This window comes from Metopolophium dirhodum, chromosome 6, assembly GCF_019925205.1.
Source record: "Metopolophium dirhodum isolate CAU chromosome 6, ASM1992520v1, whole genome shotgun sequence".
NCBI lineage: Eukaryota > Metazoa > Arthropoda > Insecta > Hemiptera > Aphididae > Metopolophium > Metopolophium dirhodum.
The window spans coordinates 36,182,163-36,254,251 of NC_083565.1; the positions used below are offsets into that span (position 1 = coordinate 36,182,163).

Genomic DNA, 72,089 nt, shown 5'->3' on the forward strand with positions numbered 1-72,089 from the left:
ATCATTAGTAATAGCGTAGTATATATAGTGGTTGGGGGGGGGGAGAAGCCCCCCACGTTTACATATCAAGTACATTAAAACGTATACTCAGTAAAAAAATTACGACTACATCACTGATTATTATATATTATATTATTCACTTTTCAAAGTAGTGCAAATATTATTTTTATTATAAATTTATAAACATTAGCGCCAGAAGTGCCTAAGTATTATATTGTTACACAAATTAATATATTATACCTTTGTGACGGCGTGAATCGCCAATTTTATTATATCTGTGTGTTAACACCATTTGCGTGATTTTATTTGTATGTAAATTTATATAATTTAGGTAGCGGCTGGCCAGCAGTGCACCGACAACCTGTGAGTTATTTATTTTATATTATTATTATCATTATTATTACGATATTTTGTTAGATTTATTATTATATTCTGTCGTGCCACAAGGGCCGTACATTATTTATTATTATTATTATACTCCATTGTGCCATAAGGGCTATATATATTTGTTATATTCTAATGTGCCATAAGGGCGCATAGTTCTATTATATTATTATTCAGCTTGGTCATAAGGACTGCATATTATTGTTATATTTACATTTTGTCTGGTCATAATAAGGGCCGCAGTGCCGCACATTATTTGCATGTATTATTGTACATATTATATTTCTCTATTTTGTTGGACCAGAAGGGCCACGATATATATTATACTGTAATAGCCATAAGGGCTTTGATTTATTATTTATATTATATTTTTTATACCTTGGTGTTGCTGTGATTTTTATATATTTGTAAAAATTATTATTATTGATATTGTGTATTATACAGCAACTCATTAACCAGCAATCGTGTTACCATTTATTTAACTTAATTTAATTATTGTATACACACCCACATATATACACATATAACACACAGATAATACACATAATTACACTACACGCATTACGTAGTTCGACAGTATTTGCCCGGCGATCCCGACCACTGTTGTTCGAACTTCGAACTATTACACCATTACACACCCAGCTAGTGCTCGCATATTCAAGACCTAGGTGTTAGTGGTGAGCAATTATTTAGGTGTCCGGGGTGCGCGTATTATCGTCATATGCTCCCGGCCCGTACAATAATAGTATACTACTTTTTGTAGAATGGTAACGAACGAGTCGTATAAACTGCTTGTGGTATACTAACTATCCGTAGATAAGACTGATAACAGTTACAGTTTATATTACTATATAGCGGACAGCTGTTATATTGTGATAATTACGTAATAATAATCATGATTCATAAACTAATTAAAAGAATGTTGGTATATTATTATTATAATAAGTAGCAATATGCCTACCATAATATTATGCTACTTATAACACGTTTTTTTCATCTGTAGATAAGGACATACCTAATTATTGTATTAAAATGTTTTTCATTTTCTTAGTTAGCCTATAACTTTTTTTTAAATACTGAGTAAGAGTTCAAAATATATTATTATATATATTATATATATATTATTGTGAATTCTTGGATTTCTTTGAACATGTTGCTGGTGTTGTGCAAATAAATTAGCTAACTCGTCGAAATTATAGTTATTATTATATTTTCAAATCGGTACAAATGAAATAAAATTAGAACTTTAAGTAGGTACTTTTTTAAACGTTTGGAATACGTATACGACTACGTATGAATTACCTATTTTGCAAATATAGTGACGTGGCGTGCAGATATATCTATATATCCAATAAGTTATAAATATATTGTATACAATTATTGAAGTTAATAAAATATTAATTAATACGATATTATATCTATAGAGACATACAAAGTAGTCAAACGTTTTAAATTCATTCGACTTTTAATTCGCTGGCGTGTCGTATGATATTGAAGAATATAAGAAATAATAAAAATCTTTCGACAATTCCTTGATGTCGTATACGACTATTATTAGATCGCGCAGTTCGAAGATTGTGTAAGGTCTTTCCAGTTTCAACGATGTCGATTATCGATAACGACGATTAACACAGTTATATCTATTATTTAGATATGTGCATTGCGCGTGTTACACAATCATTGAAATTTAGTACAATTATATAATATAATAATTTTAAGTAATAAAAATTATAAGACACCAAAAGATACGTCAAACGCGATTATATACATGAAAATATAATATAAAAATTAATATTTTTCAATTTTGTATCAATTATATTTAAGACTAACTACATATTATACTTCAACTAAAAAGTAGCACATCAGTAAATTACTAGCAAATAATTTTAAATGGTGTGTTCATTTAGGCTTGGAAAACTCATGTAAAATAATATTTTAATTTATTATATATATTAAATTTATTGATAATGGAAAAACATAGACATTACATTACGATTATGTTACGATAATATTATAAAAATATTATAAAAATCTAGTCCTAGTGAGAAATTTGGGACTGGTTTCACTCCAATATAATTCAAAATTTTAACTTAAGCGTTTATTAATAATTATGACATTCTAGATGTTGTCATAAAATTAAAATATAAAATGTAAATTTATACTAACTGGACACAACTATTATTAACAATAAATTATTGCTTTAAGAAATTGAATGAATATTACAGTTACATATATTTATAACAATTAATGGTACTCGTGATATTAATGATACTATATACATTATACAATATATAATATGTTACATAGGTAGGTTAATTATGTTATTAATAATATACATACTTCATTTTATCGGAAGAAATTACACATTTACACACTGATTACAAGCAAAATAATAAATGTATAACTATTAACTAGGTATACAATATGTTTTCATTGTTGTAAGTAACAGAAAACAATGATAACCACGTTATTCAGTGGACTTTGATCACTAACAGGACGTTATTAGTCAATAGTCATTGGGTACTATACGGCTATTATATATTTATAATGGACGAAACCAATACATATTTTATTTGGATATAATAATATATTAATATAATAAGCTATACTATGTAGGTTCAATATTTATCAGTGAATAGTATTTATTTCCATTGTTTACATAGCACACGAATCAAAATTAATTAAAAACGGATTTTTGATATTTATACGATTATAATATTGTTCTACAAAATGAATGCTACAAAATGTAATTAAATTAAGTCTTTACTAAAAACTATTTCAATTATTGACAAAAATTATAAGAACCTATTATATTACAATATTATTTTAGTCAATAACATTTTTTGGTATATGGAACTAATTGGTAATTTCATTTTAATAAAGCTCGCATTAAGCTAAATAATTGGTAACATCGTTTTATGGAAAACAAATACCTACTGAGGTTTTAAGAATTCTCATTATATGCACAGCTGGTTATAATTTTAAAATATATATAAGTTAAATTTTTTTGTACACGGAACCGATTGGTAATTATATTTTAATACAGCTGGAATTAAGCTAAATAGTTCAGTAAATAGTTTTATCGAAAACAAATATTTATGTTTTAAGAATTGTCATGAAGAGGACGCCACACCCGCGTATGTTGTCTCCGTCTTACAAGCGTGTAACATACCAAATTTACTCTCAGAAATTCACGTTTTATGCCATTAAGTTAAAAATTAGAGTGAATCGACATACTGTGAAACTTGATGCTAAGAACATTGTGTGTATGTTTTGTTGGAAGTTTCTTTTACGATAGTTCAGTTTTTAAGTGAGTTATGCGTGTATAATACATATAAACTAAAAATGTTCATAACTCAGTTAATATTTAATCTGACGGGAAGTACGTGAATTTCTGAGCGTAAATTTGGTATGTTACACGTTTGTATGAAGCGATAATTAGTAGATATATTGTACATTTGGATTTACTTTACGATTTGTACGCTACAGAACATAATTAATTACATGATATACCATATACGTACATAAAAACACATAGGTATATATAATATATGATTTACTTACCTATATAACTTATGTTATCGTTTATTAATATGTATAGTAATTTATACAGCATGGAGTAATAAGAATTCTAATTCTAATTCTAATTATTCTAATTATATTAGTCTATGACAGTGATTCCCTACCCGTGGCTCACGAAGATATTCCATGATGCCCGTTACAAATTTTTGAAATAAAATAAAATATTATATTATACCTACAAGATTATTATACCTCTAGACTCTTCTTTTCTCGCATTTCCTCTTTAATTGAATGTTTGGCACTACTTCTGCCAGTTTTTTCATTGTCAATCCACATTTCATTTTTAATTGAAAGTTTAGCACTACTTCTGCCAGTTTCTTCATTGTCAATCCACATTTCATTTTTAATTGAAAGTTTAGCACTACTTCTGCCAGTTTCTTCATTGTCAATCCACATTTCATTTTTAATTGAAAGTTTAGCACTACTTTCACCAAATTTGATGTTGTTAATTTTAAGACTCTTTATTGCCTGTTCTATCTTCTTGCGTAGTTATTTTGGCAGAAGTAACTTTGTCTTCGTGTTTTTGCGTTTATAATTGAAATTTTTGTTTTGTTAAAAGTCAAACTTAAAAAAGCAGAAAGATTAAGAAAAACAAATAGATACTTCTATATGCTAATTTAAATTTTATAATTATTTGGTTTTTTAAAGACGAAATAAATTAATATGGTAAAGAGCATACCTATTTAAGCATTTTGCATATTAATAGAGAATACATGGAGCATAAATGTTTAAGGCATACCAATACGTCATATTGTATGCATTTTTTTAAGGTTTTTAAAGTAAAACTTCTTTCTTGAGGTGTGGGTGGAAAAAAAGGTTCTTGAATAAAGTATAGAGAACAAAGATATTAATGAGAAGGAAAGTATAGTTTTAGATATTCTTATCAGTTTTTAGGTTCTCAACAATGTATTGTGGCTCATCGACTTCACTTTCCTTCTCTTCAGTTTCTTTGTTATGTGTAGTTACTTCAAGAACCACGATTTGTGGCTTATCGATTTCACTTTCCTTCTCGTCTGTTTCTTTATTCTCTGTGTATCAAAGAGAGAGAACCCAGAAATTGATAAGAATATCTAAAAATATTTAATACATCAAGCAATATTTCCATCAATAATTTTCTTACAATTATTAATAGTAGAATAATATGATACATTAATTAGTTTGTGTGAGAGTGTGAGCCCACCATTACACTTTGGGGAAGTACAACTTTTTTCATAGGGCTCGTGAAATTATAAGTGAATTAGAGAGAGAGAGAGAGAGAGAAAATAATCAATACAATAAAAATAAACGTGCACGCCGCTGCCACCGTGCATGACTTTCAAAATAAATAAATAAACAAATGTTTCGTTTCATTTTTCCCGTCGTTTCATTTTAGTTGTGACTTTTTTTTCCACCCACACCTCAAGAAAGAAGTTTTACTTCAAAAACCTTAAAAAATGCATACAATATGACGTATCGGTATGCCCTGAACATTTATGCACCATGTATGCTCCATTAATATGTAAAATGCTTAAATAGGGATGCACTTTACCATATTTATTTATTTCGTCATTAAAAAACCAAATAATTATAAAATTTAAATTAGCATGTAGGTATCTATTTTTCTTTCTTTATTCACTTATAATTTCACGGGCCCCAATACTTATAAAATAAGTTTTACTTGCCCAGAGTGTAATGTTGGGCTAACACTCTCACACAAACTAATCAATGTATCATATTATTCTACTAGCTATTGTAATAAAAATATTGATAGAAATATTGATTAATATATTTAGATATATTTAGATATTTCCACCAGTTTCTTGGTTCTCACTCTTTGATAGACAGATAATAAGGAAAGTGAAGTCGACCAGCCACAACCCGTGGTTCTTGAAAAAATTATTGAAAACAAAGATTCTGATGATAAGGGAAGTGAAGTCGATGAGCCACAACCCATCGAGAACCAGAAGAAACTGATAAGAACATCTAAAAATAAACTTTCATTCTCATTAGTATCATTGTTCTCTATACTTTTTTTGAGGTACTGTGATCTGTGGGGGGGGGGGGGGCAATGTCAAACTAAAACGTAATACTTAAAAACAAAATGAGAGACATACTATTATGATTATTATTATTTATGTATATAATAATATATAATACTATAAACTACTGTTATATAAGTCTACTAATTTTTTTTTTTTTGTTTTTTGATCATGAAGCCCGGCAACTAAGTCCATTAGTTTGTTTGTAGGGGAGAAATTGTAAGCTTGTAAACATTTAAGTTAAACACAACGGCGCTTTGGGCTTCTCCGGATATGTACGCTACGGGGAACGGTGCTTGGGCAGTGTGCCACTCAACTTACCATCAGAAAACAGAGGACTGATATTCTACATATAAATTACCTATACGCTACGCCTGTAAACGGTGTGTCACGTGATAAGTATTATAATTTATTATATTGTAGTTGTCGATTTCGTGTTCGTACAGACTTTCAGAGGCTGTAAACATCGCAGTAACTTTGGGATTTCTAGTGACTTACGGACTCCAGGTAACTGACACCGAGGACCTAGTGTGGCAATGGCTGAAAAGAAAGACCGAGACAAAAGTTTTTCTGAGAACTGAATAAAAAAAAACAAAAACAGTCTAGCAACGGCACTGATTTCAAGGGGACGTAAGATCTGAAAAAAACTAGACGAAATAAATAAACATGCTTTAAAGAAGGCGCAAAGAATAAAGAAAGAATTTAATATGAAATAGTGTTATATAAACAGAGAAATTTCTATTGAAACTGCAATAAAAAGTTTCATAAATTATTTTTCGATTAACAAAATAAACGTACATTGCAGAAGGTGCAAAGAATGCGAGCATGTTAAGTGAATGTGTGAACTAGATACTTGACGACTTGAAGTAGGTATATCGTTTCGTGTGTGTTATCGCACATCTTATTTATGGACAAACAAATTATCGATAATTTATCGATATAAGTTCGAGTTTGATCGTGACAAGTTGATGAGTAAATTATTAATGTATGTCTTATGGTTTTACGTGTGATTGCAGTAATTATCGCGACTGAGATACCCGACGTCGGGCCAATGATTTCCCTCGTTGGCTCAGTTGGTTTTTTTGGTACTTGGACTCATTGTAAACGCAGCATTAGAAACTTTGTGGTACAGGAACCCTAAAAGTGAGGAAGAATACGAAGACATCAAAAGTATGAAAGGCTATGATGTATCATAAAACGGTGATTCAACTTGAACCAGACCATTTCAATGATTTGATTAATATGTCATATCATAAAAAAAAATTGGGCCAACTTGATGATGGTTTGGTGGATATATATCAAAGATTTCAAGAAATTGATGAATTAGATGCATTTTTTATGCATATGATATTAGCGAATTGTTTTGTTCAAGAACAATGGAAATCTTAATGATCTTTCAACACAATATAAAAAAGTTTTGGAGTGTGACAATTCACAAAGTTAGTACCTAACTTAGGTATTTTTGACCACCAATTATACCAAATTTTCAATGGAATTATACTCAGAAAAAAACATTTTGATCATGTACATACATATAAAAAAAAGGATATATTCTGATCTTGTTTTTTTTTATGAAACAAAAACAATATTTAACACATTGGGGTTATTAAAAAATTGCAAATTTAATTAAAATTCTTCAAAAACCTCGTTTTTTCTTAACACAACATTTAAATAATTCATGTATGATATAATAATTATAAAAAGAAACAATTTAATGTATTGATAATGATTTTATATTAATTAACATTGTGACACAAATTACTATTTTTGTAGCAGACATTCTGTACTTTTTTTTATCAACTCATTTTTGCGTCATTTTTGATTCTCTTTTTATTTACATTTAAACATTTACATTATACCTAATCAGTTAAAATAATGGCTTAAGTAAGATAACTATTATTTGATTGGTAAATTATTTTAAAATTCATAATTTAGATAATATTAATTATACACACTTATTTAACAACTACTTGTTAAAACATCCCTTACCACGTTTTTGATTACATTTTTTTGACTGTTAATACACAGTTTATTGTATAACTCTATTGAATGTAGATATATCAATATATATAAATTATAAATATTTTTCAACCACATACAAACATTTACAACTAAACAATTATATTGGAGCTCATGGGTTTTAATGCAATATTATTTCAAATATTATACATTTATGAGCTTACAAACCACGCCAGGGGCTCATACATATGCATTTATTAAATAATATATAAGACCACAGCTAACAAGATCATCTATTAGTTGAATGTTATATATGTATAAACAATTAACATACGCAATAATGTAAATGAATATTATGTTTTTTTTCTTTTTTTCTTTAATAAATTTTGAACAAATGTGGTAGAAGAGAACAAATAGCAGTTATACAAGTTTAGGTACACGGTTAATATAAGGTTAATTATTAAAAAAATTTAATAATAAAATAAAATTTCAAACATTTTTATTCATAAATACTAACGTTAAATATAGTTGAATTAAACACTTTAATTAATAATTCACAACCAAATCAAATCATACATAAATAATGCTCAATTAAATAAACATATAACAATTATACCGTTAATAGTACTTTTGAAAAAAACAACATAACAAGCATACAATTGTTTTTCCTTCATAGAATAATTGCAACCATAATAAAATTAAATGGAAATTTCCAAGATTAAAAAATACAAATTAGTAACAAAGAAATTAAATTATCACACCTTAAAAGTATGAAGGTAAACAATCTGTTGTTACAACGACTTTTGTATAACATTACAACAATAACAAAAATATGTTGAATCTCAAATGACAAGATGCTAGGGTGACCATCGATCAAAACTTTATATGTAAATGTAGATAAAAATTAATTAAGGAGATTCCAGTATGTACGTCACTGACGTAAATAGGCACTTCTAGCCCACAAAGCTGCAACAAAATAGAACTCTTAGAAATTGACATAGCCACAATTAAAATACGTATGAGATCATTTTTATAAATGTGCATATTATGAATCCTGGTAAAAATAACCATTTACAAAACATGTAAGCTAATTAATGAAATGAACCAGCAAGACTACAACCATGGGCTACTCATATGATGTATATTTACACGAAAATTATAAGTTCATAACATTTTATAAGTTACAAAAATAATCGTATATTTGGAACAATTAGTTTAGAATGTTGACAATCTTTAACCACGAAAACTTAATTTTGAACTATCAAGAGCGTGGCAGGGTGGTGGGTTAACATCACCGGTATGTACGTCATAGACGACACAATTAAAGCTAAAAAGCTGCATTCCTTTATCTTTTTGTAAATGCACTTTGTCTATTTTACGCGGTTGCAGATAGAGATTATTATAAATTAACCGTACACACTTTATACCAGTTTAATAAAACCTATTGATCCGTCTATATGTGTTCCAACTTTATCGGTGTTCAAAGATTAAGAACGATAAAGTAGCATGATGGACGAAAAATGTAGATGTATTCAAGAAGGATTTCATTTAAATACCAATAAACAAAAAGTCAGCATTAAAAATTGTTTAATTTATTATTTAAAATAAAACGGTTGACAAAAATGTGGAGAAAAATTAGCTAAGGACTTTTCAGTAAGTACCTCACTGTCGAGGCACTTAAAGCCCAAAAGCTTCATTCCTATAGAACTGACTGAACCAAACACTGAAAAAAAAGAAAGTTAAGATACCGACATAGCCACAATAGAAATACGTATGAGATCATTTTTATGTATTGTGCATAACAATATTTTGTTGTACGATTATGCATGTGCATATTATGAATCCTGGTAAAAATAACCATTTACAAAACATGTAAGCTAATTAATGAAATGAACCAGCAAGACTACAACCATGGGCTACTCTTATGATGTATATTTACAAGAAAGTTATAAGTTCATAACGTTTTATAAGTTACAAAAATAATCGTATATTTGGAACAATTAGTTTAGAATGTTGACAATCTTTAACCACGAAAACTTAATTTTGAACTATCAAGAACGAGGCATTTTGGTGGGTTAACATCGCCGGTATGTACGTCATAGACGACACAATTAAAGCTAAAAAGCTGCATTCCTTTATCTTTTTGTAAATGCACTTTGTCTATTTTACGCGGTTGCAGATTGAGATTATTATAAATTAACCGTACACACTTTATACCAGTTTAATAAAACCTATTGATCCGTCTAAATGTGCTCCAACTTTATCGTGTTCAAAGATTAAGAACGATAAAGTAGCATGATGGACGAAAAATGTAGATGTATTCAAGAAGGATTTCATTTAAATACCAATAAACAAAAAGTCAGCATTAAAAATTTTTTAATTTATTATTTAAAATAAAACGGTTGACAAAAATGTGGAGAAAAATTAGCTAAGGACTTTTCAGTAAGTACCTCACTGACGAGGCACTTAAAGCCCAAAAGCTTCATTCCTATAGAACTGACTGAACCAAACACTGAAAAAATAGAAAGTTTAGAAAGCGACATAGCCATAATAGAAATACGTATGAGATCATTTTTATGTATTGTGCATAACAATATTTTGTTGTACGATTATGCATGTGCATATTATGAATCCTGGTAAAAATAACCATTTACAAAACATGTAAGCTAATTAATGAAATGAACCAGCGGAACTACAACCATGGGCTACTCGTATGATGTATATTTACACGAAAATTATAAGTTCATAACATTTTATAAGTTACAAAAATAATCGAATATTTGGAACAATTAGTTTAGAATGTTGACAATCTTTAACCACGAAAACTTAATTTTGAACTATCAAGAACGTGGCATTTTGGTGGGTTAACATCGCCGGTATGTACGTCATAGACGACACAATTAAAGCTAAAAAGCTGCATTCATTTATCTTTTTGTAAATGCACTTTGTCTATTTTACGCGGTTGCAGATTGACATTATTATAAATTAACCGTACGCACTTTATACCAGTTTAATAAAACCTATTGATCCGTCTAAATGTGTTCCAACTTTATCGTGTTCAAAGATTAAGAACGATAAAGTAGCATGATGGACGAAAAATGTAGATGTATTCAAGAAGGATTTCATTTAAATACCAATAAACAAAAAGTCAGCATTAAAATTTTTTTAATTTATTATTTAAAATAAAACGGTTGACAAAAATGTGGAGAAAAATTAGCTAAGGACTTTTCAGTAAGTACCTCACTGACGAGGCACTTAAAGCCCAAAAGCTTCATTCCTATAGAACTGACTGAACCAAACACTGAAAAAATAGAAAGTTTAGAAAGCGACATAGCCATAATAGAAATACGTATGAGATCATTTTTATGTATTGTGCATAACAATATTTTGTTGTACGATTATGCATGTGCATATTATGAATCCTGGTAAAAATAACCATTTACAAAACATGTAAGCTAATTAATGAAATGAACCAGCAAGACTACAACCATGGGCTACTCTTATGATGTATATTTACAAGAAAGTTATAAGTTCATAACGTTTTATAAGTTACAAAAATAATCGTATATTTGGAACAATTAGTTTAGAATGTTGACAATCTTTAACCACGAAAACTTAATTTTGAACTATCAAGAACGTGGCATTTTGGTGGGTTAACATCGCCGGTATGTACGTCATAGACGACACAATTAAAGCTAAAAAGCTGCATTCCTTTATCTTTTTGTAAATGCACTTTGTCTATTTTACGCGGTTGCAGATTGAGATTATTATAAATTAACCGTACACACTTTATACCAGTTTAATAAAACCTATTGATCCGTCTAAATGTGCTCCAACTTTATCGTGTTCAAAGATTAAGAACGATAAAGTAGCATGATGGACGAAAAATGTAGATGTATTCAAGAAGGATTTCATTTAAATACTAATAAACAAAAAGTCAGCATTAAAAATTTTTTAATTTATTATTTAAAATAAAACGGTTGACAAAAATGTGGAGAAAAATTAGCTAAGGACTTTTCAGTAAGTACCTCACTGACAAGGCACTTAAAGCCCGAAAGCTTCATTCCTATAGAACTAGCTGAATCAAACACCGAAAAAATAGAAAATTTAGAAAGCGACATAGCCACAATAGAAATACGTATGAGATCATTTTTATGTATTGTGCATAACAATATTTTGTTGTACGATTATTCATGTGCATATTATGAATCCTGGTAAAAATAACCATTTACAAAACATGTAAGCTAATTAATGAAATGAACTAGCAAGACTACAACCATGGGCTACTCATATGATGTATATATACACGAAAATTATAAGTTCATAACATTTTATAAGTTACAAAAATAATCGTATATTTGGAACAATTAGTTTAGAATGTTGACAATCTTTAACCACGAAAACTTAATTTTGAACTGTCAAGAACGTGGCAGGGTGGTGGGTTAACATCACCGGTATGTACGTCATAGACGACACAATTAAAGCTAAAAAGCTGCATTCCTTTATCTTTTTGTAAATGCACTTTGTCTATTTTACGCGGTTGCAGATAGAGATTATTATAAATTAACCGTAAACACTTTATACCAGTTTAATAAAACCTATTGATCCGTCTAAATGTGTTCCAACTTTATCGTGTTCAAAGATTAAGAACGATAAAGTAGCATGATGGACGAAAAATGTAGATGTATTCAAGAAGGATTTCATTTAAATACCAATAAACAATAAGTCAGCATTAAAATTTTTTTAATTTATTATTTAAAATAAAACGGTTGACAAAAATGTGGAGAAAAATTAGCTAAGGACTTTTCAGTAAGTACCTCACTGACGAGGCACTTAAAGCCCAAAAGCTTCATTCCTATAGAACTGACTGAACCAAACACTGAAAAAATAGAAAGTTTAGAAAGCGACATAGCCATAATAGAAATACGTATGAGATCATTTTTATGTATTGTGCATAACAATATTTTGTTGTACGATTATGCATGTGCATATTATGAATCCTGGTAAAAATAACCATTTACAAAACATGTAAGCTAATTAATGAAATGAACCAGCAAGACTACAACCATGGGCTACTCTTATGATGTATATTTACAAGAAAGTTATAAGTTCATAACGTTTTATAAGTTACAAAAATAATCGTATATTTGGAACAATTAGTTTAGAATGTTGACAATCTTTAACCACGAAAACTTAATTTTGAACTATCAAGAACGTGGCATTTTGGTGGGTTAACATCGCCGGTATGTACGTCATAGACGACACAATTAAAGCTAAAAAGCTGCATTCCTTTATCTTTTTGTAAATGCACTTTGTCTATTTTACGCGGTTGCAGATTGAGATTATTATAAATTAACCGTACACACTTTATACCAGTTTAATAAAACCTATTGATCCGTCTAAATGTGCTCCAACTTTATCGTGTTCAAAGATTAAGAACGATAAAGTAGCATGATGGACGAAAAATGTAGATGTATTCAAGAAGGATTTCATTTAAATACTAATAAACAAAAAGTCAGCATTAAAAATTTTTTAATTTATTATTTAAAATAAAACGGTTGACAAAAATGTGGAGAAAAATTAGCTAAGGACTTTTCAGTAAGTACCTCACTGACAAGGCACTTAAAGCCCGAAAGCTTCATTCCTATAGAACTAGCTGAATCAAACACCGAAAAAATAGAAAATTTAGAAAGCGACATAGCCACAATAGAAATACGTATGAGATCATTTTTATGTATTGTGCATAACAATATTTTTGTTGTACGATTATTCATGTGCATATTATGAATCCTGGTAAAAATAACCATTTACAAAACATGTAAGCTAATTAATGAAATGAACTAGCAAGACTACAACCATGGGCTACTCATATGATGTATATATACACGAAAATTATAAGTTCATAACATTTTATAAGTTACAAAAATAATCGTATATTTGGAACAATTAGTTTAGAATGTTGACAATCTTTAACCACGAAAACTTAATTTTGAACTGTCAAGAACGTGGCAGGGTGGTGGGTTAACATCACCGGTATGTACGTCATAGACGACACAATTAAAGCTAAAAAGCTGCATTCCTTTATCTTTTTGTAAATGCACTTTGTCTATTTTACGCGGTTGCAGATAGAGAATATTATAAATTAACCGTAAACACTTTATACCAGTTTAATAAAACCTATTGATCCGTCTAAATGTGTTCCAACTTTATCGTGTTCAAAGATAAAGAACGATAAAGTAGCATGATGGACGAAAAATGTAGATGTATTCAAGATAGATTTCATTGAAATACCAATAAACAAAAAGTCAGCATTAAAAATTTTTTAATTTTTTATTTAAAATAAAACGGTTGACAAAAATGTGGAGAAAAATTAGCTAAGGACTTTTCAGTAAGTACCTCACTGACGAGGCACTTAATGCCCAAAAGCTTCATTCCTATAGAACTGGCTGAACCAAACACTGAAAAAATAGAAAATTTAGAAAGCAACATAGCCATAATAGAAATACGTATGAGATCATTTTTATGTATTGTGTATAACAATATTTTGTTGTACGATTATGCATGTGCATATTATGAATCCTGGTAAAAATAACCATTTACTAAACATGTAAGCTAATTAATGAAATGAACCAGCAAGACTACAACCATGGGCTACTCATATGATGTATATTTACACGAAAATTATAAGTTCATAACATTTTATAAGTTACAAAAATAATCGTATATTTGGAACAATTAGTTTAGAATGTTGACAATCTTTAACCACGAAAACTTAATTTTGAACTATCAAGCACGTGGCAGGGTGGTGGGTTAACATCGCCGGTATGTACGTCATAGACGAAACAATTAAAGCTAAAAAGCTGCATTCCTTTATCTTTTTGTAAATGGACTTTGTCTATTTTACGCGGTTGCAGATAGAGATTATTATAAATTAACCGTACACACTTTATACCAGTTTAATAAAACCTATTGATCCGTCTAAATGTGTTCCAACTTTATCGTGTTCAATGATAAAGCACGATAAAGTAGCATGATGGACGAAAAATGTAGATGTATTCAAGAAGGATTTCATTTAAATACCAATAAACAAAAAGTCAGCACTAAAATTTTTTTAATTTATTATTTAAAATAAAACGGTTGACAAAAATGTGGAGAAAAATTAGCTAAGGACTTTTCAGTAAGTACCTCACTGACAAGGCACTTAAAGCCCGAAAGCTTCATTCCTATAGAACTAGCTGAATCAAACACCGAAAAAATAGAAAATTTAGAAAGCGACATAGCCACAATAGAAATACGTATGAGATCATTTTTATGTATTGTGCATAACAATATTTTGTTGTACGATTATTCATGTGCATATTATGAATCCTGGTAAAAATAACCATTTACAAAACATGTAAGCTAATTAATGAAATGAACTAGCAAGACTACAACCATGGGCTACTCATATGATGTATATATACACGAAAATTATAAGTTCATAACATTTTATAAGTTACAAAAATAATCGTATATTTGGAACAATTAGTTTAGAATGTTGACAATCTTTAACCACGAAAACTTAATTTTGAACTGTCAAGAACGTGGCAGGGTGGTGGGTTAACATCACTGGTATGTACGTCAAAGACGACACAATTAAAGCTAAAAAGCTGCATTCCTTTATCTTTTTGTAAATGCACTTTGTCTATTTTACGCAGTTGCAGATAGAGATTATTATAAATTAACCGTAAACACTTTATACCAGTTTAATAAAACCTATTGATCCGTCTAAATGTGTTCCAACTTTATCGTGTTCAAAGATAAAGAACGATAAAGTAGCATGATGGACGAAAAATGTAGATGTATTCAAGATAGATTTCATTGAAATACCAATAAACAAAAAGTCAGCATTAAAAATTTTTTAATTTTTTATTTAAAATAAAACGGTTGACAAAAATGTGGAGAAAAATTAGCTAAGGACTTTTCAGTAAGTACCTCACTGACGAGGCACTTAATGCCCAAAAGCTTCATTCCTATAGAACTGGCTGAACCAAACACTGAAAAAATAGAAAATTTAGAAAGCAACATAGCCATAATAGAAATACGTATGAGATCATTTTTATGTATTGTGCATAACAATATTTTGTTGTACGATTATGCATGTGCATATTATGAATCCTGGTAAAAATAATCATTTACAAAACATGTAAGCTAATTAATGAAATGAACTAGCAAGACTACAACCATGGGCTACTCATATGATGTATATTTACACGAAAATTATAAGTTCATAACATTTTATAAGTTACAAAAATAATCGTATATTTGGAACAATTAGTTTAGAATGTTGACAATCTTTAACCACGAAAACTTAATTTTGAACTATCAAGCACGTGGCAGGGTGGTGGGTTAACATCGCCGGTATGTACGTCATAGACGAAACAATTAAAGCTAAAAAGCTGCATTCCTTTATCTTTTTGTAAATGGACTTTGTCTATTTTACGCGGTTGCAGATAGAGATTATTATAAATTAACCGTACACACTTTATACCAGTTTAATAAAACCTATTGATCCGTCTAAATGTGTTCCAACTTTATCGTGTTCAATGATAAAGCACGATAAAGTAGCATGATGGACGAAAAATGTAGATGTATTCAAGAAGGATTTCATTTAAATACCAATAAACAAAAAGTCAGCACTAAAATTTTTTTAATTTATTATTTAAAATAAAACGGTTGACAAAAATGTGGAGAAAAATTAGCTAAGGACTTTTCAGTAAGTACCTCACTGACGAGGCACTTAATGCCCAAAAGCTTCATTCCTATAGAACTGGCTGAACCAAACACTGAAAAAATAGAAAATTTAGAAAGCAACATAGCCATAATAGAAATACGTATGAGATCATTTTTATGTATTGTGCATAACAATATTTTGTTGTACGATTATGCATGTGCATATTATGAATCCTGGTAAAAATAATCATTTACAAAACATGTAAGCTAATTAATGAAATGAACTAGCAAGACTACAACCATGGGCTACTCATATGATGTATATTTACACGAAAATTATAAGTTCATAACATTTTATAAGTTACAAAAATAATCGTATATTTGGAACAATTAGTTTAGAATGTTGACAATCTTTAACCACGAAAACTTAATTTTGAACTATCAAGAGCGTGGAAGGGTGGTGGGTTAACATCGCCGGTACGTACGTCATAGAGGACACAATTAAAGCTAAAAAGCTGCATTCCTATATCTTTTTGTAAATGCACCTTGTCTATTTTACGCGGTTGCAGATAGAGATTATTATAAATTAACCGTACACACTTTATACCAGTTTAATAAAACCTATTGATCCGTCTAAATGTGTTCCAACTTTATCGTGTTCAATGATAAAGCACGATAAAGTAGCATGATGGACGAAAAATGTAGATGTATTCAAGAAGGATTTCATTTAAATACCAATAAACAAAAAGTCAGCATTAAAATTTTTTTAATTTATTATTTAAAATAAAACGGTTGACAAAAATGTGGAGAAAAATTAGCTAAGGACTTTTCAGTAAGTACCTCACTGACGAGGCACTTAAAGCCCAAAAGCTTCATTCCTATAGAACTGGCTGAATCAAACACTGAAAAAATAGAAAATTTAGAAAGCGACATAGCCACAATAGAAATACGTATGAGATCATTTTTATGTATTGTGCATAACAATATTTTGTTGTACGATTATGCATGTGCATATTATGAATCCTGGTAAAAATAACCATTTACAAAACATGTAAGCTAATTAATGAAATGAACTAGCAAGACTACAACCATGGGCTACTCATATGATGTATATTTACACGAAAATTATAAGTTCATAACATTTTATAAGTTACAAAAATAATCGTATATTTGGAACAATTAGTTTAGAATGTTGACAATCTTTAACCACGAAAACTTAATTTTGAACTATCAAGCACGTGGCAGGGTGGTGGGTTAACATCGCCGGTATGTACGTCATAGACGAAACAATTAAAGCTAAAAAGCTGCATTCCTTTATCTTTTTGTAAATGGACTTTGTCTATTTTACGCGGTTGCAGATAGAGATTATTATAAATTAACCGTACACACTTTATACCAGTTTAATAAAACCTATTGATCCGTCTAAATGTGTTCCAACTTTATCGTGTTCAATGATAAAGCACGATAAAGTAGCATGATGGACGAAAAATGTAGATGTATTCAAGAAGGATTTCATTTAAATACCAATAAACAAAAAGTCAGCATTAAAAATTTTTTAATTTATTATTTAAAATAAAACGGTTGACAAAAATGTGGAGAAAAATTAGCTAAGGACTTTTCAGTAAGTACCTCACTGACGAGGCACTTAAAGCCCAAAAGCTTCATTCCTATAGAACTGGCTGAATCAAACACTGAAAAAATAGAAAATTTAGAAAGCGACATAGCCACAGTAGAAATACGTATGAGATCATTTTTATGTATTGTGCATAACAATATTTTGTTGTACGATTATTCATGTGCATATTATGAATCCTGGTAAAAATAACCATTTACAAAACATGTAAGCTAATTAATGAAATGAACTAGCAAGACTACAACCATGGGCTACTCATATGATGTATATATACACGAAAATTATAAGTTCATAACATTTTATAAGTTACAAAAATAATCGTATATTTGGAACAATTAGTTTAGAATGTTGACAATCTTTAACCACGAAAACTTAATTTTGAACTATCAAGCACGTGGCAGGGTGGTGGGTTAACATCGCCGGTATGTACGTCATAGACGAAACAATTAAAGCTAAAAAGCTGCATTCCTTTATCTTTTTGTAAATGGACTTTGTCTATTTTACGCGGTTGCAGATAGAGATTATTATAAATTAACCGTACACACTTTATACCAGTTTAATAAAACCTATTGATCCGTCTAAATGTGTTCCAACTTTATCGTGTTCAATGATAAAGCACGATAAAGTAGCATGATGGACGAAAAATGTAGATGTATTCAAGATAGATTTCATTGAAATACCAATAATTAAAAAGTCAGCATTAAAAATTTTTTAATTTTTTATTTAAAATAAAACATTTGACAAAAATGTGGAGAAAAATTAGCTAAGGACTTTTCAGTATGTACCTCACTGACGAGGCACTTAATGCCCAAAAGCTTCATTCCTATAGAACTGGCTGAACCAAACACTGAAAAAATAGAAAATTTAGAAAGCAACATAGACATAATAGAAATACGTATGAGATCATTTTTATGTATTGTGCATAACAATATTTTGTTGTACGATTATGCATGTGCATATTATGAATCCTGGTAAAAATAACCATTTACAAAACATGTAAGCTAATTAATGAAATGAACTAGCAAGACTACAACCATGGGCTACTCATATGATGTATATTTACACGAAAATTATAAGTTCATAACATTTTATAAGTTACAAAAATAATCGTATATTTGGAACAATTAGTTTAGAATGTTGACAATCTTTAACCACGAAAACTTAATTTTGAACTATCAAGAGCGTGGAAGGGTGGTGGGTTAACATCGCCGGTACGTACATCATAGACGACACAATTAAAGCTAAAAAGCTGCATTCCTTTATCTTTTTGTAAATGCACCTTGTCTATTTTACGCGGTTGCAGATAGAGATTATTATAAATTAACCGTACACACTTTATACCAGTTTAATAAAACCTATTGATCCGTCTAAATGTGTTCCAACTTTATCGTGTTCAATGATAAAGCACGATAAAGTAGCATGATGGACGAAAAATGTAGATGTATTCAAGAAGGATTTCATTTAAATACCAATAAACAAAAAGTCAGCATTAAAAATTTTTTAATTTATTATTTAAAATAAAACGGTTGACAAAAATGTGGAGAAAAATTAGCTAAGGACTTTTCAGTAAGTACCTCACTGACGAGGCACTTAAAGCCCAAAAGCTTCATTCCTATAGAACTTGCTGAATCAAACACTGAAAAAATAGAAAATTTAGAAAGCGACATAGCCACAGTAGAAATACGTATGAGATCATTTTTATGTATTGTGTATAACAATATTTTGTTGTACGATTATTCATGTGCATATTATGAATCCTGGTAAAAATAACCATTTACAAAACATGTAAGCTAATTAATGAAATGAACTAGCAAGACTACAACCATGGGCTACTCATATGATGTATATATACACGAAAATTATAAGTTCATAACATTATATAAGTTACAAAAATAATCGTATATTTGGAACAATTAGTTTAGAATGTTGACAATCTTTAACCACGAAAACTTAATTTTGAACTATCAAGAACGTGGCATTTTGTTGGGTTAATATCGCCGGTATGTACGTCATAGACGAAACAATTAAAGCTAAAAAGCTGCATTCCTTTATCTTTTTGTAAATGGACTTTGTCTATTTTACGCGGTTGCAGATAGAGATTATTATAAATTAACCGTACACACTTTATACCAGTTTAATAAAACCTATTGATCCGTCTAAATGTGTTCCAACTTTATCGTGTTCAATGATAAAGCACGATAAAGTAGCATGATGGACGAAAAATGTAGATGTATTCAAGAAGGATTTCATTTAAATACCAATAAACAAAAAGTCAGCATTAAAAATTTTTTAATTTATTATTTAAAATAAAACGGTTGACAAAAATGTGGAGAAAAATTAGCTAAGGACTTTTCAGTAAGTACCTCACTGACGAGGCACTTAAAGCCCAAAAGCTTCATTCCTATAGAACTGGCTGAATCAAACACTGAAAAAATAGAAAATTTAGAAAGCGACATAGCCACAGTAGAAATACGTATGAGATCATTTTTATGTATTGTGCATAACAATATTTTGTTGTACGATTATTCATGTGCATATTATGAATCCTGGTAAAAATAACCATTTACAAAACATGTAAGCTAATTAATGAAATGAACTAGCAAGACTACAACCATGGGCTACTCATATGATGTATATATACACGAAAATTATAAGTTCATAACATTTTATAAGTTACAAAAATAATCGTATATTTGGAACAATTAGTTTAGAATGTTGACAATCTTTAACCACGAAAACTTAATTTTGAACTATCAAGCACGTGGCAGGGTGGTGGGTTAACATCGCCGGTATGTACGTCATAGACGAAACAATTAAAGCTAAAAAGCTGCATTCCTTTATCTTTTTGTAAATGGACTTTGTCTATTTTACGCGGTTGCAGATAGAGATTATTATAAATTAACCGTACACACTTTATACCAGTTTAATAAAACCTATTGATCCGTCTAAATGTGTTCCAACTTTATCGTGTTCAATGATAAAGCACGATAAAGTAGCATGATGGACGAAAAATGTAGATGTATTCAAGAAGGATTTCATTTAAATACCAATAAACAAAAAGTCAGCATTAAAAATTTTTTAATTTATTATTTAAAATAAAACGGTTGACAAAAATGTGGAGAAAAATTAGCTAAGGACTTTTCAGTAAGTACCTCACTGACGAGGCACTTAAAGCCCAAAAGCTTCATTCCTATAGAACTGGCTGAATCAAACACTGAAAAAATAGAAAATTTAGAAAGCGACATAGCCACAGTAGAAATACGTATGAGATCATTTTTATGTATTGTGCATAACAATATTTTGTTGTACGATTATTCATGTGCATATTATGAATCCTGGTAAAAATAACCATTTACAAAACATGTAAGCTAATTAATGAAATGAACTAGCAAGACTACAACCATGGGCTACTCATATGATGTATATATACACGAAAATTATAAGTTCATAACATTTTATAAGTTACAAAAATAATTGTATATTTGGAACAATTAGTTTAGAATGTTGACAATCTTTAACCACGAAAACTTAATTTTGAACTGTCAAGAACGTGGCAGGGTGGTGGGTTAACATTACCGGTATGTACGTCATAGACGACACAATTAAAGCTAAAAAGCTGCATTCCTTTATCTTTTTGTAAATGCACTTTGTCTATTTTACGCGGTTGCAGATAGAGATTATTATAAATTAACCGTAAACACTTTATACCAGTTTAATAAAACCTATTGATCCGTCTAAATGTGTTCCAACTTTATCGTGTTCAAAGATAAAGAACGATAAAGTAGCATGATGGACGAAAAATGTAGATGTATTCAAGATAGATTTCATTGAAATACCAATAAACAAAAAGTCAGCATTAAAATTTTTTAAATTTATTATTTAAAATAAAACGGTTGACAAAAATGTGGAGAAAAATTAGCTAAGGACTTTTCAGTAAGTACCTCACTGACAAGGCACTTAAAGCCCAAAAGCTTCATTCCTATAGAACTAGCTGAATCAAACACCGAAAAAATAGAAAATTTAGAAAGCGACATAGCCACGATAGAAATACGTATGAGATCATTTTTATGTATTGTGTATAACAATATTTTGTTGTACGATTATGCATGTGCATATTATGAATCCTGGTAAAAATAACCATTTACAAAACATGTAAGCTAATTAATGAAATGAACTAGCAAGACTACAACCATGGGCTACTCATATGATGTATATATACACGAAAATTATAAGTTCATAACATTTTATAAGTTACAAAAATAATTGTATATTTGGAACAATTAGTTTAGAATGTTGACAATCTTTAACCACGAAAACTTAATTTTGAACTGTCAAGAACGTGGCAGGGTGGTGGGTTAACATTACCGGTATGTACGTCATAGACGACACAATTAAAGCTAAAAAGCTGCATTCCTTTATCTTTTTGTAAATGCACTTTGTCTATTTTACGCGGTTGCAGATAGAGATTATTATAAATTAACCGTAAACACTTTATACCAGTTTAATAAAACCTATTGATCCGTCTAAATGTGTTCCAACTTTATCGTGTTCAAAGATAAAGAACGATAAAGTAGCATGATGGACGAAAAATGTAGATGTATTCAAGATAGATTTCATTGAAATACCAATAAACAAAAAGTCAGCATTAAAATTTTTTAAATTTATTATTTAAAATAAAACGGTTGACAAAAATGTGGAGAAAAATTAGCTAAGGACTTTTCAGTAAGTACCTCACTGACAAGGCACTTAAAGCCCAAAAGCTTCATTCCTATAGAACTAGCTGAATCAAACACCGAAAAAATAGAAAATTTAGAAAGCGACATAGCCACGATAGAAATACGTATGAGATCATTTTTATGTATTGTGTATAACAATATTTTGTTGTACGATTATGCATGTGCATATTATGAATCCTGGTAAAAATAACCATTTACATAACATGTAAGCTAATTAATGAAATGAACCAGCAAGACTACAACCATGGGCTACTCATATGATGTATATTTACACGAAAATTATAAGTTCATAACATTTTATAAGTTACAAAAATAATCGTATATTTGGAACAATTAGTTTAGAATGTTGACAATCTTTAACCACGAAAACTTAATTTTGAACTGTCAAGAACGTGGCAGGGTGGTGGGTTAACATTACCGGTATGTACGTCATAGACGACACAATTAAAGCTAAAAAGCTGCATTCCTTTATCTTTTTGTAAATGCACTTTGTCTATTTTACGCGGTTGCAGATAGAGATTATTATAAATTAACCGTAAACACTTTATACCAGTTTAATAAAACCTATTGATCCGTCTAAATGTGTTCCAACTTTATCGTGTTCAAAGATAAAGAACGATAAAGTAGCATGATGGACGAAAAATGTAGATGTATTCAAGATAGATTTCATTGAAATACCAATAAACAAAAAGTCAGCATTAAAATTTTTTAAATTTATTATTTAAAATAAAACGGTTGACAAAAATGTGGAGAAAAATTAGCTAAGGACTTTTCAGTAAGTACCTCACTGACAAGGCACTTAAAGCCCAAAAGCTTCATTCCTATAGAACTAGCTGAATCAAACACCGAAAAAATAGAAAATTTAGAAAGCGACATAGCCACGATAGAAATACGTATGAGATCATTTTTATGTATTGTGTATAACAATATTTTGTTGTACGATTATGCATGTGCATATTATGAATCCTGGTAAAAATAACCATTTACATAACATGTAAGCTAATTAATGAAATGAACCAGCAAGACTACAACCATGGGCTACTCATATGATGTATATTTACACGAAAATTATAAGATCATAACATTTTATAAGTTACAAAAATAATCGTATATTTGGAACAATTAGTTTAGAATGTTGACAATCTTTAACCACGAAAACTTAATTTTGAACTATCAAGCACGTGGCAGGGTGGTGGGTTAACATCGCCGGTATGTACGTCATAGACGAAACAATTAAAGCTAAAAAGCTGCATTCCTTTATCTTTTTGTAAATGGACTTTGTCTATTTTACGCGGTTGCAGATAGAGATTATTATAAATTAACCGTACACACTTTATACCAGTTTAATAAAACCTATTGATCCGTCTAAATGTGTTCCAACTTTATCGTGTTCAATGATAAAGCACGATAAAGTAACATGATGGACGAAAAATGTAGATGTATTCAAGAAGGATTTCATTTAAATACCAATAAACAAAAAGTCAGCATTAAAAATTTTTTAATTTATTATTTAAAATAAAACGGTTGACAAAAATGTGGAGAAAAATTAGCTAAGGACTTTTCAGTAAGTACCTCACTGACGAGGCACTTAAAGCCTAAAAGCTTCATTCCTATAGAACTGGCTGAATCAAACACTGAAAAAATAGAAAATTTAGAAAGCGACATAGCCACAATAGAAATACGTATGAGATCATTTTTATGTATTGTGCATAACAATATTTAGTTGTACGATTATGCATGTGCATATTATGAATCCTGGTAAAAATAACCATTTACAAAACATGTAAGCTAATTAATGAAATGAACTAGCAAGACTACAACCATGGGCTACTCATATGATGTATATTTACACGAAAATTATAAGTTCATAACATTTTATAAGTTACAAAAATAATCGTATATTTGGAACAATTAGTTTAGAATGTTGACAATCTTTAACCACGAAAACTTAATTTTGAACTATCAAGAACGTGGCATTTTGTTGGGTTAACATCGCCGGTACGTACGTCATAGACGACACAATTAAAGCTAAAAAGCTGCATTCCTTTATCTTTTTGTAAATGCACCTTGTCTATTTTACGCGGTTGCAGATAGAGATTATTATAAATTAACCGTACACACTTTATACCAGTTTAATAAAACCTATTGATCCGTCTAAATGTGTTCCAACTTTATCGTGTTCAAAGATTAAGAACGATAAAGTAGCATGATGGACGAAAAATGTAGATGTATTCAAGAAGGATTTCATTTAAATACCAATAAACAAAAAGTCAGCATTAAAATTTTTTAAATTTATTATTTAAAATAAAACGGTTGACAAAAATGTGGAGAAAAATTAGCTAAGGACTTTTCAGTAAGTACCTCACTGACAAGGCACTTAAAGCCCAAAAGCTTCATTCCTATAGAACTAGCTAAATCAAACACCGAAAAAATAGAAAATATAGAAAGCGACATAGCCACAATAGAAATACGTATGAGATCATTTTTATGTATTGTGTATAACAATATTTTGTTGTACGATTATGCATGTGCATATTATGAATCCTGGAAAAAATAACCATTTACAAAACATGTAAGCTAATTAATGAAATGAACCAGCAAGACTACAACCATGGGCTACTCATATGATGTATATTTACACGAAAATTATAAGTTCATAACATTTTATAAGTTACAAAAATAATCGTATATTTGGAACAATTAGTTTAGAATGTTGACAATCTTTAACCACGAAAACTTAATTTTGAACTATCAAGCACGTGGCAGGGTGGTGGGTTAACATCGCCGGTATGTACGTCATAGACGAAACAATTAAAGCTAAAAAGCTGCATTCCTTTATCTTTTTTTAAATGGACTTTGTCTATTTTACGCGGTTGCAGATAGAGATTATTATAAATTAACCGTACACACTTTATACCAGTTTAATAAAACCTATTGATCCGTCTAAATGTGTTCCAACTTTATCGTGTTCAATGATAAAGCACGATAAAGTAGCATGATGGACGAAAAATGTAGATGTATTCAAGAAGGATTTCATTTAAATACCAATAAACAAAAAGTCAGCATTAAAAATTTTTTAATTTATTATTTAAAATAAAACGGTTGACAAAAATGTGGAGAAAAATTAGCTAAGGACTTTTCAGTAAGTACCTCACTGACGAGGCACTTAAAGCCCAAAAGCTTCATTCCTATAGAACTGGCTGAATCAAACACTGAAAAAATAGAAAATTTAGAAAGCGACATAGCCACAGTAGAAATACGTATGAGATCATTTTTATGTATTGTGCATAACAATATTTTGTTGTACGATTATTCATGTGCATATTATGAATCCTGGTAAAAATAACCATTTACAAAACATGTAAGCTAATTAATGAAATGAACTAGCAAGACTACAACCATGGGCTACTCATATGATGTATATTTACACGAAAATTATAAGTTCATAACATTTTATAAGTTACAAAAATAATTGTATATTTGGAACAATTAGTTTAGAATGTTGACAATCTTTAACCACGAAAACTTAATTTTGAACTGTCAAGAACGTGGCAGGGTGGTGGGTTAACATTACCGGTATGTACGTCATAGACGACACAATTAAAGCTAAAAAGCTGCATTCCTTTATCTTTTTGTAAATGCACTTTGTCTATTTTACGCGGTTGCAGATAGAGATTATTATAAATTAACCGTACACACTTTATACCAGTTTAATAAAACCTATTGATCCGTCTAAATGTGTTCCAACTTTATCGTGTTCAAAGATTAAGAACGATAAAGTAGCATGATGGACGAAAAATGTAGATGTATTCAAGAAGGATTTCATTTAAATACCAATAAACAAAAAGTCAGCATTAAAATTTTTTAAATTTATTATTTAAAATAAAACGGTTGACAAAAATGTGGAGAAAAATTAGCTAAGGACTTTTCAGTAAGTACCTCACTGACAAGGCACTTAAAGCCCAAAAGCTTCATTCCTATAGAACTAGCTAAATCAAACACCGAAAAAATAGAAAATATAGAAAGCGACATAGCCACAATAGAAATACGTATGAGATCATTTTTATGTATTGTGTATAACAATATTTTGTTGTACGATTATGCATGTGCATATTATGAATCCTGGTAAAAATAACCATTTACAAAACATGTAAGCTAATTAATGAAATGAACCAGCAAGACTACAACCATGGGCTACTCATATGATGTATATTTACACGAAAATTATAAGTTCATAACATTTTATAAGTTACAAAAATAATCGTATATTTGGAACAATTAGTTTAGAATGTTGACAATCTTTAACCACGAAAACTTAATTTTGAACTATCAAGCACGTGGCAGGGTGGTGGGTTAACATCGCCGGTATGTACGTCATAGACGAAACAATTAAAGCTAAAAAGCTGCATTCCTTTATCTTTTTTTAAATGGACTTTGTCTATTTTACGCGGTTGCAGATAGAGATTATTATAAATTAACCGTACACACTTTATACCAGTTTAATAAAACCTATTGATCCGTCTAAATGTGTTCCAACTTTATCGTGTTCAATGATAAAGCACGATAAAGTAGCATGATGGACGAAAAATGTAGATGTATTCAAGAAGGATTTCATTTAAATACCAATAAACAAAAAGTCAGCATTAAAAATTTTTTAATTTATTATTTAAAATAAAACGGTTGACAAAAATGTGGAGAAAAATTAGCTAAGGACTTTTCAGTAAGTACCTCACTGACGAGGCACTTAAAGCCCAAAAGCTTCATTCCTATAGAACTGGCTGAATCAAACACTGAAAAAATAGAAAATTTAGAAAGCGACATAGCCACAGTAGAAATACGTATGAGATCATTTTTATGTATTGTGCATAACAATATTTTGTTGTACGATTATTCATGTGCATATTATGAATCCTGGTAAAAATAACCATTTACAAAACATGTAAGCTAATTAATGAAATGAACTAGCAAGACTACAACCATGGGCTACTCATATGATGTATATATACACGAAAATTATAAGTTCATAACATTTTATAAGTTACAAAAATAATCGTATATTTGGAACAATTAGTTTAGAATGTTGACAATCTTTAACCACGAAAACTTAATTTTGAACTATCAAGAACGTGGCATTTTGTTGGGTTAACATTGCCGGTACGTACGTCATAGACGACACAATTAAAGCTAAAAAGCTGCATTCCTTTATCTTTTTGTAAATGCACCTTGTCTATTTTACGCGGTTGCAGATAGAGATTATTATAAATTAACCGTACACACTTTATACCAGTTTAATAAAACCTATTGATCCGTCTAAATGTGTTCCAACTTTATCGTGTTCAAAGATTAAGAACGATAAAGTAGCATGATGGACGAAAAATGTAGATGTATTCAAGAAGGATTTCATTTAAATACCAATAAACAAAAAGTCAGCATTAAAATTTTTTAAATTTATTATTTAAAAAAAAACGGTTGACAAAAATGTGGAGAAAAATTAGCTAAGGACTTTTCAGTAAGTACCTCACTGACAAGGCACTTAAAGCCCAAAAGCTTCATTCCTATAGAACTAGCTAAATCAAACACCGAAAAAATAGAAAATTTAGAAAGCGACATAGCCACAATAGAAATACGTATGAGATCATTTTTATGTATTGTGTATAACAATATTTTGTTGTACGATTATGCATGTGCATATTATGAATCCTGGTAAAAATAACCATTTACAAAACATGTAAGCTAATTAATGAAATGAACCAGCAAGACTACAACCATGGGCTACTCATATGATGTATATTTACACGAAAATTATAAGTTCATAACATTTTATAAGTTACAAAAATAATCGTATATTTGGAACAATTAGTTTAGAATGTTGACAATCTTTAACCACGAAAACTTAATTTTGAACTATCAAGCACGTGGCAGGGTGGTGGGTTAACATCGCCGGTATGTACGTCATAGACGAAACAATTAAAGCTAAAAAGCTGCATTCCTTTATCTTTTTGTAAATGGACTTTGTCTATTTTACGCGGTTGCAGATAGAGATTATTATAAATTAACCGTACACACTTTATACCAGTTTAATAAAACCTATTGATCCGTCTAAATGTGTTCCAACTTTATCGTGTTCAATGATAAAGCACGATAAAGTAGCATGATGGACGAAAAATGTAGATGTATTCAAGAAGGATTTCATTTAAATACCAATAAAAAAAAAGTCAGCATTAAAAATTTTTTAATTTATTATTTAAAATAAAACGGTTGACAAAAATGTGGAGAAAAATTAGCTAAGGACTTTTCAGTAAGTACCTCACTGACGAGGCACTTAAAGCCCAAAAGCTTCATTCCTATAGAACTGGCTGAATCAAACACTAAAAAAATAGAAAATTTAGAAAGCGACATAGCCACAATAGAAATACGTATGAGATCATTTTTATGTATTGTGCATAACAATATTTTGTTGTACGATTATGCATGTGCATATTATGAATCCTGGTAAAAATAACCATTTACAAAACATGTAAGCTAATTAATGAAATGAACTAGCAAGACTACAACCATGGGCTACTCATATGATGTATATTTACACGAAAATTATAAGTTCATAACATTTTATAAGTTACAAAAATAATCGTATATTTGGAACAATTAGTTTAGAATGTTGACAATCTTTAACCACGAAAACTTAATTTTGAACTATCAAGAGCGTGGAAGGGTGGTGGGTTAACATCGCCGGTACGTACGTCATAGACGAAACAATTAAAGCTAAAAAGCTGCATTCCTTTATCTTTTTGTAAATGGACTTTGTCTATTTTACGCGGTTGCAGATAGAGATTATTATAAATTAACCGTACACACTTTATACCAGTTTAATAAAACCTATTGATCCGTCTAAATGTGTTCCAACTTTATCGTGTTCAAAGATTAAGAACGATAAAGTAGCATGATGGACGAAAAATGTAGATGTATTCAAGAAGGATTTCATTTAAATACCAATAAACAAAAAGTCAGCATTAAAATTTTTTAAATTTATTATTTAAAATAAAACGGTTGACAAAAATGTGGAGAAAAATTAGCTAAGGACTTTTCAGTAAGTACCTCACTGACAAGGCACATAAAGCCCAAAAGCTTCATTCCTATAGAACTAGCTGAATCAAACACCGAAAAAATAGAAAATTTAGAAAGCGACATAGCCACAATAGAAATACGTATGAGATCATTTTTATGTATTGTGTATAACAATATTTTGTTGTACGATTATGCATGTGCAAATTATGAATCCTGGTAAAAATAACCATTTACAAAACATGTAAGCTAATTAATGAAATGAACCAGCAAGACTACAACCATGGGCTACTCATATGATGTATATTTACACGAAAATTATAAGTTCATAACATTTTATAAGTTACAAGAATAATCGTATATTTGGAACAATTAGTTTAGAATGTTGACAATCTTTAACCACGAAAACTTAATTTTGAACTATCAAGCACGTGGCAGGGTGGTGGGTTAACATCGCCGGTATGTACGTCATAGACGAAACAATTAAAGCTAAAAAGCTGCATTCCTTTATCTATTTGTAAATGCACCTTGTCTATTTTACGCGGTTGCAGATAGAGATTATTATAAATTAACCGTACACACTTTATACCAGTTTAATAAAACCTATTGATCCGTCTAAATGTGTTCCAACTTTATCGTGTTCAATGATAAAGCACGATAAAGTAGCATGATGGACGAAAAATGTAGATGTATTCAAGAAGGATTTCATTTAAATACCAATAAACAAAAAGTCAGCATTAAAAATTTTTTAATTTATTATTTAAAATAAAACGGTTGACAAAAATGTGGAGAAAAATTAGCTAAGGACTTTTCAGTAAGTACCTCACTGACGAGGCACTTAAAGCCCAAAAGCTTCATTCCTATAGAACTGGCTGAATCAAACACTGAAAAAATAGAAAATTTAGAAAGCGACATAGCCACAATAGAAATACGTATGAGATCATTTTTATGTATTGTGCATAACAATATTTTGTTGTACGATTATGCATGTGCATATTATGAATCCTGGTAAAAATAACCATTTACAAAACATGTAAGCTAATTAATGAAATGAACTAGCAAGACTACAACCATGGGCTACTCATATGATGTATATTTACACGAAAATTATAAGTTCATAACATTTTATAAGTTACAAAAATAATCGTATATTTGGAACAATTAGTTTAGAATGTTGACAATCTTTAACCACGAAAACTTAATTTTGAACTATCAAGAGCGCGGAAGGGTGGTGGGTTAACATCGCCGGTACGTACGTCATAGACGACACAATTAAAGCTAAAAAGCTGCATTCCTTTATCTTTTTGTAAATGCACCTTGTCTATTTTACGCGGTTGCAGATAGAGATTATTATAAATTAACCGTACACACTTTATACCAGTTTAATAAAACCTATTGATCCGTCTAAATGTGTTCCAACTTTATCGTGTTCAAAGATTAAGAACGATAAAGTAGCATGATGGACGAAAAATGTAGATGTATTCAAGAAGGATTTCATTTAAATACCAATAAACAAAAAGTCAGCATTAAAATTTTTTAAATTTATTATTTAAAATAAAACGGTTGACAAAAATGTGGAGAAAAATTAGCTAAGGACTTTTCAGTAAGTACCTCACTGACAAGGCACTTAAAGCCCAAAAGCTTCATTCCTATAGAACTAGCTGAATCAAACACCGAAAAAATAGAAAATTTAGAAAGCGACATAGCCACAATAGAAATACGTATGAGATCATTTTTATGTATTGTGTATAACAATATTTTGTTGTACGATTATGCATGTGCAAATTATGAATCCTGGTAAAAATAACCATTTACAAAACATGTAAGCTAATTAATGAAATGAACCAGCAAGACTACAACCATGGGCTACTCATATGATGTATATTTACACGAAAATTATAAGTTCATAACATTTTATAAGTTACAAGAATAATCGTATATTTGGAACAATTAGTTTAGAATGTTGACAATCTTTAACCACGAAAACTTAATTTTGAACTATCAAGCACGTGGCAGGGTGGTGGGTTAACATCGCCGGTATGTACGTCATAGACGAAACAATTAAAGCTAAAAAGCTGCATTCCTTTATCTATTTGTAAATGCACCTTGTCTATTTTACGCGGTTGCAGATAGAGATTATTATAAATTAACCGTACACACTTTATACCAGTTTAATAAAACCTATTGATCCGTCTAAATGTGTTCCAACTTTATCGTGTTCAATGATAAAGCACGATAAAGTAGCATGATGGACGAAAAATGTAGATGTATTCAAGAAGGATTTCATTTAAATACCAATAAACAAAAAGTCAGCATTAAAAATTTTTTAATTTATTATTTAAAATAAAACGGTTGACAAAAATGTGGAGAAAAATTAGCTAAGGACTTTTCAGTAAGTACCTCACTGACGAGGCAATTAAAGCCCAAAAGCTTCATTCCTATAGAACTGGCTGAATCAAACACTGAAAAAATAGAAAATTTAGAAAGCGACATAGCCACAATAGAAATACGTATGAGATCATTTTTATGTATTGTGCATAACAATATTTTGTTGTACGATTATGCATGTGCATATTATGAATCCTGGTAAAAATAACCATTTACAAAACATGTAAGCTAATTAATGAAATGAACCAGCAAGACTACAACCATGGGCTACTCATATGATGTATATTTACACGAAAATTATAAGTTCATAACATTTTATAAGTTACAAAAATAATCGTATATTTGGAACAATTAGTTTAGAATGTTGACAATCTTTAACCACGAAAACTTAATTTTGAACTATCAAGAGCGCGGAAGGGTGGTGGGTTAACATCGCCGGTACGTACGTCATAGACGACACAATTAAAGCTAAAAAGCTGCATTCCTTTATCTTTTTGTAAATGCACCTTGTCTATTTTACGCGGTTGCAGATAGAGATTATTATAAATTAACCGTACACACTTTATACCAGTTTAATAAAACCTATTGATCCGTCTAAATGTGTTCCAACTTTATCGTGTTCAAAGATTAAGAACGATAAAGTAGCATGATGGACGAAAAATGTAGATGTATTCAAGAAGGATTTCATTTAAATACCAATAAACAAAAAGTCAGCATTAAAATTTTTTTAATTTATTATTTAAAATAAAACGGTTGACAAAAATGTGGAGAAAAATTAGCTAAGGACTTTTCAGTAAGTACCTCACTGACAAGGCACTTAAAGCCCAAAAGCTTCATTCCTATAGAACTAGCTGAATCAAACACCGAAAAAATAGAAAATTTAGAAAGCGACATAGCCACAATAGAAATACGTATGAGATCATTTTTATGTATTGTGTATAACAATATTTTGTTGTACGATTATGCATGTGCATATTATGAATCCTGGTAAAAATAACCATTTACAAAACATGTAAGCTAATTAATGAAATGAACCAGCAAGACTACAACCATGGGCTACTCATATGATGTATATTTACACGAAAATTATAAGTTCATAACATTTTATAAGTTACAAAAATAATCGTATATTTGGAACAATTAGTTTAGAATGTTGACAATCTTTAACCACGAAAACTTAATTTTGAACTATCAAGCACGTGGCAGGGTGGTGGGTTAACATCGCCGGTATGTACGTCATAGACGAAACAATTAAAGCTAAAAAGCTGCATTCCTTTATCTTTTTGTAAATGGACTTTGTCTATTTTACGCGGTTGCAGATAGAGATTATTATAAATTAACCGTACACACTTTATACCAGTTTAATAAAACCTATTGATCCGTCTAAATGTGTTCCAACTTTATCGTGTTCAATGATAAAGCACGATAAAGTAGCATGATGGACGAAAAATGTAGATGTATTCAAGAAGGATTTCATTTAAATACCAATAAACAAAAAGTCAGCATTAAAAATTTTTTAATTTATTATTTAAAATAAAACGGTTGACAAAAATGTGGAGAAAAATTAGCTAAGGACTTTTCAGTAAGTACCTCACTGACGAGGCACTTAAAGCCTAAAAGCTTCATTCCTATAGAACTGGCTGAATCAAACACTGAAAAAATTGAAAATTTAGAAAGCGACATAGCCACAATAGAAATACGTATGAGATCATTTTTATGTATTGTGCATAACAATATTTAGTTGTACGATTATGCATGTGCATATTATGAATCCTGGTAAAAATAACCATTTACAAAACATGTAAGCTAATTAATGAAATGAACTAGCAAGACTACAACCATGGGCTACTCATATGATGTATATTTACACGAAAATTATAAGTTCATAACATTTTATAAGTTACAAAAATAATCGTATATTTGGAACAATTAGTTTAGAATGTTGACAATCTTTAACCACGAAAACTTAATTTTGAACTATCAAGAGCGTGGAAGGGTGGTGGGTTAACATCGCCGGTACGTACGTCATAGACGAAACAATTAAAGCTAAAAAGCTGCATTCCTTTATCTTTTTGTAAATGGACTTTGTCTATTTTACGCGGTTGCAGATAGAGATTATTATAAATTAACCGTACACACTTTATACCAGTTTAATAAAACCTATTGATCCGTCTAAATGTGTTCCAACTTTATCGTGTTCAAAGATTAAGAACGATAAAGTAGCATGATGGACGAAAAATGTAGATGTATTCAAGAAGGATTTCATTTAAATACCAATAAACAAAAAGTCAGCATTAAAAATTTTTTAATTTATTATTTAAAATAAAACGGTTGACAAAAATGTGGAGAAAAATTAGCTAAGGACTTTTCAGTAAGTACCTCACTGACGAGGCACTTAAAGCCCAAAAGCTTCATTCCTATAGAACTGGCTGAATCAAACACTGAAAAAATAGAAAATTTAGAAAGCGACATAGCCACAATAGAAATACGTATGAGATCATTTTTATGTATTGTGCATAACAATATTTTGTTGTACGATTATGCATGTGCATATTATGAATCCTGGTAAAAATAACCATTTACAAAACATGTAAGCTAATTAATGAAATGAACTAGCAAGACTACAACCATGGGCTACTCATATGATGTATATTTACACGAAAATTATAAGTTCATAACATTTTATAAGTTACAAAAATAATCGTATATTTGGAACAATTAGTTTAGAATGTTGACAATCTTTAACCACGAAAACTTAATTTTGAACTATCAAGAGCGTGGAAGGGTGGTGGGTTAACATCGCCGGTACGTACGTCATAGACGAAACAATTAAAGCTAAAAAGCTGCATTCCTTTATCTTTTTTTAATGGACTTTGTCTATTTTACGCGGTTGCAGATAGAGATTATTATAAATTAACCGTACACACTTTATACCAGTTTAATAAAACCTATTGATCCGTCTAAATGTGTTCCAACTTTATCGTGTTCAAAGATTAAGAACGATAAAGTAGCATGATGGACGAAAAATGTAGATGTATTCAAGAAGGATTTCATTTAAATACCAATAAACAAAAAGTCAGCATTAAAATTTTTTAAATTTATTATTTAAAATAAAACGGTTGACAAAAATGTGGAGAAAAATTAGCTAAGGACTTTTCAGTAAGTACCTCACTGACAAGGCACTTAAAGCCCAAAAGCTTCATTCCTATAGAACTAGCTGAATCAAACACCGAAAAAATAGAAAATTTAGAAAGCGACATAGCCACAATAGAAATACGTATGAGATCATTTTTATGTATTGTGTATAACAATATTTTGTTGTACGATTATGCATGTGCAAATTATGAATCCTGGTAAAAATAACGATTTACAAAACATGTAAGCTAATTAATGAAATGAACCAGCAAGACTACAACCATGGGCTACTCATATGATGTATATTTACACGAAAATTATAAGTTCATAACATTTTATAAGTTACAAGAATAATCGTATATTTGGAACAATTAGTTTAGAATGTTGACAATCTTTAACCACGAAAACTTAATTTTGAACTATCAAGCACGTGGCAGGGTGGTGGGTTAACATCGCCGGTATGTACGTCATAGACGAAACAATTAAAGCTAAAAAGCTGCATTCCTTTATCTATTTGTAAATGCACCTTGTCTATTTTACGCGGTTGCAGATAGAGATTATTATAAATTAACCGTACACACTTTATACCAGTTTAATAAAACCTATTGATCCGTCTAAATGTGTTCCAACTTTATCGTGTTCAATGATAAAGCACGATAAAGTAGCATGATGGACGAAAAATGTAGATGTATTCAAGAAGGATTTCATTTAAATACCAATAAACAAAAAGTCAGCATTAAAAATTTTTTAATTTATTATTTAAAATAAAACGGTTGACAAAAATGTGGAGAAAAATTAGCTAAGGACTTTTCAGTAAGTACCTCACTGACGAGGCAATTAAAGCCCAAAAGCTTCATTCCTATAGAACTGGCTGAATCAAACACTGAAAAAATAGAAAATTTAGAAAGCGACATAGCCACAATAGAAATACGTATGAGATCATTTTTATGTATTGTGCATAACAATATTTTGTTGTACGATTATGCATGTGCATATTATGAATCCTGGTAAAAATAACCATTTACAAAACATGTAAGCTAATTAATGAAATGAACCAGCAAGACTACAACCATGGGCTACTCATATGATGTATATTTACACGAAAATTATAAGTTCATAACATTTTATAAGTTACAAAAATAATCGTATATTTGGAACAATTAGTTTAGAATGTTGACAATCTTTAACCACGAAAACTTAATTTTGAACTATCAAGAGCGCGGAAGGGTGGTGGGTTAACATCGCCGGTACGTACGTCATAGACGACACAATTAAAGCTAAAAAGCTGCATTCCTTTATCTTTTTGTAAATGCACCTTGTCTATTTTACGCGGTTGCAGATAGAGATTATTATAAATTAACCGTACACACTTTATACCAGTTTAATAAAACCTATTGATCCGTCTAAATGTGTTCCAACTTTATCGTGTTCAAAGATTAAGAACGATAAAGTAGCATGATGGACGAAAAATGTAGATGTATTCAAGAAGGATTTCATTTAAATACCAATAAACAAAAAGTCAGCATTAAAATTTTTTTAATTTATTATTTAAAATAAAACGGTTGACAAAAATGTGGAGAAAAATTAGCTAAGGACTTTTCAGTAAGTACCTCACTGACAAGGCACTTAAAGCCCAAAAGCTTCATTCCTATAGAACTAGCTGAATCAAACACCGAAAAAATAGAAAATTTAGAAAGCGACATAGCCACAATAGAAATACGTATGAGATCATTTTTATGTATTGTGTATAACAATATTTTGTTGTACGATTATGCATGTGCATATTATGAATCCTGGTAAAAATAACCATTTACAAAACATGTAAGCTAATTAATGAAATGAACCAGCAAGACTACAACCATGGGCTACTCATATGATGTATATTTACACGAAAATTATAAGTTCATAACATTTTATAAGTTACAAAAATAATCGTATATTTGGAACAATTAGTTTAGAATGTTGACAATCTTTAACCACGAAAACTTAATTTTGAACTATCAAGCACGTGGCAGGGTGGTGGGTTAACATCGCCGGTATGTACGTCATAGACGAAACAATTAAAGCTAAAAAGCTGCATTCCTTTATCTTTTTGTAAATGGACTTTGTCTATTTTACGCGGTTGCAGATAGAGATTATTATAAATTAACCGTACACACTTTATACCAGTTTAATAAAACCTATTGATCCGTCTAAATGTGTTCCAACTTTATCGTGTTCAATGATAAAGCACGATAAAGTAGCATGATGGACGAAAAATGTAGATGTATTCAAGAAGGATTTCATTTAAATACCAATAAACAAAAAGTCAGCATTAAAAATTTTTTAATTTATTATTTAAAATAAAACGGTTGACAAAAATGTGGAGAAAAATTAGCTAAGGACTTTTCAGTAAGTACCTCACTGACGAGGCACTTAAAGCCTAAAAGCTTCATTCCTATAGAACTGGCTGAATCAAACACTGAAAAAATTGAAAATTTAGAAAGCGACATAGCCACAATAGAAATACGTATGAGATCATTTTTATGTATTGTGCATAACAATATTTAGTTGTACGATTATGCATGTGCATATTATGAATCCTGGTAAAAATAACCATTTACAAAACATGTAAGCTAATTAATGAAATGAACTAGCAAGACTACAACCATGGGCTACTCATATGATGTATATTTACACGAAAATTATAAGTTCATAACATTTTATAAGTTACAAAAATAATCGTATATTTGGAACAATTAGTTTAGAATGTTGACAATCTTTAACCACGAAAACTTAATTTTGAACTATCAAGAGCGTGGAAGGGTGGTGGGTTAACATCGCCGGTACGTACGTCATAGACGAAACAATTAAAGCTAAAAAGCTGCATTCCTTTATCTTTTTGTAAATGGACTTTGTCTATTTTACGCGGTTGCAGATAGAGATTATTATAAATTAACCGTACACACTTTATACCAGTTTAATAAAACCTATTGATCCGTCTAAATGTGTTCCAACTTTATCGTGTTCAAAGATTAAGAACGATAAAGTAGCATGATGGACGAAAAATGTAGATGTATTCAAGAAGGATTTCATTTAAATACCAATAAACAAAAAGTCAGCATTAAAATTTTTTAAATTTATTATTTAAAATAAAACGGTTGACAAAAATGTGGAGAAAAATTAGCTAAGGACTTTTCAGTAAGTACCTCACTGACAAGGCACTTAAAGCCCAAAAGCTTCATTCCTATAGAACTAGCTGAATCAAACACCGAAAAAATAGAAAATTTAGAAAGCGACATAGCCACAATAGAAATACGTATGAGATCATTTTTATGTATTGTGTATAACAATATTTTGTTGTACGATTATGCATGTGCAAATTATGAATCCTGGTAAAAATAACCATTTACAAAACATGTAAGCTAATTAATGAAATGAACCAGCAAGACTACAACCATGGGCTACTCATATGATGTATATTTACACGAAAATTATAAGTTCATAACATTTTATAAGTTACAAGAATAATCGTATATTTGGAACAATTAGTTTAGAATGTTGACAATCTTTAACCACGAAAACTTAATTTTGAACTATCAAGCACGTGGCAGGGTGGTGGGTTAACATCGCCGGTATGTACGTCATAGACGAAACAATTAAAGCTAAAAAGCTGCATTCCTTTATCTTTTTGTAAATGGACTTTGTCTATTTTACGCGGTTGCAGATAGAGATTATTATAAATTAACCGTACACACTTTATACCAGTTTAATAAAACCTATTGATCCGTCTAAATGTGTTCCAACTTTATCGTGTTCAAAGATTAAGAACGATAAAGTAGCATGATGGACGAAAAATGTAGATGTATTCAAGAAGGATTTCATTTAAATACCAATAAACAAAAAGACAGCATTATAAATTTTTTAATTTATTATTTAAAATAAAACGGTTGACAAAAATAAGGAGAAAAATTAGCTAAGGACTTTTCAGTAAGTACCTCACTGACGAGGCACTTAAAGCCCAAAAGCTTCATTCCTATAGAACTGGCTGAATCAAACACTGAAAAAATAGAAAATTTAGAAAGCGACATACCCACAATAGAAATACGTATGAGATCATTTTTATGTATTGTGTATAACAATATTTTGTTGTACGATTATGCATGTGCATATTATGAATCCTGGTAAAAATAACCATTTACAAAACATGTAAGCTAATTAATGAAATGAACTAGCAAGACTACAACCATGGGCTACTCATATGATGTATATTTTCACGAAAATTATAAGTTCATAACATTTTATAAGTTACAAAAATAATCGAATATTTGGAACAATTAGTTTAGAATGTTGACAATCTTTAACCACGAAAACTTAATTTTGAACTATCAAGAACGTGGCATGTTGGTGGGTTAACATCGCCGGTATGTACGTCATAGACGACACAATTAAAGCTAAAAAGCTGCATTCATTTATCTTTTTGTAAATGCACTTTGTCTATTTTACGCGGTTGCAGATTGACATTATTATAAATTAACCGTACGCACTTTATACCAGTTTAATAAAACCTATTGATCCGTCTAAATGTGTTCCAACTTTATCGTGTTCAAAGATTAAGAACGATAAAGTAGCATGATGGACGAAAAATGTAGATGTATTCAAGAAGGATTTCATTTAAATACCAATAAACAAAAAGTCAGCATTAAAATTTTTTTAATTTATTATTTAAAATAAAACGGTTGACAAAAATGTGGAGAAAAATTAGCTAAGGACTTTTCAGTAAGTACCTCACTGACGAGGCACTTAAAGCCCAAAAGCTTCATTCCTATAGAACTGACTGAACCAAACATTGAAAAAATAGAAAGTTTAGAAAGCGACATAGCCATAATAGAAATACGTATGAGATCATTTTTATGTATTGTGCATAACAATATTTTGTTGTACGATTATGCATGTGCATATTATGAATCCTGGTAAAAATAACCAGTAACAAAACATGTAAGCTAATTAATGAAATGAACCAGCAAGACTGCAACCATGGGCTACTCATATGATGTATATTTACACGAAAATTATAAGTTCATAACATTTTATAAGTTACAAAAATAATCGTATATTTGGAACAATTAGTTTTGAATGTTGACAATCTTTAACCACGAAAACTTAATTTTGAACTATCAAGAACGTGGCAGGGTGGTGATTTAACATCCCCTGTATGTACAGTTTGAATTAGTAGATTCTCATAATTCCCTTATCCTTTATATTTGTATTCTAACACGACGACAAAGTTACTTCTGCCAAAATAACTACGCAAGATATAGAACAGACAATAAAGAGTCTTAAAATTAATAACTTCAAATTCGGTGAAAATAGTTCTAGGCTTGCAATGAAAAATGAAATGTGGATTTACAATGAAGCAACTGGCAGAAGAAGTGCTAAACTTTCAATTAAAGAGGAAAATATGCGAGAAAAGAAGAGTCTAGCAGCGACGCCGACATCAAGGGTCGAAAGGTCTCGAAAATTCCAGACGAAATATCACCACCTGTAGCTCATTAGACAACAAATTCTAATAATGTACTTTTCACCTTGTTTGCACTGCTCGGTGGAGCCATCTACAATCTACGAGATATGTTTCCTCTGGCTCCGGACCACGCACTATAATTACAGCTTAACACTTTTTATAAATTGTTTTGTTTAAGAACAATGCAAATCTCAATGATCTTTCAACACAATATAAAAAAGATTTGGAGTAAGTACGACAATTCCCGAAGTAAGTACCTAAATTAGGTAGTTTTGACCACCTATTATACCAAATTTTCAATGGAATTCTATACTGAATAAAACCTTTAAATATAAAAAAAATTCTATATTCTCATCCCCAAATATATCGGATATCTTAATAATTTGATGATATTAATTTACCAACTGCTTTATACATTGTTAAGACGATAATAATACCTTAGCAATAATACATTGAAAATTCCTTTGTTGTTGTTGATAGTTATGAATTTTGAAAAAATTAAACAAAACTAAGTCTTATTTTTTTTTTTTTTTATGAAACAAAAACAATATTTTACGCTCATTGGGTTTTTATAAAATTTTATATTTAATTAAAATTCTAGTTAACCACGTTTTTTCTTAACATAACTTTTAAATAATTCACGTATGATATAATATTTATAAAAAAGAAACAAATTAATATATTGATAATAATTATATATTAATTTACATTGAGACACATATAACTATTTTTATAGCAGTCATTCTGTATTTATTTTTTTATGAACTCTTTTTTGCGACGTTTTTTATTATATTTTTTTTTTTTAATTTATACATTTATATTATACCCGATGAGTCAAAATAATGACTAAGCAAGATAACTCTTGTTTGATTGGTATATTATTTTTAAATTCATAATTAAGATAATATCAATTATGTACACTTTTATTACAACTACTTGTTAAATATCCCTTACCACGCATTTGATTACAATTTTTTTTTTACTGTCAATCCACAGTGTTTTGTATAACTCTATTGTATGTAGGCATATCAATATACCTATTATTTTTAGACAGTAAAAATGTTTTAACCACATGCAAACTAGCTAACATTTACTACTAAACAGTTATGTTCGAGCTCATGGGTTTTAATTCAATATTCTTTCAAATATTATACATTTATGAGCTTACAGATCATTAGACCACGCCAGAGGCTCATATATATGCATTTATTGAATAATATATAAAACCACGTTTCAGTTGAATGTTTTATTTGTATTTGCAATTATCATACGCAATAATGTCAACGTATAACATGTCTTATTTTTTTTTTATCATAATTTAATACATTTTGAAACAAATGTGGTAGAAGAGAACAAATAGCTATTATACAAGTATAGGTACACAATTGATATTTGATTAATTATTAAAATAATATAGAAATTAAACAAAATGTCAAGCATTTTTATTTATAATTAATTACGTTAAATGTAGTTGAAGTAAAAAACTTTAATTCATAATTCAGAACCAAATTATATCATACATTAATTATGTTCAATTAAGTAAACGTGTAACAATTATACCGTTAATAGTACCTACTTTTGAAAAAATCAACATCAACAAGCATAATATTGTTTTTACTTCATATAAAAAATGTCCACCATTATTAAATACAATGGAAATATCCACGATTAAAAAAATTTAAATTTGTAATGAAGAAATTAAATTATCACACCGTAAAAGTATGGAGGTGGACAATCTGTTGTTACAACGACTTTTGTATAACATTTCAACAACAACAACAAAATATGTTGAATCTTAAATGACAAGGTGCTAGGGTGACCATCGATCAAAACATTATATATAAATGTGGATAAAAATTAGCTAAGGACTTTCCAGTGTGTACATCACTGACGAGGCACTCAAAAGCTGCATACTTATAGAACTGGCTAAATCATATGACAATAGGTACACATTTTTATACCAGTTTAATAAAACTTATTAATCTGTCTACATGTGATCCAACCTTATCGCGTTTTAAGATAAGACACAATAAAGTAACAAGATATAGACTAAAAATGTGGACGTATTCAAGCAATATTGTTAATTGTTTTTTTATTGTTAATAGATTTCCGTAAATATTAATTGGTATAAATCGAATTACTTTATCTGTAATAAATGAAGTAGTACTGTTGAGTTAATGTATGAAAAAAGCAACAGGCAATAGATTATATAGATATAGATTCGTCAAAACGGAACAATTTCAACAAGGGCTGGCCGAAATTGAGCTGCAAATTTTAAACGTGAATATAGTTATTAGGTAGGTATATAAAAATGTTGCTGACATTCGTTCAAAAACAAACTTAACTAGTGTTTGAAAATTTCATGAAATTTAAAAAAAAATAAATATTTTAAATGTGTGAAATATTTCAGTATTTCAAAAAATTTTGTTTTATTTTTAAATAAGTTTTATACTAACATATAACAGTCATAAATAACCTTCATAATAGTATGGTACCAAACTGTAACATAACTTAACCTTTGGTATTATACATTTAAAATGGTATTCAAAATGTTTAAATATTTTAAAAGTAGGTATACAATAGTATACATGTAAATTGTATACCTACTGAATTCTTACATTAGAATTTAGAACACTGAACACTGTGTTCAAAAACTAAATAAATTGTGTTTTTATTTGTGTTAAAAAAATTTCAATATTTCCCCTTTTTTTTTGAAATATTCCATCATATTTAGTGTACTATTTCAAAATGAATTATTTCATACTTCAAACACTAAACTTAACAATATCCAGCTCAAGTGAAACCGTATTATGGGCTCACTCTAAACGTGGAATGTTTATAATGATTTATTAAGTTTCCAGTTTCGGAGGTTTCGGTTTAATTTAATTGCCATTTGAATCAGGAATGTCATGATATTATATGTTAACTGTGTTTTAGACATTGTGTTGTTTTGTTTAAGTACTGACGTCTGAAGATAAAAAAATATTACTCATGTATAGGGCTTTTTAAAATTAAATAGTTATAAGTAATTACCATTCTCGCCTTATTGAACTGTTAAATTGTTTCGACGTTTGTAATATTCAATAATACAATATTATTAGATGGAGCCTCGTTTACGATAATTTTGGTTTATTTAAGATAGTACACTATCTAGTATCTACTAGTATTGTACATTTTGATATTTTTGAAAAATTGAATTTTTACTGAATATAAAATATTGTATACTACCAATATTCCTATTTCATTTATTTTGCCAAAACACTATACCAGCGATTTTAAAACTGTACTCCGGGAGAGTAATCTATAAGCTCCATGAACATAATATCTGAATGAAATTAGAATAAAATAATTTTAGTTTATTATGTATACAGTATATGACATCAATATAATCAATATAATCAATATGATCATCCGTATATTTCATTTTGTAGTCGAAAACAATTTTAGCTTTTATCATTTATGTCACTTATGATAATATTATAAAGAAACAAATTATAAACAAATCATTCATGCATATTTTTTCACGAGTCAGTGGCGGCTCGTGAGGTTCACCAAAGGTGGTGCACAAGAAATGTATAAGATACCTATGTAAGATGGTAAAAATATTAATTTTGTTATAGATGCATACCAAAATAATTTACCTACTTAGTAATTATTAGTTGACTTGAGAGCACACTGGCGCAATTAATGGATAATGTACAATTGTACAGTTGTATCATTTCGACGAATAACGCGACATCGTGACACGATAAAAATAAGTTCGGTGCAAACATTAAAATATGCTCCAAACTACCATATATTATTAACCGACGTGACTGAAATTGAACGCATTACAGCATTAAACCGTGCTAGTGTACGTACAATATTATCCCCTGCTGGTAAGATATATGTAAAATATAGTTGATATACCATACACTATATATTATTCAATCTATGCACTTTGTATTAGCTAAACCCGCGATTCCAAATGTTGGCAACAAATAAAGATAAAAGATGTCAAACCTTAATACGATTTTGAACTCTTGAAAAAATGTACCGGTGTCGTATGATTTAACCACACGGAATTTATGAAATAGAAACAATGTTTTTCCCATATCAGAAGGCAACAATAAAAGATAGTAATTATCTACAGTAGGTAATTACTAATATTATAGAAAATATCTATTATAATAGATATTGTAGATAATATCTACAATTGTATACATTACGTGTTCAAATATTACATGACACACATTGTTAAATGTTTAAATATTTCATAGATACATATTTATTGGCTGAAGCTATGTTTGAGCATAATATGTTATCGATCGGTAAACTATATAAAAACATAAAAATTAAACTCCATGCGAGTTTATTGAATGTTGATCCGTATAAAGCTGAAAAAATAGCAGCAAAAATGATTTCTGAAGAACGCACGAAAGGTTCAATTGATCAGAATTTATTATAATTTTTCCTACCATGGATCGGTTAATTTGTCGATTTGCGTCGGTCAGTAAACTTATGCGTGTGTGTGTGTGTCGAACAAATCAAGAAAAATTTTGACTGCAGTGAAAAATTTATGCAAAAATTATTAATAAATTCCTACGCGCGATACAGGCAATCAGAATTAATAAACTTTAATAACAATATTGATTGCAAGTAACAACAATAACAAATTAATACGACCTTGAGGTAGATTACAGTGACGGCGGCTTTCGTGGTATCAGCAAGCCCGGCAATGAAGGATCAGACCGACCGTCCGATGTGGAATAACAGCAACAGCAACAAACGATGTTCGCTAATGGCGGACCAGCGCGACGACCCACAATTATTGGCGGTCAACGCGACGTTCGAAACGAGAACCATAGTACACGGCAGTCGACAACAATACTAGCGATCGACAACAGCTGCAACGGACGGCAAGAGACGGAGCACGTTGTACGAACAGCAACAACAGCGTACGGCAAGAGACTGATCTCGTTATACGGACTTCCAGTACGCGTACTTAAAAACGCGTCATGGCGGACGGCAGACGCGTACACCAGTCGCGCAGATCCGGAGCATACTATAGTCTGTACCGAATAAGAGGCTCTTATTAAGAGCTCATCGCCGCCGCACCGGGGCACGTCCGGGCGGCGCATGAAAACCGGTCGGAACTCGTGCATGACAGAGAGCGCTACCACAGCGTGTTCCGGCGGCACAGACTTCTATACTATAGATAAGGTACTCGGAGAATTTAACAGTGGGAGCGGTGAAGCCCAGCTGTTGAGCGCTTATCACACATCCGCCATTTTGTTGGTTGGCAAAAAAGTCATATTCACTATAATATTATAACACAAAATACTAATAAATAATAAATAAAATGTTTTAATTTTACTAATCTACACAAGTTGGTAACTTTTTTCAACTTGGTAATCGTACTTGAATAAAGTAACATTAGTTTTATTTTATTTTAGAAGTTTTAAAGTAAAAAGTAGGTATTATTCACGTAGGTTTGATTTATCAATAAAATCGATTTTATGATTTTCAAGAAGATTCATACAATTTTGATATTGTGTTAAATTATAATATATAGCGATAAAATAAGATAATAAAATAATACAAGTTTACAAGCAATATAAGTGTTTAATAAGTAACTACTGGTGATTAAAAATAATTAATTTAGTAAGTAAACGTCGTTTACTGACATTACAAATTGTTTTTAAATTAGACAAGTGATGTAATCTAATTTTTAAATATTGTTTAGAAATTAAGGTTACCAAATTTAATCTATGGTTTTCTAAAAAACCATCATTGTCACAATTTAGATCTTTAAAAATATTACTACTATATACATAATCTTTTACAGCAAGAATAATTTTGTTACTTAAACCTGGTATATTTAATGTACTAAGACCTAAAGTTAATTGAATTAAGGTATTTTCAATAACTCTAACTATTTTAATTACATTAATTGAACTTTTAATCAACCCTCCTCTATTTTTGACATTAACTAATATAGAGTGAGAATATTTATTAGGACATTTGGCAGGTTTTTGAAGGTAAGAAGGAAAAGATGGGAAATTTGATGGTACAGCATCAATTTTTAAACATGGTTTAGTGGTACCAGGTCTTATTTCATAATCATTGTCAATAAAATGAATACTGCATATACGACTCCATTGGGATGGTATAAAATTTTTTCGTCTCAATGCAATAATCCACTTTTGGTTTACATTTTCATTATTCAAAGGAAATCTGTAAAATAATGAAATACAGAAGAATTTTATAAAATTAGTATAATATAACAGATATCAATGATTCATAGAAACTATTGCATTTATGTATTACAAATTATGATTATAGGTACCAAATCGTTTATTTAATTTTAAATACATATAATTGAACTTACCGAAAAAAATGAATATTTTGACCGGATTTATACCTATTGGTACATCCATATGCCACACAAGATACTGGCATAATTACTATAATTAATGTAACATAAAAATCAGCTTAAATGTAATGCATTTACATTTACAAAATACTTAAATAATGAACCATCAGATACACTTTACTGTGCATAATACGAAAATTATTATAATGTTTTGCCAACCAACAAAATGGCGACCATGCGTTGATAATGCTTCAACCGATAACGCGAGTACATTATCTATAGTATAGAAGTCTGTGTCCGGCGGTGGCAGTTGTGTATCGTAAGGCGGCGGCGGGACCATATACCTATAAACTAATGGACGGCACCATTCCCCACTCCACCCTGCAATCAAAGCACAGTAATCATGTAAGAGAAAGAACGAAGAGAGAAAAGAGAGAAGAACATAAGTGGGGTAATCATCTAACATTGTATTTCACCCCCGTTCTCTTTTCTCTTTTACTCAATATCGTAACCCTGACCACTCTCTCTCTCTCTAAGCGCTATCCATATGTTTATAGAAAATCGCCGTTGACCGCACGCGACTTGCCGTCGGGACCAAAGTCCACGGGTAATCGCGGCCTTGTGCGCACGCGTGCAAAACTGACCACAACGACGGCGACATCGATAGTGGTCAACAATAATAATGATTGCGGTTAATCATTATATAGTATTTTTTGTAAATAATAAAAAATATTATATGTACCGAGTAACGTAATTTTATTACTTTTCAAAATTAATTTACCCATCGCAGTTAACATTATATTATATTTATTTTTGACAAGCGTACAATAGGTACTGACTAAAATATGCATACTTAAGAGGACGTTACACCCGCATGCGTTGTCTCCGTCTTACAAATGTACAACATATCAAAAACTGTTTTGCGTGGGGCAACTTTTATCTTTCCGTGTTTGTAGTAATGGCTCCAAAATTTCTGAACATATAGGGTAGAAAATGATCTATGCAACGGAGTGCTTATATTTTAGAGAACATAAATACAATAAAAAGTATTTGCTTCTATACATTTAGTTTTTTTGGTTTTTTTTATTCGCTTATAAAAAATGATTGGATAGTGTACTTCCGAGACGTTAGACTTATGTTCTGTTTACGTAGACCAAGTCAAATCAGAAAAAAAAATACTTACTACTAGGGCTCACATTTAAAAAAAAATTCCGTTATATGTTAGTTTAATTATAACTAATACAATTTTTGAGTTTATCGTTATTCAGAATTAAAACGTTACACAAGTTTTGCGTTTATCGTTATTTAGAATAGTGTTATATGTATTCAATTTAAAAATAATAACTAATGCGGGTAGGTAATGGCCTGGATACGGAATATAATATAATCATTTCTTAGATTGATTGCATGAAATAAATGTTTCAACGAAACAAATAGACCTTTTAAATAAATAGATTATAAAATATTTCGTTTTGCATTATTTTTCATTCATGATTTTCTATAAATTACGTTTTGTATTGTTTAATGATATATAACATATTTTGTTAATCGTTAAGATTTAATTTTTCTTATAATCGCTTTCCGTTATAATTTCGTTCACAAATTTCAATCGTTTTTTGTCAAATATAACGTTATAAATTATAATCATAACGCTATATAACGTTTGCAAGCCCTGCTTTAAAGCGCTAACAAGACAAAAAAGGTTGGTAAGTGGAGGTCGGTCTGCTGTACAGTAGGTTACAAGTGGGTCACTGTAATGGATGGTGTTAAATTTAAATTCAATGATATAATATTATTGTATAAGAAAAACGATTCTGAGCGAAAACGGTCAGTCAGCCTATGGTATTATAATTTACTAATATATTAGATGATATTATTGAGAATAACGTAATTTATATATAACCTATTTACATGGAGCCTTATATTAAATTTTCACGCTTTTTTACCCAACAAATAAAATTTTATTGATATTTATAGAAAAAAAAAACTAAAAAAATTGAAAAAATTACAATGTCCATAAACAGCTCAAAAAGGGTCAAAATATTTTCAAAATAGTATGGTGTATAGAAAATGACAATATCAACATTCAGTGACATTTTAAAGTATTTACAGTCATACTTTTTTAACTACAACAAAAGAAGAAAATCATTACATGAAAAATCGAGTGAATATCAAATGTTGTAAAAATATAAATTTCAAACGCTCATAAAAACTTATGGATAATCTTGTATTACATTATCAAATCTAAGATTTAAAAAGAAAATCTTTATGAATTCCCAACTCAAAATAATTTGCTAATTTTCGTGATTTTTCCGTATTTATTAAGATTTGAACTTTAAATGCTTATAAATAAAAACTGTGACCAAGGATTTTTAATATATCATAGTAACAATATAGTAGGCGCCTTGTATTAAATTTTCAAGCTTTTTTACCCAACAAATAAAGTTTTATTGACATCCATAGAAAAAAATACTAATAAAATTGGAAACTGAAATTGTTCCTAAACAGTTCAAAACAAATCAAAATATTTTTAAAATTTTATCGTGTATAGAAAATGCAAATATAAACAACCACTGAAAATTTCATGTATTTACGTTAATTTGTTTTAGAGTTACACCAAAAACCAAAACCGATGTTCTTGAAACAGATTTTGCGTAAAAATTCCCGATTTTGCTTAATTTTATTTTTGTTTTTCACGGTGCTTTTAAAAATTACTATGAAATTTTTACTTTTGACCCCCCCCCCCCCCCCCCCCCCAAAGTAATATCTAGATTCACTTTCCTATCAGAAAAGTTACTGTTGAAGAAATTCCAAGCTTTTTTACTGTCCTAAAAGGTGATGACAGACACAAAAATTAAGAAATTCAAAATTCAAAAATAAAAAAAAACACACATCATTATAAAATCAATACATTCATCGCTTCGCTCAGAATCTAAAAATTAAAAAGCTTTTCCCACAAAACATAGAAAAGAGGCTAACGAATTCAAATTAGTATTCAAAATGAACAATTCCATCGCTTAGAGCCGTCTTAATACGATAGGAACGCCGACCAGTATGGCAGTATATTATTATTTATTATATACCTACCAAGTACTAATGCAATGAGTACTAATGAGTAATGACTACGTATTACTGTTTTAGTTAACTGCAGTAAACACGTAGACGTGTACATACCTAGTGGATAGTGTAAGTTATGTTTTAATAATTATTAATAAAAATAAAAAATATAATATTTACAATATTTTTTAATAGTATATTTTCACACGCTTTACCAATGCCAATACCAAAAAATAAATTCTACATATATTATTAAATGAATGGATTTGTACATAAAACAAAGCCAACGATATTTGGACAATGGACGAAACAATATTTTATTGTCAGATACCTCATGTCATCATACCTATGTAACTAACAATTAATACACTGTGCCAAAAATCACAATTAATCAAGGTTGTTAAACATGTTTAAAACATATGTTAAAAACATTGTGAAATCCAAATGAATATTGTGTTTTTTTGGTTTTAAACTAGTTTTTTCTCATTTAAACGATGTTTCAAACAAAACAAATTGTTTGAGACCGTTTTTAACCATTTTAATTAATATACAGTTTAAATACTGTTTAAAACGGTCTAAAACACAATCTACCTATTTTTAAAACAAAAAATACAGTTTTTTTTTGTTTTTTATTGAAATAATACACCAACTCTGTAATTAATACAACACGTAGAAATATCATTACATAAAAACATTATACACCTAACGGTAATGTTATAAAATATATGCCTATAACTATATACTGTAAAAAACTAAATATGACAAACAAATTGTAAACGTTGTGTGTTTTTTTTCATTATAATATCGCTTAGTAAAATTAATATCCTATGGTTTATGTGGCTATAAATTACAAATATTTCATATAGGTACCTATTATGTTGGTCACGTGTTTAATTATGACTTATCGTATGGTACATATTGAGTATTTTATAAATGCATGGATTTAAGTAGATTTAATTTGTTCATGCCTATAATATTATATTATAATATTTTGTTCGGTCGGCTTAAATGTTGTGCATCGACGTGGGTGATCCGTGCGCAATGGGAAGTCCGTTCGATGTGGGTAAACTCGGTGGGTTCTCACGTCCTAAGCGTCCTATTTTATATTATACCGATAAGATCAGGTCCTCGAAATGCTATTATAAACTGAAAAAAAAAATGTACAGAAAAGAGGGTGGTAGGCACATAAGTATATAACAACAATTCTTAATATATTATATTATCGTGCATCGAAATAACCCCGGTGCCAACAATAATAAAATAGTTGTTATTTCCAACAGAAAGATTTTCCAAACAATGATATTCCATCTACCTATATAACGATAATCTCCTGTCTCCTGTCTCCCGTCTGTATGTCGTAATTTAAGTACCTTTGACAAGTTTATACATTCCTGTTAAACTAGTATGGCTAGTAGAGAACGATGTATAGTGCATGCCCGCACACAGGTTCTCGTATTATCGTAATACCGTCGTTGACAATAATAACAAGAAATATATTCTTCTAATTTTTTAAATAATTTATATTATTTAAGAACTTTAGTAACATTGGTTTTATAATTTTGTAGGGGTACTATAATATTTATCTAGATAAATGTTTCTAGATAAGCCAATTTTTTTATCTAAGATGAACATTAGATAAATCGTAACATAATTATCTAAATACTCTAAAAGATAATTTTTTTCAAAAAATCTTATCTAGATAATTGCCAACACTGGCCAACAATAATAAAATAGTTGTTATTTCTAACAGAAAGATTTTCCAAACAATGATATTCCGCTACCTATATAACGATAACAACATAATTTATTACCTACCCCTGTCATCCAGAGTCGCCGTCTCTCGTCCATGTGTCGCCATTTAAGTACCTTCGACGCGTCCATACATTCCTGTTAAATTAGTCACAGGCGGTATTTCTAAGAAAATAATATACGAAAAATCCATATAATATCATAATTTATGTATATACGCGTTCAGAGAGGGTCGAGTGCATTTAGGCGTACACAACAGTATACGAGAAGGTTATCGTAGGTACATAAAATGTAAAAGCACTTAAAAAAAACATTCGTCCTATTTGTCCCTTGTGGTATGGTACCTATAATATTTTTAAATTCCTCAAGTCAAAGAAATAATACACGTTTGAAAATAATAATTTAATAATATGGTAATTTGTCTATTATGCGCTCATCCGCTGCACGGTGAACCGTGTATGACATTTATCACTCGGCCGTCTGATAACCGTCCGTTATTATAGGTACCATGATATTTTATTATTTTAAGGTTATGGTAGTTATATCAAAATATGTAAAAGTGATTACAAAAAACAATCGACCTGTTCGTCCGTTGTGGTATGGTATATTAATTTTGAATTCCTCAATTCGAAGAAAAAATACACATTTTAAAATAACAATTCAATAATAATATTACACATAATAATATAAATCATATTATGGTAATTGGTTAGGTTAGGTTAGGTTATCGTAGGTACATAAAATGTAAAAGCACTTAAAAAAAACATTCGTCCTATTTGTCCCTTGTGGTATGGTACCTATAATATTTTTAAATTCCTCAAGTCAAAGAAATAATACACGTTTGAAAATAATAATTTAATAATATGGTAATTTGTCTATTATGCGCTCATCCGCTGCACAGTGCACCGTGTATGACATTTATCACTCGGCCATCGGATAATCGTCGTTTAGGTACCATGATTCATTACTACATTCAATAAAACTTTCAAATAAAAGTTAATAATAATAATTGGAATATGGTTTACGATTAATAGTAGCATAATTAACAATAGAAGTTCGAAAAAATAATAATCCATAGGTACTAATATATAAAGCTGTAATTACATTTTTTTGCAAAGTTTTTCATGTGTTCCTTGTGATCACATAAATGTCATAAGAATCAATTTATTCGATAAATTTAGTAATTAATCTGAATTAAATTAAAATAAAATAATTTTAGTTTATTATGTATGTAGTATATTTCATCAATAATCATCCGTATATTTTGTTTTGTAGTCAAAAACTACAGAAGCTTTTATCATTTATGCCGCTTATGATAATATTATAAAGAAACAAATTATATACAAACCATTCATGCATAATTTTTCAAGAGTTATGTATATATTTCACAAGCATTCGAACGAAGACACACATCCTTATACGCATGCGTAAAATTACGCCCCTCGGAAGCGTTTGCCTTTTTTTCTTTGTAGCATAACTACATGGGGACCGAATCGTTTTTACACATGGATTTTAACCCTCAACACATGCAGCAGTTCCCTGTGTTCGATTCTCGCAACAGTGCATTTGATGGTCTTGGGTATACTCCCCGGGTTCTCGTTAGTATACGTCTTGTAAATTACGACAAACTTCGTGTGCTCGTATTGTCATAAAACCCGAGAAAATACACAAAAAAAGAGGGTATAATTTAACCATAAATATAATGATAAAATATACATTAACGAAACGCACGGTCAACAATATATTATTACGAAGCGAGACTCACCGCTAATTAGAATGTTCCCACAATAAAAAAATAATAATAATAACAATAAATTATCTACCTATCCTTGTCATACCGAATCGCCGCGCCCAGTGCCCGTCAGACCGTCGCCACTCTATTAATGACCCATCTATACATAAGTATTTGTTGAAACTATTCAAAGAAACTAATATTCTACATGATAAAAATAATATGCTTATAGACGAATTAAGGTGTTTAAAATTGGAAAGTATTTATCACTCATAACCTACCTACAACAGGGTAATCGGAAAAAAAGTCCCGAAAAAAAATGAATGAAAATCATATATCAAAATTGAAGTGTAAATATGTTAACACTGTATTGAAAAATACATTTAAGTTACATAAAAATCATATAATATCATAAAAAATAGAAGGGAGAACACATACCAATATAGTGTATATATTATAATATATATATTTAATTTTCAAGTTCCCTAATGAAGATCATATTTTAGGCTTTTGATATAATTTAGTAATTAACTATTTAGTTTTAGTGTAATGATAATATGGTGTATATCAAATTGTATATTAATTATAATATACAATTGTATAGATAAATATAAAAAGTTTCATATTATAATAATTATTCATCATAAATTGAAAGGTAATTGCAGAGGTAATTAAAAAAAAAAATAAGTTTGTTATAATAGGAATTCATTCTGGATGGATTTTCAAAAAGAGTAGACTAAAAAATATATACGAAATTACCATAGATACTTATAATTTGAACTTTAATTAGGAACATTACATAAAAACAAACGTTTTTTGGTATAATAATAGGTTATATGTATACCTACCTGTAAACAGGCCTTTTTAAGCCATAACATAAGCCATAACATAAGAAAGAGGTGTACCCAGTGATGTAAATTGTATAGTACAAATTGTATAATATTGTATTATACTAGCGTATTATACGTCATGTAAAAAAAAATACAATACAAATGGTATAAAAAAAAAAATCAGTGATAAATAGTAGAACAATAATAAAGATAAAATATACGCAGTACATAATGGGCCAGAGATTTTGTATGGAATTGTCTAAATACTAAAACCGATGGTAATCATATGAACATAATAACATGGTGGAATAGAATTTGTTCATCTACAAATTTGGCAAAAGTTGCATCGGAAATTTGACAATGTCCACCTACTTCAGCTTCGACGGAGAGATCATTTTCAACTTATGGACTAGTGAAATATAGCTAAAAAGAATAGGTTAACAACAGAGATAGCTTCTAAACTAGTGTATGTTAAACACAATCTAAAATTGCGAAAGAGTAATGATTGTGATTACTAATTAGGTATATTTTATATTTAGTACACGTATTATACGATTGAAAAATAAAATACGGTATTTTTACATCACTGGGTGTACCTAATTATAATATTACATTTTTATTATTTTATAGCATTATTATTATAATTATAAAAGTACTATAATTGTATTTACTATTGACTATTGTACGAGTATTACATTTTATTATTTTAGACTTGTATTAAATTAAATTTTACTATATTTTAATATGACGTGATTTAAGTAGCTAATTAACATTTTTCATGATATCATATGATTTTTTATAGAACTCTAAAGTATTTTTCAATACAATTTTAATATATTTATACTTCAGTTTTGATATATTTTTATTCATTTTTCCTAGTGTGGGACTTTTTTTCCGCGATTCGTACTACACGATTATGAGCAAATGTAAGTTTCTAAAAAATAATGTTTAAGCGTTATGAATATTATAAGATGTAAACCAAATTTTATGTTTTGTTAGGATCGTGTTGTAGATTTGACTGGGTGCTTGTACAGAGGATACGCCCAGCACTTTTATGGATTATTCCAACCGGTACTTTTTGGGATTTGCACTTTACCGTCCAGCATTTTATTTTTATTATTTTTAATATTGTTATAGGCGCCTATTGTTTTCATATAAGATCAACACAATATTTTTAATTTATCCTAATGTTGTCATAAAATTAAAATGTAAAATGAAAATTTGTACTAACTGGACACAACTATTATCAACAAAAGCGTCCTTAAAAATATGTATACATTTAAGTTTAAATTATTATTTGCCGTAAGTGGTGTGTTATTATTTTGAATAATAAGACGTATATATTAGTTAAATATAACATTTTAACATAATATATTTACAAAGACTACGACTATACGTTACAGCTATCGAATTTATTTTTATAGAGGTATTATACATAAAATCGTTTCTAGTGGTAAAATATTTTTCCCCCTGTGTTCTGCGATCAAAACATACTATTATTATTACAGTTCACATCCATACCTATAATATTGTCTGTCTATCTACCTGTTCGTGTATGCGTAGCTAATGCGAGGCGACTTGCAGGCGGCGCCGATCCCATAATAATCGTTTTCTAAGCTGTCAAAAATAAATTGCATCTCGACGATATTGTTTCCATACTATATAGACTGAGGGGTCATTTCCAATTTTTATTGTATGTAGGGGTGCAGTACCAGGTACCTACATATTTCCGATCCGACTTGCTGTCGCCAGACTGCGGAGCAAACATTCATCAAGATTAAAAATTACGTTTTAAAATAATAATATTAAGTAACAATACACCAAACATTGTTTTTCATTAGGTAATCATATTATAATATATTTATGTAATTGTATATAATATTGTCAAAATTTGAGAAAAAAATTACATCTAGTTTATGACATTCTAAATAATTAGTTATAACTTATATCGCAGTTAAAAAATATTCAAATCTTAAACAAAATATTCTATGAATCTTTAAAGTGAGACAAGTCACACTATAAAATCAGTAATATTTAAAAGAATAAATATTAATTCTATTAAAATAAAAAAACCTCATGATTTGCTATGAATATAACAGGAGTGATACGAGAGTTTTTGGACACATTATAGGTATATATTATGTATATATTTTATGGCTTAAACTACCTGTAATGTGTATCGCTCTAAAAGCATATTTCTTTAATCTCTAATACTGTCTTATGTTATATAGGTTTTTTATCTTATTATTATTTGTGTTATCTATATTACTTCAATGTACTCGATGTATAGGATGACTGCAGCGTCGTGTAATTTTCCACACCACCTATGCTTGTTAAACGACATTATATCACATCGTATATGTTGTTTAAAAGCATGAGGTATTACACGTGGCGCGTTTTTTTTTATTGTGGTGTTCCCTTAGGCCTAATCCACATCACAAGCGAGAACACGTGAACGTCGGTCTACTACAATAATATTGTAATTTACATAAATCAATAAACATTTTTAATATAAAAAAATAAATATTAAATTTAACGTTTTAATTTAAAATTTTTAATTATGTCACAGCACGGCATTCGCACATTTTCGGCTTACTATAGGCTTACTATAAGTGCATAAAAATATTTCAGTCTTCAGATCTGTGGCCTGCTGATAGATATAATCCTTCGTTAATAACTCCATTCATTTTTGATGTGTGTGGAGATACAAAAAATTAATACTGAGTAGGTATAGCACTCCACTAAGAATGCATTAGGTTAGTTCGGAATAGTTGGAAATATTTTTATGCTGTATAGGAAGTATATAAACTAACATAACCTAACCTGTATACGATTGTGATGCACTTAACGTTAATTAACTTCCTCCGGTAAACATATATAAATATAAATGAATTCGGAGTTTCAGAGGATTTTTATTACGTAGGTATTGATTGCTAATACTTATATTTTATTATATTGTAATCGTAAAAAAAAAATATAAACCAATATTTTTCGATTAAATTTCAAATTTTATCAACATTTTAACTAAATACTTATACAAATAATATGTGTCCGTCCGGCTATTCGAGGTATTATAAACATATAAAAATGTATAAACTACGTATAGGTAACCTATCTATATATTTTATAATGGTTTGTAATCATATTATAAAAAAAAAATTATTATATCTATTTAAAATGATATTACTTTATATTCATCAAGTTCGAGTTTCAAGTGACGATATACCTACCCCCATATTATGTATATTATTATAATGTCGAGTATTGAGTAGGTTATTCTCAAAACGAACAGCTTTAATCTTAAAATATATAATATATAGCACCGTACATCGTACGGAAAGAAATGCTATTAATTTTGAATCAAATAAAACATATTTATATACTTATTTGTACATATTACATACTAGGTATTATACTTGTATGTACAATGTACGTATCTGTATTATAAAATATTCAAATTTCATCATGTGTACACTGTACATAATTGATAATATGTATATTTACAAAAAACACAAAATAATGATTGATCACAATCATTATTAATTATCATAATGACCCGATATCAATCCGTATGAAAATACGCCTGAAAGTCAGACAGAGGAGAAACTCCAAATTATGTTGTATAACAGAACAACACTATTTATTCCAAGAATAGGTATTCCTCGAGCCGTACATAGAAGTTGATTTATAGTTTAGTTTTCATGTAGGTATTATATTATATTATATTGTATTATGGTTTTAAAATAATATTATACTTCTCCAACACTATAAGAATTTATTATTCCAACAACTATTATAGTTATCTATATAAGTATATGGTTTATAGAAGTTATCTCTGTATATAGAATATATTACGATTTTTAATTGTATTGATTAAATAATTATTATTAATCACGTCGTTATTTAGTAATGTTTCACAAATTATTTTGTGTTGTATTAAATACCAAATTGAAATTATTTTTATTTTATAAAATTACATTATATTACATTTTACAGCTCGGGATAATTTCGTTTATCATCTATACGAGATGAAATTTATAATTTATTATAATTTATAAGTAATAATAACTAATAAGTAATAACATTAACTAAACGGGAAAAAGTAATGACATTACAGTTATTTATAATTAGTGTGAGGTAATTTTGGACAACTCCGAAGAACAAATTTGTCTAGATTAAACTGTAAAATTAAAGTATCAGTTGGATACTTTTAATAGTCGAACATATTTAATATTTATTTATTAAAATATAATTTTGATGTCTGATCGGAAACAGTATAATTAATCGTATGCGAAATCGACCAGCTCTTCTTGAAAAGTTGTTCATTTCATAAAGTGGAAACGGTAAATAATATTCTGTGTCTCCACAAAAACACTTACATGGTCCTATCATATATAAATATTTAAGTCATTTTAAATATGAAAAATAAAAATATTTACTAAAAAAACGATAAAGGCTACGCTCAGCAGATCACGTTAGTTTAAAAATTATAGTGAATTGACCGCTTATAAAATTTAAAGGCAATATCATTGATTTTTATCATATTTTAATTTTAAAGCTAGTTCTTAGTATTTCAAGATGTACAATTATATATTATAAGTAATTACATTGGGATTTTTTTTCTGGGATTTTTCCGAGAAGTGTGAGCTCAGTACGTGTGTATTATGAATTTATGTGTATTTTTAATTTTTAATTTATTTTTTATACAATTATTATAATTGTTTGTGATAAAATAGGATAACAATTAATACGAAATGCCTCCTGCGTTTTTTCATATGTGTAGTTTGGTAAATATTATTCGTAGGGAGTTTGATGTTAAATTTTGAAATTCAAGTTATGAGAAAATTCGTTTCTATAGGGTATCAAAAGAACAAAGTTTCACAGTAGATTTTTTAATAAAAAAAAAAAAGTACAAAAATCAGCTTAACTATACATGGTAAATACGAACAGTGATATACGGTTATCATTATATCAATATATCGGGATATAATATAAAATACATTTATTATGCATCGTCAATAGGTACTATGGCGTAGTAGACAGGCTAAACTCTGGAGAAGAGAGGTAGGGAGCTCGGTTATCGTCCTTCGTTCTCGTCGACGTTGGAGTTATCGAACAAAAAGACTACAGGCAACGTGGTGACGTTGCCGAAATCATCCCTTCGGTTCGAGGGTAGAGACGTTTGGGGGTGTGGTGGGGTGAAAGGGTGGTTTGTCGACTACGTCCCGCTGCACTGTCACGAAACAACACCCTACTCAACCACTCCCGAGAACCTTCAATCAACATGGCCTGGCAATAATCATAATATATATTTTGTATTGCTCCAGCAATCTATAACGTACCCAGTGGATCCAATGTCATTTATTTACAGTCGTTCATAATACCTACTATTGTTTTTGATAGTGAAATTATCAATTTTGGTTCGCCAGTTTATTAATTACGGTACTCTATAATAGTATGTAGGTACCTATTTATCAAAATAATAATAATAAAAATATAATCATACAATAATATGATAATTGTCATTCAAATTTTATATTTTTTTTTATAATTATTAATTATTATATTAACAGCTGTATCCAACAGTACTTATAGCTTTGGGGATTATAGTAACCTAACCTAACTGATACACCGACACTGTATATACCTGTATATATGTATATTATATAATAATAATACGGACCTACGTGTAAAAACCTCATGTTTATGGTTGTAATAATATAATTTTGTTACACATTGTAGGTATAATATGATATTTTATTATATTTTAAAAGTTTGTAACGAGCATCATGGAATACCTTCGCGGGCAACGGGTAGGGAATCACTGCTATAGACTAATAAAAATTCTTATTACTCTATGCTGTATGATATTAGGTACTGACGTACTGTACATATCGATATACGATAACATAAGTTATATAGTTACCGAAATCATAAATGATACAAATCTATGTATTATGTACGTATATCATGTAATTAATTATGTTCTGTAGCGTACAAATCGATAAACTAAATCCAAATGTACAATATACCTACTAAATATCGCGTCCTTTACTTGTAATAATACTGCTTATTAGGTACCACGTACCTACTTACATTTACTAGAATGTGAGTAGAAACAGTTTTCAATTATTTATCAGATTATGTTAACATAAATTATATGATTATTAGAAAATGAGTACGGTTAATCAACTTACAAACTTGTATAGAAAAAACTTAAATATAGTTTAGTTTTCACGTAGGTATAAATGCGAGTATTCCATAATTCTTAATGTGAAAAGAAAAATCAACATCGTATACAACTCTGCTATAGTACAGCATTGTCGACGCGACTATGCAATTATTTACTGCAGAGTTTGAAACTTGTTTTCCTAACACATTTCTAACGATCTATAAACCTAGATCAAAGATTCTCAAAATTTTTGAGGACACGGCTATCTATAATGTCACTAATACATAAATATCTATATTTCATTTCTATTTCATATGGTTTTCAAAAGTTGTTTGCAATATTATATACAATTACATAAATATATTGTATGATTACCTAATGGAAAACAATTTTTAGTATACCTTTATAGTTATTTAATATTATTTAAAAACGTAATTTTCAATCTTAATAAATGTTTGGCAGGTTAATCCTAAAAATTCCGGATTAAAAAAGCCCGAGATAAAAAAGTACGAAATATTAAATAATATACATAACAATATTTAAAATAATTAATTATAAAAAAATTCAATAGTTATAATAATTATGTACTTAGTATCATAACCTAAAAAAAATCGAAATAATTATTACACACAAATAAAATATACATAATAAATTAAAATGATAATGATTTATTAATTAAATTGAGCATAAACTATTGCCATATAAAATATAATATATTTAACAAAAAAAATTCAATGATCATAATGTTTATTAACCTAACCCTAACCTATTACCTAACCTAACTGATATCAGTTTAATTAACTAACTGTCATCAAAAAGATAGTATTTAAAAAAAAAATAATTTTGTCAGGTAAATAATTTAATTACAATTTATATTAATACTAATTGGAAGTTTGATTGTGCATCACATAGCATTTTTCTTTTTACCTAATTATATGTACCGGACTTTTTGGTAGTATACCGTCTTACAAACGCGCAACATTGTTTTTAACGTTAGCTTAAATATTAAGTGAGGTATGAACATTTTTAATTTATATTTATTATAAACGCATAACTCACTTAAAAACTGAATTATCGTAAAAAAACTTCCAACAAAACACAGATAAAGGTCTTAGCATCAAGTTTCATAATAGGTCGATTCACTCTAATTTTTAACCTAACGGCATTAAACGTGAATTTCTGAGCGTAAATTTGGTACCTATGTTACGCGTTTGTAAGACGGAGACAACACATGCCGGTGTGGCGTCCTCTTAATGACAATTCTTAAAACATCAGTATTCGGTTTCGATAAAACTATTTTATGAATTATTTAGCTTAATTCCAGCTGCAATCAGGGTTTACATTTGAAAAATAAATCCGTTTTATGTTATTTAGAATTAAAACGTTAAACAAGTTTTGCGTTTATCGTTATTTAAAATAGTGTTAAATTTGAGATGTCCTGGGTAGAAAATCTGGTATTAAACCAAGTACCGAGTACTCGCCGAGTAAAATTTATAGTACTAACCGGGTATCGAGTATTGGCCGAGTAAAAATTTTAACACTTACCGGGTATCGAGTAGTAATGTAAATACAAAAGTATCAATATCAACTATATAAACATTAGACAGTAAACACGAGATTTATTTTTGTAATTCGTCGAAGAAAAACATGATTTGTTTATAATCAACTGGCTATTGTAAATCGGTTCAGTTATTCCAATATGTACCAAAACGTACCAAAATGTACCAAAATAAATTATAATTTATTACCCTAGAATTTTAGATTTTCCCCGTTATATTAATAATATGCATGGATATATTTATAAATAGATTATCAGCGTTTGTCACTGAATATGAGTCGAGTAAAAATGTAGTATTTCGCCGGGTACCGAGTAATGGCTGGGTAAAAATGTAGGTATTACTCCGGGTAACGAGTAAGAGCCGAGTCTTAAATCTGATATCGAGTAATTGCCGGGTACCCGGATCATCTCTAGTGTTAATATCTATTAATTAATTAAAAAAAAACAATAACTAATGCTGGTAGGTAATGGCCCGGATACGGAATAATATAATATAATCAATTCTTAGATTCTTAGATTGTTTGTATGAAATAAATGTTTCTACGAAACCAATAGACCTTTTAAATGAACAAATCTTATAATATTTTGTTTTCCGTTATTTTTCGTTCAATGATATTCTATAAATTGCGTTTTGCGTTATTTTTCGTTTAATGATATTCTCTAAAATAAAATTAAGTTTTGCGTTATGTTTTGTTTAGTGATATATAATATATTTTGTTGATCGTTATGTTTTGTTTTGCGGTATTTATTTATTTTTTATTATCACGTTCTGATAACGTTACAAATTTCAATCGTTTTTTGTCAAATTATTATAACGATTGCAAGCCCTGCTTAAAATATATTTTAATTTTTAAATTGTTAAAGCAATACATTTTTCGAATTAGTAACTGAGTAAACACATTGTATAAGTTGGGTTTGTTCACTGTTAGCAAAATCATCAATTAGTTAATTTGTCATTGTTACAACACTCATGATATCAGTCTAAACTCTACATTACTATGAAATTTTACCAAATACAAATATAACTATACTATTACTATTTATACTTAGTAGTTAATAATGTTATAATCAACTTAATAAGCCGCGAATACGTTTAAATGTATTTATTATTAATTAATAAATATTGACTGATAATACTATTATAATTCCTATGTAAAATAATATTACGAATCATAAAAATAAAATACAATTCCAGTGGCCACGCCTGGACATAAAACAACAGTAATATTATGATTTCCACGATTTTGTATTCGTATTTAAACGATACATACAAATAAAATAAATTAAATGAACGACGAAATGAACGCATTCATATTTTCATAGAACGCGAATGTGAACGTGTTCATTTGAAAATAATATGAACTTGAACGTGAACGAATTCCTTTTTTTAAACACTGAACGTGAACGTGAACGAATTCATTTTTTTTTTGTGAACGTTCCGAACACTGGGTAGGCAGCGAGGCAGCTATCTTGTTGTGTCCAAGTAGATGGTAATACTGCGCTCCTAAGCCAAAAGTCAGTAAGCGACAAAATTTGAAAAATGAGTTTATTATATCAAAATATTCGTTATTTTAAGGCAGATTTGCTTCAGCCGTGTGCTCGCATTTCTATAAAACCCAAGAAAATACATAAAAAAAGAGGGTATAATACATGTATATAACCATAAATATAATAATAAAATATACATTAACGAAACGCACGGCCAACAATATATTATTACGAAGCGAGACCGGTTCTTAGTCTCGCCGCCGTTTGGAATGCCGAATGTTCCTACAATAAAAAAAAAAAAATAATAATAATAACAATAAATTATCTACCCTTGTCATATCCATCGCCACTCTAAGTGACACATCTATACGAAAGTGTTTGTTGAGTCTTATACCTATAAAATTCAAAGAAACTGATATTTTCACGAAAAAACATAGTATACGAATTAACGTGGTTAGAATTGGAAAGTATTTATGAATGTACAACTGTGACCGATTATAAGCAAATGTAAGTTCCTAAACGCAAATTACAGGATAAAAATAAATTTAGGTCAGTCCCTAAGTTGTAGAAAAAATTATGTATATAAGTTCCTACACAGTAATAATTGTGTGGCGTGGGCGGGAAGTGAGCTATTTCACCCAAGACTGAAATTGCCTTCCCCCTCGAGCCACAGATACTATATTCTGTCACGCATCTGAGTTAATCGATCAAGGGAAAGATAATGCACTATGCAGGGAAATTTGCAATAACCAGAATATTCTACGAAAACAATTTCATGAAAGAAAAATGTTTACGCGTCATGCAAGGAGACTATAACAATTATAACAATTATAACAACTATAACTATTATCTTATAACATGAATATTATAAGATGTAACCTAATGTTTATGTTTTGTTAGGATCGTGGTATAGATTTGACTGGGTGCTTGTACAAAGGATACGCCCAGCACTTTTATGAATTTTACCAACCGGTACTTTTTGGGATTTGACTTTACCGTCCAGCATTTTAATATATACATACTTAATTTAATCCGGAAAAATGACACATTTACACACTGATTACAACCGGAATAATAAATATATAACTATAAACAAGGTATATCATATTATGCTCTCGTTGTTGTAAATATCAGAAAACATTGATAATCAAGTTATTCATTGGACTTTGATCACTAACAGGACGTTATGAGTCAATAGTCATTAGGTACTATTATACGGCTATTATACATTTATATCGGACGAAACCAAAACATTTCTTTTGGATATAATAATATTATTATCTGTACTATGTAATAAAAAGTAAAGAACTATTAACTAGGTGTACATGTTCTCGTTGTTGTAAGTAACAGAAAACAATTATAATCACGTTATTCATTAGCCTTTTATCACTAACAGGATGTTATGAGTCAATAGTCATTACTCATCGGGTTAGATTATATACGTCTATTGTACCGGACGAAACCAATACATTTCTTTTGAATATAATAATTTAATAATCTGTACTATGTAGGTTCAATATTTATCAGTGACTAAGATTTATTTCCAAAATTGTAAAATTAATTGAAAACGGATTTTATTTAAATTTTGATATTTATACGATTATAATATTGTTTTATGAAATAAATGCTACAAAATGTAATTAAATTAGAACTTAACTAATAAAATATAAATTAGGTATTTCAATTATTAACATACATTATGTGAACCTATTATATTATAATCTTATTTACATTACATTGTTAATAACATTTTTTTGTACATGGAACTGATTGATACATTTGTTATCTCCGTCTTACACACGTACGGCATAGCAAATTTTCGTTAGCTAGACTCTGTTGCCTGTTAGTTTTGATATTAGAGTGAAATGTAAAACTTTTATGTAAGAACATTAGGTGTATATGCTTAGAGTCGACGATTTTGTAATATTTTCATTTTCAAGCAAGATTGACCATTTGTAATTTGTAATATTTCACATACCCTTTGAAAATAAAAAGTATTGTGAAATCGCCGATGCTAAGTACAGATAATGTTCTTACATAAAAGTCAATTCACTCTAATATGAAAACCAACTGTACAATATTGAAACTAGTGATTGGAAATTTGCGATGTCGTGTGTTAGACGAAGTCAACAAATTCCCGAGTAGCATCCTTAAAAATATGTATAGTGTATACATTTAAGTTTAAATTATTATTTGCCGTTAATTGTAGTTTTATTATTTTGAATAATAAAACGTATATATTACTATAATAATATATTATAAGATATAACATAATATATTTACGAAGACGACTATACGTTACAGCTATCGAATTTAATTTTATAGAGGTATTATACATAAAATCGTTTTTAGTTGTAAAATATTTTTTCCCCTGTGTTCTGCGATAAAAACATACCATTTACATTACAGTTCACGTCCATACCTATAATACGGTCTGTCTATCTACCTGTCCATGTATGCGTCGATCCAATTATAATTGTAAGTAGGGGTGCAGTACAAGGTACCTATATTTTTTCCAATCTGACTTACTGTTGCCAGACTGCGGAGCAACCATTCATCAAGATTAAAAATTATGTTTTAAAATAATAATATTAAGTAACAATAGGTAACAATACACCAAACATTGTTTTTCTTTAGGTAATCATATTATCATATATTTATGTAATTGTATATAATATTGTCAACAATTGAAGAAAAAAATAACATCTAGTATATAACATTCTAAATAATTATTTATAACTTATATCACAGTTAAAAAATATTCAAATCATAAAACAAAATATTCTATGAATCTTTAAAGTGAGACAAGTCACACAATAAAATCAGTAATATTTAAATAAATAAGTATTAATTCTAATAAAATAAAAAGACCATCATGATTTGCTATGAATATATGAACGGGGATGATACGAGAGTTTTGGGACACATTATAGGTATATATTATGTATATATTTCATATATTATATACCTATATATGTATATATATTAAACAAAGTTTGAAACATTAAATAGTTGAATTTTTTGCCGGCAACGAAGTGCATGAGAGTCAGTTGGTATTATTAAAAAATCACGCATATGACTTTACGTGCAATGCACTCCAAAAACTACTCCTTATAGATTTATAGAACAGCTAGAATGCCGACTATAATTTGTTATTGAAACTGCGTCCGCTATAGGTCCTCTATATGTCCAAATGGCAATGTTCACAATTTTATATGATAACAATGAAAATAATATATTTTATTTCTTTATTTCAATTAATAAGTTTAGTTGATATTAAAAAAATGCATTTATGAGGTATTATTTAATAAAATAAGTAATAATCAATTAAATAGTAATCATCATTAATAAGTATATTAATATTCAAACAATCTATGATATTAATTTGCTTGTTATTATATTTAAGTATTATTCATTATAAGTATTAACAAATAAATTCAAATATTGCGTATTTTAATAGCTTTTTAACTATATTAACATTGCGATGAATGTATATTTTTTTTAAACCGTATAGTCTCAAATGTACACAGCTTTAAGCTAATGAGAGGGGGGATATCCCAGACACAGAATCACCAACACACTTATGCTTTGAGATACTTCAAATCCAAAATTCAAAATGTTTGACTATCTAATCAATAATAATGACTATTAACAAGGATACTGCAGACGTCCACTTATATTATGGAAACGCTAGATACAATGTATTCATAACTAACTTCTTTATTTCTTGATCACTATAGTTTATGCCTGTGTTTAATAATATGAATTCTGCTTTAAGTTCTTTTTGGTCAATTAAATCGTGGACCTACCTGTGTTTAATTACGTAAATACAAAAAGTGTTATTAATAAATAATAATATACCTGAGGCGACTTGTGCATCCACCAGTTTAAAATGTGTAACAACCCCAAAAAATAAAAGACTTTTTCCATTATATTTTGATTATTTTGAAGTAAAAATGATCAATAAATTCAAAAATGTTGTACTATACCTATATATTGTATATTGAGGAATAAAATATGTAGGTCCTTCGCTATTATGTTCCCAGCTATAGCATAGTAATATTATTAATCTTTAGCTTATTTAATGTGTAGTTAGTCATAATATTATTATGACAATTTTACTTTGACGAAATAACTTTGAACACAGGATAACGTCATTTTCTCTTTATATTGGGCAGGATAAAAGACTGCCTATGAATGAGTGAGCACGTTGACATTATACCCTTGTTTATAATTGTATTGATTATTGAATATACTGTGATAATAGGTATCATTTATTACAAAATAATAGTTCTTTTACATTTTTTACATAAGTACACGTATTAAAAAATGGCACCGCACTGATGATAAGAAAACAATAATTTTTCAAATTTGATTTTGTTATAGGAGGAAACGTCCAAACATTTATCTAGCCCCCGAGGTTACGTACATTTTCTCTTAAACTACTTGTGATCTGTATCGCTCTAAAAGTATATTTCTTTAATCTCTAATACTGTCTTATGTTATACGGGTTTTTTATCTTATTATTATTTGTGTTATAAATATTACTTCAATGTACTCGATGTACTGCAGCGTCGTGTAAGTTTCCACACCACCTATGCTTGTTAAACGACATTATATCACATCGTACATGTTGTTTAAAAGCATGAGGTATTACACGTGGTGCGTTTTTTTTATTGTGGTGTCCCCTGTAGGCCTAATCCACATCACAAGCGAGAACACGTGAACGCCGGTCTACTACAATAATATTGTGATTTACATAGATCAATAAAACATTTTTAATATAAATAAATAAATATGAAATTTATCTTTGAATAGGTATTAATTTCACTTTTTAAATTTTGTCGCAGCACGGCATTCGCACAATTTCGGCTTTCTATATATAGGCCTAATATGGATGCATAAAAATATTTCGGTCTTCAGATCTGTGGCCTGCTAAAATATATAATCCTTCGTTAATAATTGCATTCCTTTTTGATGGGCGTGCGTCTATGAATTTAAAAAGTGTAATTGTTTTATGTTGAAAATAAAAAGAATTTATAGTTTACGAATGAAAAAAACTTAAAAAATAAAAATAATACAGGAAAACTTTTAGAAAATTAAAATTATAACTGTAATCGGAAAAATATAAATATTATTAACGAAAGTAAAAACTGATGTATTATTGTAGACAAATGTATTTTCAACAAAATTAATACGGTAATAACATTAATAAGAAAATTAATAACTAGGCAGCATACTATTGAGCCAGTATATTATCTATTATTATTTATTTATTATAATAATTAATATGAATAACTTTTTTGTGTATGTTTGTTTATATTGTGTTTGTGGCCAACATACGATACAAAAAATTAATACCGAGTAGGTTTAGCACTCCAATAAGAATGCGTTAGGTTAGGTACATATTTACGTACATAGTACATATTGTATACATGCTTAGGTAGGTAAAAAATGGCAAAAACGTTGAAAATTGCAAAATTTAGGACGAATATGTATAATTATATATTATATTTTACGCCCAATGTTGTATATTTTATATCATAAATTATAATATACGCTACTCCCTATCAGTTATGCATTTCCAAATAACAAAACATTAAATATTACTATTATTAAATAAAAACGTTCATATTCACTTGTCACGATATTATTTTCCTAGAAAATAAATGCTGATTTAATTTGTATATTATGTTTTACATTTTAAATTAAGGTATTTAAATGTTGTGTTTGGTATACATATTATTTCGAACAAAATATCAAGTCTATACAAAAAATATCGATGGTTAAATTCATAAATACTTGTCAATTTGTGGAATCATTAAGTTATTTACTTAACTTTATTCCATGACACTATTATCATTATTTATGAAAATCCATCTTTGTACCTTTATTTTATTGGTCCAGACAGTTGGTCAAAAAAAATTGTGTAAAAAAGTTGATTGGTCAAATCGTAATACCTAATTTATCAAAAATACAGCTCGAAAGTTGTCAAAAAATAATATTAATTTTGGTTTAATTTTATACTAATATTCCACATTTAATGTTCACATTCAATAGATAAATATTTAAAACTGTTTCCTTATTTTCCAATTATTAGTAAAATACACCTGATATTAGTAACACGTCAATGTCACAGTGATGATGTTTGGATTATCGTAAATGTGTCTTGTCTTTTGACATAATATTTGCTGTTTTATATAGTTATATACTAAAATAGTATTATAATAATAATAAATGCACTGATTTTTATGCAATAAAAAGTTTCATGGTCTATAGACGTATAATAATATATATCATAAAAATCATTAAAATATGCAACAAATATGCGGAAAAAATTTAAAAAAAAATATAGATACTTACACAATTTCATCATTTACGACATAGTGTTAATTAATATTACTCTTATGATATCATAATGCAAAACAAATATTTTTTAGTGAAATTACTTGAGAATATTATGAATCTATTTAGAGGACGCCGCGTCATCGAATGTGTTGTCTCTGTCTTACAGACGCATAACATACCAAATTTACGCTCAGCAGTTCAAGTTGTATGCCGTTAGCTTACAAATTAGAGTGAATCGACCTATTATAAAACTAGATGGTAAGAATATTATCTATGTTTTGATGATAGTTTTTTACGACGATTCAGTTTTTAAGTAGTTATTTGTGTATAATAAATAGTAAATTAAAAATGCTCATAACTCACTAAAAAACTGAATTATCGTAAAAAAACTTCCATCAAAACACAGATAATTTTCTTACCATCCATTTTCATAATAGGTCGATTCACTGTAATTCGTAAGTTAACGGCATACAACTTGAACTGCTGAGCGTAAATTTGATAAGTTACACGTTGGTAAGAGGAATACAACACACGCGGGTGTCATCTTAAATGTTTTAACAACAGTACAAGTACTCTACTCAGAATAAGCTTGCTCACTTTCGCACTTTCAACTGAGCCGCTGGAAGGGTCCGACCCCCTGACAAGGGTCAGATGCATTGTGATTGGTCGTCAGTTGTCGACCGCTGCCGTTAACCGTCGCTGACTTCGTCACACCCTTCTAGCGGGCTCAGTTGAAAGCGCGAAAGTGAGCAAGCTTATTCTGAATATTATATTATATAATTAAATTTCAAATCAATGTGCAACGAATATAAATTTTTTTCAAGATATGCAAAAATATACAATAATCAACAAATATCAATTTTTTTCAAGATATGCCAAAATATGCAATAATCAACAAATATGCAAAACAAATTATCTTGAATATATTACATTATTACAATATTGTTAACAATTAATGACACAAATCCAAAAATTAAAAAGGAAAAAATACTAATAATATTAACAAAATAAAAATGAAATAATAATAATATTCTAATGTTATACATTTAAAAATATTTGTATTTTAGATTCTGAGCGAAGCGATGAATGTATTGATTTTACAATGATGTGTGTGTTTTTTTTTTATTTTTTTATTAATTTTTAATTCTGTCATCACCTTTTAGGACAGCAAAAAAAGCTTGAAAATTTAATAAAAGGCTCCTAAGTTATTGTTTCAAAGGCAGATGAAAAAAATTAAAAATTCTTAGTCACAGTTTTTATTTATAAGCATTTAAAGTTCAAATTTTGAAGCAAATTATTTTGAGTTTACAATTCATAAAAATTTTTCTTTTTAAATCTAAGATTTGAAAATGTAATATAAGATTATCAAAAAAAAAATGTCTACAAGAAATTTAAATTCAATTTTTATGAGCGTCTGAAATTTATATTTTTACAGCATTTGATATTCACTCGATTTCTCATGTAACAATTTTCTTATTTTATTGTAATTAAAAAACGAATGACTGTAGATACTTGAAAATTTCACTGAATGTTTACATTAGCATTTTCTATACACCATAAAATTATGAAAATATTTTGACTCTTTTTAAGCGGTTTATGGACATTGTCAGTTTTCAATTTTTTTAGTTTTTTTTCTATAAATATCAATAAAAATTTTTTTGTTGGGTAAAAAAGCGTGAAAATGTAATATA

The 72,089-nt window shown here is 29.1% G+C and overlaps 1 protein-coding gene across 1 annotated transcript; it reads right to left on the reverse strand.

The window, feature by feature from the left end:
- Positions 1-4,836: 4,836 nt before the first annotated feature.
- On the reverse strand, positions 4,837-47,726 carry LOC132947769 (THAP domain-containing protein 5-like). Its single transcript, XM_061018010.1, has 3 exons — positions 47,480-47,726; positions 46,955-47,325; positions 4,837-4,994 (listed from the first exon to the last, which is right to left on the reverse strand). The coding sequence occupies exons 1-3, from the start codon at positions 47,548-47,550 to the stop codon at positions 4,837-4,839; spliced, it is 600 nt and encodes a 199-aa protein (XP_060873993.1). The 5' UTR covers positions 47,551-47,726.
- Between the last annotated feature and the right edge of the window lie 24,363 nt (positions 47,727-72,089).

What these genes read in the sequence shown, in the direction of transcription:
- LOC132947769 (XM_061018010.1), bottom strand. Translation starts at nt 47,550, where the DNA reads ATGCCAGTATCTTGTGTGGCATATGGATGTACCAATAGGTATAAATCC. An exon ending in CAAAATATTCATTTTTTTCG is followed by an intron (nt 47,326 to 47,479) that starts GTAAGTTCAATT and finishes ATTATTTTACAG; the next exon opens with ATTTCCTTTGAATAATGAAA. An exon ending in ATTAAATATACCAGGTTTAA is followed by an intron (nt 4,995 to 46,954) that starts GTAACAAAATTA and finishes TTTGATACACAG; the next exon opens with AGAATAAAGAAACAGACGAG.